This window comes from Centropristis striata, chromosome 20, assembly GCF_030273125.1.
Source record: "Centropristis striata isolate RG_2023a ecotype Rhode Island chromosome 20, C.striata_1.0, whole genome shotgun sequence".
Taxonomy (NCBI): Eukaryota; Metazoa; Chordata; class Actinopteri; order Perciformes; family Serranidae; genus Centropristis; species Centropristis striata.
Window position 1 is genome coordinate 13,274,895 of NC_081536.1, and position 72,089 is coordinate 13,346,983.

At 41.0% G+C, this 72,089-nt stretch overlaps 1 protein-coding gene across 1 annotated transcript; it reads left to right on the forward strand.

The window, feature by feature from the left end:
• Positions 1–821: 821 nt before the first annotated feature.
• zgc:171482 (zinc finger protein) lies at positions 822–60,113 on the forward strand. Its single transcript, XM_059359899.1, has 7 exons — positions 822–1,311; positions 16,648–16,764; positions 20,103–20,195; positions 29,763–29,940; positions 34,231–34,488; positions 43,316–43,412; positions 57,605–60,113. Exons 2-7 carry the CDS (start codon positions 16,654–16,656, stop codon positions 57,624–57,626), a joined length of 759 nt encoding a protein of 252 aa, XP_059215882.1. The 5' UTR covers positions 822–1,311; positions 16,648–16,653; the 3' UTR covers positions 57,627–60,113.
• Positions 60,114–72,089: the final 11,976 nt, after the last annotated feature.

The window sequence follows — 72,089 nt, forward strand, 5'->3', positions numbered from 1 at the left end:
TTGCAATACCTACTACCTGCATAACCTGTAGGACTGTGTAAATGCAAGAATCTGGCAATGCGATAAGAAATGTATTACAATACAGGGATTACTATTCAATATATTAGGAAAACGTCATAAGAAAAAAATACATTATGCATAAAATCTGAGTAAAAACTGCATTTAACCCAAAAAGAAGCTGTGAAGATAGATTTAAACTGTTAATTAAAATGTGATACAGTGTTCCTGAGGATTGATTCAGTATTACAAAAAAAAATATTGCGATACTCAAGTGTATCTACCCTATAATTGTACACCCCTAATAAGTCAGTATACCCCTCCTGACAGGTTGCATTTAATCTGTGTGCTGTAAAACAGTGGGACCAAAGAGTAGGGTTTTTTTTCTTCCTGGTCTGCCTGAAGACTTAAAGGATTAAAACTTTTCAGTGAATCGCAAGAAAACAACAAATATTGGAGAATAGGAGCTGGAAATAAATACATTTTTGTGTCGCTGGAATATATTGTTAATCAAATCTTATAAAACCTCATCACCTCTCAGATGGGTGCATGGTTGGAAACCATTAAAACAGCTTCCTCGGGATGTGACAAGGTAATTTTTGCACACCACTGAATTCTACCACTATTACGCCATGGAAACACCACATCAATATTACAATAAGTGGATAAGGAATTTTGGCGCTCTTTTTGTCTGTTCATTTTTATGTAAGATGATATTCATGTGGGTGCACTGTGCGGATAGGCTATCCTACTCACTCGACCAGTGCTCCCACTCACTCTCTGCAAACCAGCATTCAGTGTGAGAGAACACTGTCACACACACACAGACACACACAGTGTGAGCCGAAAGCGCTTTCTGTCTTTCATTCATCCCGGTGAAGGCTGCTCACACTTTCTTCTCCCCCCCTCTCCCCCCCTCTTCCCTCCCTCACGCTGGGATAGCTTACTTTGTTTTTGTTTTCCCTCCGCGGTGCCTTTTGGTCGGAGTATAGTAGTGGATGATATCAACAGAGCTACGTTTCTTCTTACCTCCGCGATACTACGGACCAAAGAGGAGTCGCTAGAGGACACGCGCATCACGACAGAGAGCAGCGCGAGGGAGTTTTCTTTCTTTTTTTGGAGGGTACGGCTCGTTTTAAAACAAGAAATAAACAAAATATCGCACAGAAGAGCAGCGGTACCGCGGACGCTCCACATGACAAGGCTCGCGTTAAGTTTTGACGGATTTTACGGCACAGGTGTTAAAGGATTAAACACAGGCATTTGGCGGATGGTTGTCGGTTTCGTGAAGAGGAGTCGCTGCCTCTGTGCAAGGTGAGTGATGGACTCTGAACTGAACGGGAAATACTGACAGCAGAGTTTGTTCAACAGATGAAATATTGACCCATATTGACCTCCTTATTTGACAGCTGGATCATTTTTTCTGTCTGTTGAAAGCAGAATGCTGAAGCGTTTGGGCACCTTAAATCACTCAATATCTCTATGGAATTCCTCCTGGGATAGCGTCAGAGTTTGCAGCAGCCTCTGCAAACTTTGGTGTTTTTTTTAATCTGGAGGTAAATCTGAGGCATGGTATTTATCTGCCTTTCCAAATGCACAGCATCCATTGTTGCATGATATTATGGTTTTCCTACAAGCTTATAATATATTTTTTGGGACATTTTATAAATCAATTTTATCTATTATTAGATCGAGGCATGTGCTTCTGGATTTTCTCAGGATGTTGACCATGAGGTGTTGGTTGGACTAATGTAGTTCAGGGCTGCAACTAGTGATTATTTTCATCATCAGTTCAGGATCCGGATCGTTTTCTTGTTAATTGATTAATTGCTTAATCAATAAAATATCAGAAAATAGTAATAAATGTGCATCACAGTATCCTAGTAAGTGACGTCCCTAGACCTATATGTGTTGTATCCGACCAACTGTGCAAAACCCAAAGATATTCAGTTCACAGTGACACAGATAAAATCAGCTGATCCTTACAGTGGGAAAGGTGAAACTGGAGGATGGGTGGTGTTTCTAAAATACTAATCGATTATCAATATAGTTGTGGATTCATCTTCTGGCAATCAAATATTTCATTTCATTTCATCACTAGTGCAGTTCAAATGTATTTAGAGAAAGTTGGCAGCCAGCTATAACTTGAATTAGATGTAGGGATTTTCCTCATGATTCAGAAACTTTTCACGGCAGTGCAAATTCAAGCCCTGGCGCACCTTCAATAATGACTTTATGTGAAATATGAATATGAGACACATGTCAGATATATTATGGATTAGGTCTGATACTTGCTGCATCTAGTTTCGCTGGCTCCAATCCATCTCATTGAGAGCACGCTCATTGCAAGTATTTGTCACTTTGGGAAGAATGCTCAGTCAGTCTCACACTGGGCGTCTGTGGCAGGATGATACCAGCTTATGGCCTTTACACAGCACTCGCCCGCCTGTCACCAGCCCTGACCCACACATCAGCACAGGCTTTCCCCAAATATCACTCATTCAGACACTTTGTAATGAGGTGTCATGAAGTAAAACAATTCAATCACATGCACAGTCATCATTTCAGGCCATTTCATTTAGTCCAAGCTTCCCTCACTGCAGTCTATACTCTGCCTTTCTGTTCCCACTGACTTGCCCTTGGTCTTTTTTCTCCTCATGTGGCTGAGCTGTGGCTTCATGCTCTGTTTACATACAGTTATTGATCAGCATGCGATGCCTTCTACTGTACTTCACTGCAGCAGGCAGGGAGGCAAAGTGTCTCAGAGCCAGTAGAGGAGTGAAAGGCAGCTTACACACAGCTGCAGGTGATTAATATTTTTAATTAGTGTGAATTTGACAAATAATTGGTTAGTTGTTTGGTTCTTAAAATGTCAGAATTATATGAAAAAATCCATAAAAAGGTTTGCAGAGCGAGTAAGACTTCTTTAAAATGTCTTGTCCAAAAACACTTCTAAACTAGAGCTGGAATCAAACTAGAGCTGAAGCAAAAATGCAGAATATATCCTATTTCAAGCCTCTCAATTGGACAGATCTGTATATTTGCTTTGTCTTGTGTGATCATTAACACTTGGAAACACATGGATTTATATGTTTATGTTTATATAGATGCATTGAGATTGTAGTTGTACAACAATGTGTTTGAAGATATCTTGGGCTCCAGGAAGTTTTCTTACAATGTTCTGACTTTATGGACACCAAACAATCAGTTAGACAGGAAAATGAATGGATAACTACAGCCTGAATCTGAACCCAGAAATATTCTGTTTATTATTTATTATTATTTGGGAAGCCTGAGCAAGCAAATTTTCTGCATTTTTCTTCGACTTTACAATGAATTAGTTATCAAAACTGCTGCCAAATACATTTCTGTAGATCGACTGATTGTTTCAGCTTTACATCATGTTCCATTTACAGTCGAACATGATATTTTTTGTATGTGTCATTGTGCATTCCTCTTTAAGTTTCACAGAATATGATAATACAGCAAAGGCATTGTTATGGATATAAATATAAATGTAACAGCTTTTTTTCATATCACTTGGCATAAACAGCACTGTATATAACTTCAGAGCTATTACTCAAAGGAAACAGTTAAAGAGGGGCAGCAATATACAAAAGAAAATAAAAGCAAGTTAATTAGCATGTTCATAATGTGGAACATAATGCAGTGTCGCTGTCAGCAGCTCCGAGCCATATACAAGTACAGAAGTCTATTTCATTCTGCTTTCTGTCTCTCATGAGGTGCTGAACTGCATCTGGGGGAGAATCTGATTAACCGACTGGCATAATTTACACAGTCCTAAAGGAATAAACAGAAAAGCGGTGTTGTTCTTGCAAAGTGCCTGCTTTCCTTCTATACATACAAATAAAGCATTGCACACACACACACACACACACACACACACACAGAGAGTCAGAGTAATAATCGAGGCGGTGATGCTCCTGAGAAGTGGTTCCTGCTTCTCGTATTTTAATAGGACATGGATTGATTGAATGTGTGTGTGTGTGTGTGTGTGTGTGTGTGTGTGCGTGTGCACGTGTGTTTGTGTTCATAGGCGTGCAATTGCTCTAGTTTCTTTAAGATTGATAGTGCATCATGTGTAGGTGTGTGTATATGTTTTTCTTCCAGGAGTGCTCCATAGCAACAGGCTGCATATCTTCTTCAAATATCTTTTTCTCACACTCCGTAAGCTGTGACCTTTCTGACGACTGTGTGCATGCAACTCTTTGCATGGGTGCATCTGTGTTCATGTGTGTGTGTGTGTGTGTGTGTGTGTGTGTGTGTGTGTGTATGTGTGTGTGTCCGCGGACATCAGTGTGTGGGCCAATTGACCTTTCTCAGTGTACATTCATTAATAGCAGCATAATGGCTAATATGGAACCGCCCGCTGTGCCTGTCTACACGATCAAGATATTGAATCGGTCTGTCTCATGGCAGCATCAGTGTGGTGCCAAGCCTTTCCAAAGAGCTCTTTGTGCCTCTTTTCCTCTCGAAACAAAGCAGATACCATCACAATCATGCAGTATTGATAATCATTTGGCATGCTTAGAACAAGTGGCAGTTTATCATTTTTAGACTATTTCATGTATCTCTCAGCGGGAACAAGAGAGACATCTTTAATATATATCTTGACACGGTTGTCGTGTTATGTTAATATGAGTGTTAGACTAATAACTGGTTGCATATTTCATATCCGGGAATGGCAGACAGAGCTCTTTAGAAATCAATTTTCTTTTGCTCCATCACCATGTTCGGAAACTGGCCTGCTGCCAAACAGGGAGGGGATGAGGGAAGGAGAGGGGGATATTGTGGGTGCATTAGTGAATGAGGGAAGAAAAAATATGCTTATCAGATGTGGAATTCATTCTTTTCCGTCTTTGAATTTGTCTAAATAAGTTTTTTGCTTTCTCAAAACTTCATAGACATTCTCCCGAACTCACTGAGGAATAAATGCAAGTTGGAGAAGCACAGCACATGCATTTCGTTTTCTCTTTATACAGGCTAGGGTGATGCAAGGTCATGCCCTATTTAGTCCTTGCCAGTGTATGTATGAGTGTGTGTGTGTGTGTGTGTGTGTATGTGATGCACAGCATGCAGTCCAAGCTCATACATACCGACAGCATATTTCTTTTCATGCATGTGTGTTCGGTCATAATTTACACAGCACATGAGCACAGCACAGTATGACGTTTATGTGTGTGCTATCTGTGTAGATGAGGTGAGTGTTTGCATGACTCTATAACTCATATAACAAATAACTCACCGCTCTATCGGAGAATCTGTGTGTGAAGGCTGCCTCTCTTTTGCTTTTCTTGAAAAGGTTTCTGCAAAAGAAAATAAACAAACATTGCCTTATCATTTTTCAATCCAGTATCAAACTCATAGTCATATTTGGAAAACATATGGTATTCTGTGAATCAAACAGCAAAAAACTGACCGTGACTGAAACACAGTTGTTTGTAGGTTGGTGTGTGGGTGATTATACTATTATTATTTCACTCACTAGTTTTTATGTGATTTACCTAAGCTTAATCTAAAATAGCTCAAAGTTTTGCTTTTCTTTTCTGGACTTTAATTCCTTTGCTTGATCATTTGACAGTTGATTGCCATGATCAATGCCATTGATTGCCTCTCTGTTCTCTGTTTCTTCTCTAACAAACACTCAAGGGCCAACAAACATCTAACAGTTGAACCCAAAAGCTAAAATCAATCCTTTCAATGTAATAACACTCACGCTGTCTTAGAGAACACAGCTACGGGTAAGCCGAATAAACAAAAATCTCTACAGTGTGAAAGTTAAGAACAATCAATCCCAAGGATCATATAACCAGCCCAGCATGAAAACAACAGAAATTATCCTTTAACATTATTTAATTCGCCTCAGGCTGTATCTGAGCTTTTGGCTCGGTTTTAACTAAACCTTGAAGGGTTTCATTGGATAGTCCAGCCGGTTTAGGTTGGTGTGGAAGCTCATTCCAACTCTCCATCTTTCCACCTGAAATCGCTGGTCTTGGTTCACTTCCAAGAGGAACAGAGTTTTTTTCACTTTAGGTAAGAACACTATCCAACCTAAATATAGAAAGTGAACCAAAAAGTCCATTAATAGTCTTAGAGGAAAAAAGCAAATTTGGTGAATAAATAGTAAAACATTTTAAACGATTGACAGCCCTAAAAATGTCTAATTATTAAGTCATTAATTCATCCTTGCACTCAATTTACAGACCGGGATGATACCTTTCATATCCATAACTTATTATGAGCATACCTCACTTGCCATCTGTGTATCAAGTACAAAACATAATAACCACTTTCTTATATCAAGGCCCACCTTCGCATCTGGTACCCAGTATTATTCAAAGAATGTTTTCTTATCAGCCGCTCATATTGCTCACTTTCTCCTCAAGTATTTGATTCATGGCAACACTAAAGCAAAACCAGGCAACCCAAAGTCCGCAAAACTTTTGTGTTGCTTTCCTGAGAATAGAAAGTGGTAGTCAGTTTTACTTTGATATACTGTCCAATAGACGAGAAACCATCTGTTTACAATGTTTGAATGCTAACCAGCCAAATGAAAAATGCCAAAATGTTGCAATTTCACCTCTGAATTGCACCAAGTGTATCAAACTATAGGTGAGAAAGCTCCCTTAACTTGACCTGTGCAATTATTGCAACACAATTACACAGCAGGTTTTTCAGGCGGCCATTGTTTTTATATAAACAACTGTAAAAGAAAATGCCTCCCCCACATGCAGAGACACACATCTTACAAAAGGTGCATTATTAGGCTGTTTTATAACCTTTGGCTTTTTGTGGGGATCCCTGCAGGCATGGCAGCTTACATTTACTCAAGCAAACATACACACATACTGACAGGCAGTGTAACACATATAAAACAGGAGACCTGTGATTGACAGTTGATCCTACAAGGATATTTGTGTACACGTCCCCTTAGGACCAAAATACATCATTAACTCTCAGCCGTGTTGTACTGAGACTATTTTTACACTTTAGTCAAACCACCAGAATCTTCCAGTATTATTCCTAATGGTCGAGTCTTTTTTGTCTCAGAACAATGAGCTTATTTTACTAATTAGTAAGAGGGAAAGTGTCATATTGTTAATTAGCTGTTTGCAGTCGTATCGGTTCAGTAATGGAGACAAAGAGAAAACGAGGACTGAGAGATTTGGAAGGAGAAAAGTCATTTCAAAGCATGATTTGGCTTGTGTCACTTCAGTTGTTCCACTTATTGCAATTTTACGCCTGATTTGTGTTACATTTATTATTTTTCTTTCCAGTATCTTTCAAGTTTATTATTTGCATGTCTCACTCCAGCGCAGTCTCTTAGGTAATGCAAGTCTTTTGTGTTGAGGTTCACGTTGCCTCATGGGAGATCTGTTTGCTCCCCTCTCTGTTTCCCCTCTAATCTGCCTACTGTTATGGAACGTATTGTACTTGGAAATACAGTATACGATTGCTCATGTGTGAGGTTTTGTTTGGGTTTAGGAAAACACATTAATAAAAATATTGAATTTTAATATTATTCTTAGGTGCTCTGATCCCAGTTTCACTCTCTGCCTACCGAATGCGGCGTGTGTGTATAACTGTGTGTGCATTATACAGAGACGACCACATCCTGCCAACAGCCAAAATCCTTGAAGCGAGTGCTTTTGTGCTAAATGCAATACCATCTTTAAAGACCCCTTTTTTATGTATTGCACCGTTTTCTTTCTTTTGTTCATCCTCAAACCATGCTTCGACAGCAGTGCAGTCTCAGGTCTAATACCCTTGGTATTGAATCTAGGTGTTTAGTGCAAAAAACATTACATTGTTTACTCTATAGTTGTTTTACTGCTTTCAATGGGAAAATATGGAGATTAGGACTTTGCCAGGAAAGTTACACTATACACCAATTAAGAACATTTGGACAAAATGTGCCAAAGTTTAAAAACAGTGCAATTAGGTGCTAATGGAACTGATAGACCCCAACAGTTTTGTTGCCATTCAGCATAGCACCCCCCATATGTTACAGTAACATAACAACCCTCATCCAAACTTCAGGCCGCCTTCGTCTCCCCTCATTAACTCTGTTACACACACACCCACACGGAGGCGGAGATGTGCTCGGTTAAACTGGAAAACCTAACTTTACCCGGGATAATAGTCTTTATTCACCCTCTAATGAATCCATATTGTGGCCTAAAGCAGTAGATCTGCTATTAATACCATTAACAAGTAATGGCCCAGAGAGAGATTTTCAGAGATAAAAGCATCACAGTACCCTCATGAATAAAAAGGTCTGATGGAGGCAGAGGTTACCAAGTGTATGAGATAGATTTAAAAAAATGAGATGAATAGAGTTGACTAATAGATAGTTTGCTTCACAAACTGCCTGGCCCTGAGAGAGCACTAGTGGGGGCAGCCTGTTCAATCTCATTTAGCCACTAATGAACAAATGTTCTGTTCAACTGCACAAACTCAGCAAAGAACCAACAAGATTTCTAACTTGACTTCGGTCAAGTTCATCTGTAGAAATTCTGTTTTTGCCTGCGCTATTTCACTGCAATATCTCCAGTATGACTGTGATGGGACAAAAGAAGTGGTATTCAAGGTCTTAGAGTCTACAGCCATGCCAACGACTCTGTACTGAGGCCATGCAGGCTAAATTCTAACATGCTTAGAATGGCACTACCATCATGTTGATCTTTAGCACAAAAAATGTTCATCATGATGGCTTTTTTTCTGCCATTTGTGTATGAACAATTACTTTAACAATTAATTATCAAACGGATGGTGATTATTTTTCTGTTGATCAAGCAAACTTTTAGTTGACTTATTGTTGCTGCAGTAGAAAGGATGTTGAGATATTAACATGATAAGTGGAAACCTTGAACTGCTGGATTATCAAAGCCATTGAGTTTCAAAGCAGGATTAGTTCAGTTTGCTAAACTAAGATAGTTTACATGACAAGTCTGGTGATCATCAAAGCTGTTAGAATTCATTGTCCATGAATGTCAACTAAATTCATCCATCCAATAGTTGAGATATTTCAATCTCGACCAAACTGAAAGACAGACTGGCTGATATTACCGCCAATAGAGACGGTACAACAAATCTGACAAAAAATGATGATACTTATGGTCTTACCAATAGATAACAAAATTTGATGCCCTTTTTTTCTACTTCATTCAATATGCATTATGTGACTCAAAGCCTTCAAGTGTGTTAAATGCCACCGCGACTCCCCATCCAAATTATGTTTTCACAAATACATTTCACCCTGAACTGCCAACTCTGTCAAATACACCACTCGACCTCACCTCAGACCGTATGAGATATAGCTGCTGCAGTAGTGAGCCAATCACTTGTTGCATTAAATTGAACGCTTGTGGTGATTGATTGCAAGCAAAGTCATGCAAATTGTAATTTTTTCAATGTCCAGGTAAAAAAATGAAACAAAATAAATGCAGGTATCCTCTGACTGGGGAAGTTAAGATGCTACTTGATACAGTGCTATTTCAGGCGATATCTGAAAAGATATAGAGTACTAAAACCCAGCCCTTTCTAACATACATCCAATCAACATTTGGCTCCTCTGTTATTTTATATACGGTTTACAATGGACACATTTCTGTCAGTACCATATATGTATGAAGCTCTTTTTTGTATTTAAGCTTTATTTATTCAGTCAGCCTCATTAACATCACAATAAGATTGCAAGATAGATGTGGGATTGGCCATATCTCACATAATATAAAACGTTTCTGCAAGTATCCCAAAGAGAAACGAGTGTCTCTCCCTTCAAGTTGGATTGCAATGTATTCCAGTAGGAGGGTACATAATACAGGAGCATATCTGCTTTTCTTTCACAAGAGTAGATAAGTCTAGCCTACACCATCCCTCATGAATAATCCCTGCCCTCAAGGCCACGTTTTCACCACTGGGAGAGAAAAGATGTAGAAGAGATGTCAATATCAGGATGCTCTGTAATAACTCACAGAGGAGAATTAAGTCCAAAATAGAATTTGGGGCACAACAAGCAGTGAGCAAAGGCAGAGAAAGAGTCATAAAAACACAGACACACTGACTCAGGGGGAGGAGTGTGTGACCTGACCTTGGCATTAGTGTTTTTTTCTGTATCACACTTTTACAAAGAGAATTGACTCTCCTGGTATAAATATGCTGAAGCGTACAATGAGGGAACAGACAGGAACCCTAATTACATATTTGTTGTTTTAGATCTTTAACTTTTGGTTTTAATCTCTACACTGAGACTTATGTGTTTGTACCCTGGCTGTATTTGAGTCTGTGTTTGTTTGCAGTTTGCAGCACAGAGCAGGAGTAGTACAAAGCGAGCTCCTGCAGTGCAAACAGAATGAATGTGGATTTGGGTTCAGACTCGGGCTCCAGCTCCTTTGAAGACGTTGTTCCCTGAGTCTAGTACCTTTGATTTGCTACTGTACAAAGGGGAGGGTTGTTAATCTGGGAGCGAGAGTGAGCGGGGGGCAGACGGAGGGGAAGACAATGTCGGAAAGATTACATTACCAAGAGTGGAACAGGGAAAAAATTGTAATGTGGAACATCAAAGTGACACGGCAGAGTGCCTTTGCAATATAGAGTTCCATATTATTAACCCTGCAACCCTTTCTCTTGTTATACCCACTAGTGACTCATTAGACAGGTCATTGGCTCACGGGCGAATGTCAATATTTCATCGTTCGTATGCATAATTTGACAGTTTAATAAGAGCAGCACATTGAAATGAGGAAGGAACTACATAAAAAGCGAGTGAAGAAAGAGGGAGAGGGACACAGACAGTCCAGTTCACAGCGACCCTACTGATCGAGCACAAATGGAAAGATCGAGGGAAGAAACCCTGCTGCCCCAGCCACCTGCTGTTCCTTCTCATCCCTCAGTGTCTCTGTATCTCTCTCTCTTGTCCTCTATAAAGTATGTGTGGCACATTATTCCCTAGTTTTAGTATGATCGTGATACAAAAAAAAAGATGCGTTTTTAGTTCATAACTGAGAATGTATTCAGTGTCTCTGAAGTTCCCAGCTGGTATAAAACATTACATCATATCTCTGCCAGTACAATAGGGCTCTCATTTAACACAGCGCTATCTAGTTGTAAGTAATACTACAAACTAATTAATATTCTAAGCCCAGGTGACAGAAAACAGTCTAAGTGGTTGCATTTACTGCACAAGAACAAAAAGCTGCATCCAATTCAATGCCAGCTCTTAATGAATGGTGGGCCAAAGGGCTGAGATTTGAGGGAGGGCTCAGAGTTCACATCCATGTTAAATACTTGATGTGGTCTTAAAGGAGAATCCCCTGAAGGTTAATCCTTCTTCAGATGCCTCAGGCTTTCATGCATTCACTTAGACATGTTGAGTTTTTCAATTCTGTTTCTAACTGTTTATGGCTTTTAAAAATGTTGATCCAAGCTTCTGTTTGTGTATCATTTTCATCTCTGTCCTCACTTTACCTGTCCATTTAAAAAATATATATGCATAATGAGCTCTCTTGCACATATGTTTTCACTGAATATTCCTCATTAATTCTTAAGCACCACACTGTACTTTAATACTTTAAAACGCCCTGGGAACTTTACCTTATATCTTGAATACTAACAACTAGATAAGCAGGAATCAAAGTTCAAAAAAACATTAATAAGTATATGATTTTCTGTAGTATTTAACACTGGCATACTAATCTGCTTCATCGGGACTGCGTGGGTGTTGTTTCATTTGATTGACAACCCACCAACTGTCATCAGTTTGTTAGCCACATATTGCAGAATCGTGCTTGGTGCACAGATGTAAAATCCAACTGAGCCCTGCCTACACAGACATAACAGCAAAGTCTCCCATGTGGCACAACCAAAAATAAATCAAAGCATTAGTTCATGAAGAGCACTGAAGTCTTGCTTGTACTTGCTGATTGATCAGCTGTGATTGTTAACTTCCAATCATATTCATGAAGATATACACCAACACAGCTCCCTCTGCCTGCCCAGCCCCATCCTGGTATTGCTGACTTACTCAGTAAACATGCATGTTAAATTTTCCAGCATGTGTTAATGTTAATTTTGCCGATATCAATCAGAACTGTCCACTCGCTGAGACTCCTTTTCCATCTTCAATCCAACATTTCTTCCACTATAACAGATTTCCGTGGCAGTGGAGGGTTTGATTTTGTTTTGTGGAGTGGAGCAAATGAAAACCAACTACGATGTGGAGTGATATTGGGAAAACATGACAGTCTCGACAGCAACGTCTGTCTTGTCTATATTGGGGTCAACACCGTTATTAGTCCTCTTGTAATAACCTTCTAGCGCACAGCTTGACAACAACTTGACAATACCGCCAACTTCCCACCAGTGGATTCGCTACCAGTTAGTCCCCCCACGCTGCTCAACGAATCGATTGCTTTTCAACTGAGAGGCCGCTGATTCATGTTATGATGTCAAATGAATTAGTCGGTGGAGTGGGCAGATTCCAAGGCCAGACCCAGGCAATCCCAAAATCCTTGTTGCCACTCGTATTCTTTAACACAACATGCTCTTTTTTGCGTAGGCATTCCCCTCGAGACAGCGCGGCAGATGTCTTTGTTTGATGGAGTTGGACAAGAAGACAGTTATTGTGACTGAAACTCAACGCTTGGTTTGCATAGCTTTGTTCTCATGATTAGTAGACAGTCTTACAATGGCGAATGTCAAGTATTTATGTGATCATAAGCGGTAAAGCCTACTTATGATAATATATTTAGGAGGGAAGGGTTGAAAAGAAAATGGCATGTTGCATTAGTCATAAGAGTTCTTTCAAAGAGCAGATGCTCTTCCATCAAATCTAACTGTGTCTTTGCTATAAATGGCCAATTCCATCATCATTGATTACATAATTTCCTGTGACCTCTGCATGCATCTGAGCATAAAATAAGACACTCATTATACCGTAACTCTATGCTGAACTATAAAGAAGGAATCGAAAGATGAACTGAAGTTGGCCACTGGTACTAAATATAACACATCTATTTGTGGTTCATGGCGCTTTAGAAATTGCTGTTTAAGTTGCAATGATTTGATCCTCATTGAACATAACATACAGTATCAGTCTATTGAACAACTGCGCTGGTTTGATAATGGTGGGAATGAAACCACTTTTCCATTAAGACCCTTTAAACCCATGTAACATGAAGACATCACGTCCAGTGCACCAATTATAAACCTCCCCCTCCCTTTCTTTTTTCCTCTCCCTTACTGCTTTCATTATTTTTCCCCACTATCTGTCTCTCCATCTTTTTGCTTCGTTGGGCCTGCCATTCTATTAATCTCACTAACAGATTGCCTCTATTAATTAGTCTACATCTCCCATCTTGCATGTAATAGTCAGAGGTAATAGAGATATTAGGAAGATAAGGATATTTCTGCAGTCACAATCACTTTTAATTAGCCTGAAGATTAAAAGATAGAGTCTCTTCTTCCTGGCTGATGTCCAGACAGACAGCGCAAGGTCTTTTCTTGCCACAAAATTCTGTGAGGACACAAATTCTGCAGCAAATCTAATGTGTCAGTTTGCAAAATATATCTGTTCCATCATGTCTCACAGGACACTTCACATAGTGAAGGTAATAATGCGTCCATGCCTCTAGACAAAACAAGTTTCCAGCCTGTCAACAGTTCCATTTCAGTATTATTCCTCACAGACACGTATGAGCACACAAAAAGGAAATAAAAAAGTGTGCTGGTCTAATTCTAGTGTATCTACATTGCCATTTAATTGTATTGGGTTTGTACTGCAACTGAGGAAGTGTCTATACAGCATGTCTGTGGTTAATTGGAAGGACCAGGGTGCACTAAACAGACAAGGAAAACAGACAGGGGTAATCACCAGAAGTGTGTTAAAGTGTGTGTGCTCACATGTGTGTGTGGCTGAGCCAGTGTATTGGCTAAAAAGGTAATTACACACTAGACTTGAAATAAAGAACACCAATTCCTGTCAAAACTTTTCCCTGCTGACACATGGAGTAGATTTTGTCTCATCACATCACTAATGCTGCAATTCCCTGGATACTGTGCTGGAGAAAAAGACCCTATTCTTTCATAGTTACTGGAGCTGACCTGTGCAGCGTTCATGCATCTTGCTCAATAAAACACTTTGCCCCTGCAAGCACCCTGTCCTGTCGCTTCCTTGGGGCAAGGAGCTCATCCAGTTTAATGGTTGATGTTCCTGGCCCATTCCCTACAGACCCGTTACTCACCCTAACCCTGTCAGAGCAGTGCCTACTGGGCACACATAATGAAGAGAATAGAAAATTGAACACTAGACCGCAGAGCACATCATTAAACCATTTTCTATTACAGTACTGAGTATAAAAGTGGAAGAAAACACTGCTGTCAGGTAGTTACGAACCCAGAGCAGGGCTCCCAGTGGGATGTTCAGGTCTCTATGGTTTTACTGGTTGGCCAATTCTAGCACCGACAAGGTTTTAAGACAATGTTTCTCACTAGGGAATCTTAAGACCTTTTAACAATTTACTTCAGAGACTGTAATCCTCACCAAAGTTGCTATTGGCTACCGCATTACAGCATTGTAACTTTGTGCCAGTGTGGAGAAATGTATGCAAAGGGTGAGAATGGTGGGTCCCAGATAAGTTTTTCTTTGCTTGCAAAACTGAATGTCAAATTTAGGTTGGCAAGACTTGCTTTGTGATTGTTACTCACTAGAGCCCACTGCACAGTCAGGAAGTGTTGGAAAGTTGTGAGTGGAGAAGCACAGTAGAGCTTAAAGTGAAGACAGTAAACTAACTCAGTGTGGAGTTGAAGAGATAAAAATCCTTACAGCAAAAAAAAAAGTAAAAAATCACTTCTTCTTTTTACTTCCACTCTATTTCCAATCCCAACAATACGATGTCACGATAGAGCGAGGTTGTTCAAACACAAGTACCGTCATATACCCAGTGTTGGAATGTAACTAAGTACATTTACTCAAGTACTGTACTTAAGCACAATTTGAGGTATGTGTACTTTACTTGAATATTTCCATTTTATGTAACTTTATACTTCTACTCCACTACATTATGAAGCAAATGTCATACTTTTTACTCCACTACATTAAGCTTCAATCTTAACAATTTGAAAGTGTTCAGAGATTATTTTAAATTAAACCTCATCACAGAATATTAGTAGTTAAAATTATGAAAATTAAAACTCTGCCAACATATATGCATCAACACAAATAATATTAAGAATATATAAAACAATCTGAGTGGGGCCATTCTGATACTTCAAGTACATTTTAATAATACTTATGTACTTTTACTTAAGTTATGGATCTAAATACTTTTGCCACCACTGCATATACCCTAAATATCATACAATATACCAATATGAAAAGACATTGCCTAAAGCCCAAGACTAATGATCCGCCCACTTGTACTATAGGATAAAAAGATTACGATTAGATTAGATTAGATTAGATTAGATTAAAGAACACTGTGACCTCAAAAGATGTGCTTTTGGCCAAATCTCAAGAATTTGAACACTAATTATGACAAAAGTATTAACACAAATGTCTGATAGAATACAATTATAAAGTGTTGACATTTTATCCAAAGGGTCAAAGGTGAACTTCACTGTAACATCATGATGTTCTGCAAACAATGTTCTTCAATCATTCGTCACCATAACTCAGAAACAGATGAAAGGACTCTTTGATGCCCACCTTAAAACTGTGGTGATTGTATAGATCTGATGTGTTGCTGGATTGAAGATGTGTGTGAAACATTCATTTTTTAGAATTTGTGGCTTCTTTGCATCAACATCCATTATTGTAGTACTGTCTATGGTCATGGGTACAAACCATCCCGGACAGACATTAATGTAAACTGCAACTGGTTAGTGAAGACAACGAGGCAAGTAATTATGGCTTCATTTGTATTACTGAAGGCAGAGAAGCAAAGGGTCTCATGTCCTGCTTCATCACTGTTCAACTCAAAAGGTTAATGATGTTGTTTTTTACTACACTACATTTATTTGTTTAATTTTGAAGTTATATTGCAGATTGTAATTTAACTTATATAATACATACACTCATAAATGTGATGCAGTTCTGTAACTCCCAACAATGCATTATGTGGTTAAGATTAGGACCGACTTGAACAACTACAACAGCAGCATGCTTTATTTACACATTTCTGTATGAATAATGCAACACTTTGAAAAGCCTTCACAATAAGTACAAATACTTTTGATAATTTAATACTTCTTTGCAATGGAATACATTCATGAAATATTTTCTTCCCCTAAGATTATCAGGAGAACAATACCTAAGGTAATATATATTTAAAAGTTTATTGCCAAGTAAATTGCAGAAACTCAAGCAGAGCCTCAGGCCACTGTTTTCAAGACTGGAGCCAAAATCACCCATGAGTGGATGTTCTGACAGAGAGGATCAACATATATTTGGGTTGAACTGTCATGATGAATCAGTCATTCTGAAGGAAAAATATTTCTAAACTGAGATGAGATACACGAATGCTCATGCACCTCTAACACTCACTGTAAGGTTCACTGACATTTTATTCCGTTATGCATTTGAATCATATTCATATTTGCGTATGTTTGGGCGTGTGTGTTTTTGTGTAGTCTCAGATGAAGATGAAGTCTGCGGGCATCGTGGATGGAGGCTTGTTCACAGAGAGCTATTGTAACATCTGCAATGCCCAGCTCATCTCCGAGTCCCAGCGCACCGCTCACTATGAGGTGAGTCCATCCCTGCTTATACTAAAATGTGCTCTCAAAACAAGCTAAAAAAATGTTGCTACCATCCCTGCTTTGACGAGCAGATTCCTGCACTCTGCTTCAGCCTTATTTGTACCAATTTGTGCTTGTGCCGTTCAAAACAGTGCTCATCCATTATACATAGACTTAATGCAGCATGGTAATGCTCGTCACTTGCACACAAACAAACACGCACACACTTTTTGTTTTAATGTAGTCTACCTCTCAGCAGAATAAAAGTAATTTAATGAATGGCCATTCAATAATCAGCCCTGTGCATTATTTAACTAGGATGCATGTGTGCGTGTGTGTGTGTGTGTGTACATCCACACGTGCGCCTGCGTACACAAACTGCTTTGAGGTCGTCCTTGATTACAAGACACAATTGGGATTAACAAGCAGACTAATGAGGACAAGACCCTTATCTGGAGAGAATTAAGCAAGGACAGCGTGTATTTGTCTGCACGCATATGTCCCGACCACATTCACTTGAAAGTAATCTATTTCTGTCTCAACCGAATGACAGAAGCCTTGAGTTGTGCAGAGAAATGGGTTAGCTGAGTCAGTGCTTTTCCTCAGTGTCGCCCTTTACAAAAGGCCTCTGTAGAGGTCAGTAGATCAAGGAGACAAGGCAAGAATAATTTGGAGGCGCAGAGTTTCTGCTAGATTCAGAGGACAGAGACTAGGGATGTGGGTAATTAGTCCACTAGTTGATTAAATGTTGCTATTCTAGGCACCAGAGATACTGGTCTTATTATTAAAAAATATCATTTTTTGATTAATGTAAACCCTTAAATTACATATTGAGATATGCTGCCACCTGACCCTGATCCTTCCCTGCAGCAGCGGTGGCCCTTTGCTTTGATCTGAATTTATCAGCTGCTTCAGAGTCACTTCCACCTTAAACCATTCTCCCTATCCCCACCTTCCACTACCTCCTCTTTCTAAAATAGTGGCTATAGTCAGCTTGGTTCTCTCCTGTTCAACTGGACCGTCCAGCTAGACTGGTCTCCCTCAAAAACAAATATAGGTCATTTGTACAAGCAGCAAAATACGACCCATATATACATTTTAGACTGATCTCTGCTGCTCTCTAGTGGGTGTAGTAGTAATGATTGACGGCGATGCGCGGTTTAAATGGCGGAATTCACACTTGGGCCAGGTGGGAGGGTCCAACAAACGTTAGACTTTCATCCAGAAGAATGGGGTTTGTGTCCCATGTGAACAATGTGAATTAAAAATCACTGAACTTCCATGGCTCACTCTTTGTAGAACACGTTTTTACGTAACTATGTCACTTCGGTAGTCACATCACCCTCGTAACTACTTTACTTTCTGCATTTATATTGATGTATTTGCTTTTTAAACTGTCTTTTATCATCTAAACCTCGATCAGTGGTTTTGTACCATCAATTCAACATAACTGCAGCCTGACTAACAACCGTTAACCGTACATGTATCTATAATGATGCGCGTGCGATCTTTAGAATGATCCTTTCCGATCTGTACCGTGAGCCGCAAAACACTCATATGGGTCGTTATGGATGGTACAAACCACCTATTCTGTCATTAAGGTTGGAGATATTGTCAGTCCAGCAGCACCCTGAAACTAGCTTACTAGCAAGAGAGGTTCCGGACCTAGGCTAGCAATGACAGGCTAGATCTTTTAATTAATTTAAAAACATTACTGTAATGTACGTTTTAGTAAAGCCCCCGCTGTAGAAATACGCATCAGCCACCCCTGTCTACAAGTGTACACCAACATACGGGGATAATGTAACAGACATTTGTTGTTTTTAGTTTTTCTCTAACCTGTCGATCTTCTCCCAATTGATTTGACACTTAAAAAAAAAAGAAGTAAAACCAGAAAGTAGAGACAGAGAGACATGCACAGTCCATTAGAGGAGGGTGTGCACTGAGGGTCAGTGCCAAGTAACCATGGTGACACAAGGCCTAGCTTTTAGCCCATATCCCAGAGCCATCAACTGCATGACCATTTATACACCTATAAACACAAGGCTACACACAAACACACAAACACACACACACACACACACACACATACAAGCACTGACAAAATGCATTACAGCAGTCTGACAAGTGAGGAGGCATGTGAGGTAGAGGAGGGGGGCTCTCTTGTCCCGGGGGGGAGAGGATCCAATCTAAGCACTGGAGCAGCAAGTACAGTGACTTGTCAGAGTCTCCAATTCACTCTATTTGTGTCCTGTTCAGCCATGACATGCACATAACTTATGAGTACTTTTTATTCTACATAACATTATCCATATGATCTGTGGAAACAGCAAAGTGGTTCTCATCCATCTGAACATATTCGACACGTTTATTCACATCATCAATCCAAAGTTTCCCATTTTTCTCCCTCTGCTTTTTGCAGAACCACAATCTCGACTATCCCTGCACTCAATAATGTGCATTTGACTTAATATGTGGCAGCATGAGACACAATCTCTTCTGCAGTGTCAACACTTGCTTCTGGAAAATTATACCGGTAGTGGAATTTATAGATAATAACAGTTATTATATAGTGGAAGAGAGTGAAGGTCACGGCCGATAGATATAGATGATATGTATGGAGCAAGATAACGGTGTTAACCTTGTATACAAACACACAGAGCTGTCTAAACACATACACATGCTCTAATCTTTACCCTGCAGTGTATCCAGTGATTTTCATTGTTCTGCATTAAAGTGACAGTTAGCAGCTTCAAGGACGGCTCACTGTCCTTTCAGATAACACTTCGGTTTATTTCTGCTTATTACAGACAAGAACACCTACAGACAGGTGGGGAGAAAATACAACAATAACAAATGAGTAAACAGCAACAACTTTTAACAGTACAGATGCTTTTCCAGGCTTAAATATCACACAGGGTAATTTTAATCTATAATCTGCTTTAAAGATAAATAACCTTAAGGTTTTAGATTGTTAAGCCACCACAATATTGTTTCTATTTTACTGTAATTTAGTTTAACAAATTATTCCCTCCCTCCCTGAAGCATGTCACAGTGCCAGTGTGCACAAGTAAAGAGTCTTTAACTCCCCACTACTTCCCCTTCCCCAACATCTTACTCAGGGCTCCCAGAAAGCTGAGGCTGGCCCAGGCCATTAGTCACCTAGCCGAGGGCAAAATGTCTGCTAGCATCATCAGCTGAAACAGAGATAAAAGCTTGGAAGGAGTAGCCAAGGTGGAGTGACAGTCATTGATTTCTTTCCACTTGGCTCACTTGATAAAATAAAACTCAGTTCACTGGCTGACACTGTCTCTCTCTTTCTCTCTTTCTCTCTTTCTCTCTCTCAGAGTAAGAAACATGCCAACAAGGTACGTCTGTTCTACATGCTTCACCCTGAAGATGGAGGACCACCTTCCAAGAGACTGCGGCCAGATAACCCAGTACGCTCCCACCGAGTGTGTGTTTATGTGTCTGTCTTGCATGACAAACAATGAGATTTTATCAACTCAAATTTATACTTTCTTACTTGATGCTGACTTTTAAGCTTTTAAGATTGATTGAATTTGCCGTTAAGTCTCATTCCTGGGTCTTCACATACCGATGCTTTGGTTTGGTAGACGGGCCAAACCACCAACTAAAAGTGTTGATATTTGACAACCTGGGATTGAAACTCCACAGAAAAACTATCTTTCTCCAGAATTGCGTACTGCACCTTTGATTTATTAAATAACTCAAAGATGTATCTGTTCTTGCAGTGTCATCATTACGGATGGGCATCATAGGATTTTATTGATAACGATATTGATAACGATACTTATCAGTACTCTTATTGATACAACTCTACATAATTTAGTCCCAAAAAAAATTCAAAAGACATCAAAAGACTCAACAGTTATTAGCAGCTTTTAATTTATTTTTCCCTGGCAGCTTCATCATTGTAAGGGGGACTATAAGAAATTTGAAAATGACTTAAGTGTATGTATTTGGTGGGGCTCTGCAGATCCTCAGATAAGAAATTTTACATTTCTCAATTAAATGCAATTTCCCATAATTGTGGACAATTCTTACCATTTATTTACCATTATTATTTAACCATGTTTGATGCTCTCCACATTGATTTTTCATTCATTTGGCTTAGGTGCTGCCCGAAACAGTTGAGGTGCTGCGCCTAAGCCTTATAATGGCAGGGAAACCCTGTATGATACAAATAGCAGCATTATTTGTCCAGGAGCTTTTCAATATTTCAGTGCTGGCCAGTCAGGAACCGGCTCTCCATACCCATAGCTAGTTGTCACACACTGAGGTAACATTAAAGATGTTTGTGGAAGGACAATTATTTGCATGCTGAAATGTGTGAATCCTGACTATGTTTTCATATGTCTAGATGACAAAAAACCTGACTTGACTTGCCTTGGACTAATCCTTTCCTGGGCTCTCCACTCTCAGGCTTGGCTATTATAACTAAGCACTCATGGGAATATTTGTTGGATCTGTTGTGTGCAGTTGTGCGCTATAATTCTCCTAAGAGAGGTTATGCCTCAGCTGTGGTGTTTCTGGCAAGATTTAGTGGAGGCAGGCGCCACCAAGCAGCTCTATATCGGACCATTGCAGGCTATGGCTAGGGAGGTCAGTGCACTGCCGGTGTTTGTGTGTCAGTGTGTGTGTGTACTGTAGGTGGGCCATTGTGTTTGTATATTTCTAGGACCCTGCGCTGCAATTGTACCGGATGCTGAGGTTGCATTTGCGTCCACAGTAAATTGTTGGGCTTCGAGCATGAAGCACGACTGCTATTTAGCGGCTGATTAAATTTTGATTTTGTATTTGTGGGTCTTTCTGTGAGCATGCATCTGTTTGTGTGTGTCTGTGAAAAGAAATGTGAATGTTATAGACTATTGTGAATAGGGAGCTTTACTATTGGACATTGTGTGCCCCATTTATCCGGCAAGCCTATAAGTCCCACATGGACTAACACACACATACACACACACACAATACATACAGTACACACTTTGACGACACAGCTGGTGGAAAAATAAAGCTTATCAAACTAACTGACAAATCTAGCTGTGCCAGAGAAAGAGAGGGAGAGAGAGGAGAGGAGAGGAGAGGAAGAAATGGAGCATCTCCAAAAACGTGGCCGTGCCACAGCCAAGACCCTGAGCTGGAGAGTAGGGCCAATTAGCTCTGTACGGCACTGACCCTCTGTCCTCCACTTACACAAAATTCATCATTTGAAAACTGGAAAAACTCAAATGTTTGCAAATGTAAGTGATTTCAGGTCGCACTTGACTGAGCAATGAGCAATGCAATGTTTAAAACCCTGACAAATAATGTTTGAGGCTACAAGCAATCCAAACAGATTAAAGTCATTTCAGTTCTTATCAACTAATTCCAACATGTCTAACACATGATGACAGATCTGTTTCAAAAATCAGGAGCCAGAAAAAACAAAGGAAATAGTAGATATCTTTTTTAGTCTTTTTAGACCAATAACAAGCATGCCGCAGTACCAGCCTACTGTATTAGACACACATTTATAGATTTGTTCTCTGTTGGTATGTCTGACCTTGAGTCTTTTTATGTTTTACTAACCCAAAATGCATCGTGTTCGTGGATGGGTTTGTTGCCTCAGTCACATGTTTTTTGCCTTGAGGCTCCATCCTCTCACCATTTCCTTCATGCATATAGTATATATCCACAGTCTCATAGTTATATAAGCCTAAATTGTGAGAACTATCCTAGATGATCTGTCATTACCATTTTTATCCCCATCAGAAATGAATCAGTCCTAAACAATACGGCATTAAGGGCCCGCTTATGTTGATAAAGAACTAGTTTATTGACATGTTGTCCAACCAGGTTTACAGCTGTTCCTTACAGCCACTCTCAAAGGCAATGTGACAAGGTGGGACCCAAATTGAACAAACAAATACCTATTCTTACCCCAGATTACAAATGAGTTCCACAGAACTTCTGCTCTGTTGTGAAAGAACTCAAAGAGAAGGCAAAACTGTCTATCAAGCGTTGAAATCCAAATTTCAATAACAACATGACTCAAAAATCATCATGTACTTGTATCATGTATTTGGAGAATCCTGCCACCCTTACTAAATATTCAAAGAAAGATCGATCAAATTCTAGAGCCATAATAAAAAGAGAAGTTACTATTAGAAAGCAATCTCCTGCCAAGAGTTAAACATAGGCAGGTGCCCCCCTCAGCCAACTGGTCCTGATGCTGGCTGACTTCCACCTTCTGACATCACAAACCGCAGCCAGCCTCAGAGCACTTACACACAGAAGATAAGACCTAACCAAATTAGAACTAAAGAAAAAGAGAAAACTACAGCACTTACGGGAATGATATTACATCACAAATTAGAAACATGTTTGGCCGTAAACAGACAGGATACTTTGGCAGACTACCTAACCACTGATAAGACTGATAAGAACCTGAGAAAGAGTGACCACAGTCTGCACACAGATGGAGCTTGCTGCCCAGTGAGGACAGGCTGCACTTATGATGAAGGATGATTATGATGAAGGAGCTATAGAGACTAAATGACACTTTCTAACTCACTGTCAAATCAACAGAAATATTAGGGAGGAACTCCAAAATCTGATCTCCGAAGTCTGACAGTGAGGGAGAAATCACTCATTATTCTTGGGTGCGGTTAGGAATGTGCAGTGTCGCTGCTAAATTTGTCACAACAAAAGAGGCAACAAGTAAGATGTACTTGTACCATATTCTGAAAAGCACTCTTTTCTATATTACTTATATTATCTTTTTCATTCTTTATTTTCATTCATTTTATTCATTGTCTTTCAACTGGAGTGAGAGGAGTAACATATTCTCATTAACAAGTTTGTATGTTTTCTGACAAAAACATATGGTTCATATGATATCCACCATAATAATGTTGCTGTTTGAAACTTGTTATGACACAGATCCACTTAAGATCCATGCAACAAACCATGTATTTAAGTTCGGGATAAGAGAACAGAGTAGGCTTCAAATAACATCTTGTGGAAAGAACTACGACAGCAATGTAGAAACATGAGAAAATAAATTTCCAGTAGGACACAAACACCTGTTAACTAGGCCAAAGTCCTGGGTTTGTGCCTTCCACGTTCCCTCCCACATGTCTGTATGCTACATAAACACAATTTTGTGTAGCTCAAAAACTTTGAATAGCTACAAAATTAAAAAGAAAAAAAAAAAGTGTTTTTGTAGGAATAATTTTAAACCATCCAAGAGAACAACCTGCTTGAGAGAGCTAGCTAAGTTTGAGCCTTGATCTTTCCCACCTCTGCACACCTGGACAATAGCTGCATGAAGCAGGTTTGTCAGCATGGGAAACCTCTCAGAAATGTAAGTTGTGGTGGGAGGTGGCTTTCCAAAGCTATTCCGATTAATTAAAATTACTATTGAAACGGGTATGTGCTATTATGTGTCTCACTCAACCAGCTGAACCATGTTTCTTAACACAAGCTGTACAATAAGATGTAAAAAGGTAATACACGTGCACCACGCTGCATGAAACATGTCAAGGGCACATGGGTTTACAAACACACTCACACATACTGTCGAAACACACACACCTGCGTCTCCATCTGTCTCCCTAAGTGAATAAGACATGACTCAGCCCCTCCTGGCTTTCACCTCATATGGGACACCGAATACACACAAACCATGTGCACACACACGTACACACTCACCTCATCTGCCATACTGTAACGTACTGTGAGCACCACAGCTCGCAATTTGTTCATAACCTTTCACGCAGAGATGTGACATTGATTATCTGACAATGCAGGAAAAAGTGATGTGAGATGAACTCTTCTCCAGAGACATTCTCACCATTCAATTTGGGATAAACTTTTCTTCTTTCATCTTTTTTTTCTCCCAGGGGAAGTTTTGCACATATTTTCTTTGCACTTCATCTTAGTGTTTTTGGCCCTCTGTTCTCGCACCGATTGAAACGGTGCAGTCCAATGGGATCTGCAGAAAAGGATTTTCGCAGAGTGAATGAAATGCCAGTGTCTACCCAGTGTAAAATGCCATGCCTTGAGGTTTGTGTGTTTGTGTGTAGGTGAAAGTGTTTGTCACAGAACAAACATAGAGAAAGTAGGTCGTAAAGGTGCTCCCAGATGAAAGGGGAGGAGACTTTATCCTTTTTTCTCCCCTATTCTCCACCCTGCTCTTTCTCTATCTGTGCAGTTTTCTACCTGCACAAAGGGCAAGAGATAACAAAATGCTTTTTTTTCACGCCTTTTATTCTTCTCTAATGCTATATTTGCACTGTCGGTCCTTTCAATTTACACTTTCAGCGCTTCTTCAAACTCCAAATGAGAGCGTCTGTTTCCCTGTGCTGCTCCATGTGTATATTTAGCAATGTTTCCCACAGCGCCTCGACACAGAGCAGGGGGAGAAGTAAGGAGGAGCAGAGAGAAAGCAAAACAGAAGGAGAGGAAGATTAACACAGCTAATTAGGAGTCTATTGTTAGGTGTATGAGCAGGATGAAGCCACCCAAACACTAAATATTCTGCGATACAGGCATCACTGTCAGGCAGCGGATAAACACGCATACATGCAGCAGAAACAGAAACACACTCGACAATTAGGTCGCATGCAAATCAGTCTCAACAGATGTGTGACAGGTAGAGAGAGAGAGGGACAAAATACAGAGAGGATAGAAATGAGCGAAGGTAGGAATCTGGAAATCAAAAACGAAGCAACGGAAAGGTTGATGACTTTCGGCGGAGATAGACGATGGAGGAAAACAGTGAGTCAGAGATGCTGTTTATTGTTTAAAGTGGTTCAGTGGAGTGGCAGCTGTAATGAGCTGACAATTATTAACATGTCAGTCACCCACACACTTGAGATTGTTTAAAACTTTCCCCGCACTGTCACTAAATCCCTCGTGTAACAACTGTCATTGAGCGACAGATTTTGCGCTGCCTTCTTCTTTGAAGAAGATGCCTCTTTGTGTTTCAGTCCCATCTCTGTCGACTGATCCTTTTACTTTCCAGTGTGTTTTGACAGGTGAGACCACTGCAGGCTGCCACAGAGAATCATCTCAGCCTCTTTGTCCAAAGTCAAATAGACATGCAGTTGTGGGACAATGGCTCTCTGCGGTTGAGTTTCCTCATCCTGGTACAACGAGATTTGGGTAGAACAAGATCTCAGCAGCGCTGCCCATGGGAGGGGAGAAGTAGACAAAGTAGGCGAGGGGGGAAGTGGAGGGAAAGAACAATAGGATGAACAGTGGAAGAGACAAGAGGAGGAGCAGAAAGTACACATTAGAGAGGAGGTGGAACAGAACAAGGAGAGATGGTAATGAGGAAGCAGGGGAAATGTAGGTGAGAGGGATGGATGGAGTGAGGAAGGGAGGAAAAACTTTCTTTGAGAGGAGAGGAGAGGAGAGGAGAGGAGAGGAGAGAGGAGAGGAGAGGATAGGAGAGGAGAGGAGAGGAGAGGAGAGGAGACTTGTCCTCATGTGTTCTCACTGTCTCTCATGATACAATCATGAATAAAGATCATGAGATAAATATAGAAAAGCTGTTTTTACTTCACATACAAACACATTCACACCTAAAACAAATCTGCACATGTTTCCATTCTCTTCCTTGGCAACGTGAGACAATGCTTCATGTGCTAATAAAGCACAACAAAATGAATTTGTACCAACCGAGAAGGAGACGGAAATTGAGTTACTGGTAGAGTTGGGAGAGGGGGGTAGGACAGTTCAGAGCAAGCCTTTAACATGATCACAGCAGGGACAGACACGGGGGAGGAGAGGAGTCAAGGCGGTGGAGAAGGAGGAGGAGAGGGGGTAGTGAGGGCCTGCCAATACAGATAAATATTTCATCCCACAACACGGAGAGTCACTGAGACTGGTGCCCAGAGGAAGGAGGGGGGGGGGGGGGGGTGCATGGAGAGAGGGAGAGAGTGGAGGCAAGGCAAAAAGACAAAAAGCAAGAGAAGAAGAGAGTGAGAGAGAAAAAACAGAGAGGAGAAGAAAAAAGAAAGAGAAGGATGGGACAGCTGAGAGACAAAGCTACGCCTGGGAGGTAAAGGTGTCCTTAACTCTCACATTGACTGTCCATGATGTTTACCAGGGCTGACACACACACACACACACACACACACACAGCACACACACACACAGCACACACCCACCCACACACACACACACACACACACACACACACACACACACAAAGACACATAGCACACACCCACACACTTAGATATGGTGTCGCAGACACTTTTCTATTATTGTCCTCCATCTCGCACAGAAGGAGGTTTCTCTCCTTCGACTCGGCTTGACACCTGGACGAGAGAGAGCGCTGGTGTGAAAGTAAGATAGAAAGAGAGGGAGAGATGTGCAAACAAACAGAAAGAGAGTTCAAAAGACTCAGAGACAGACTTAAAGAGAATTAAAGCCTGGATGAACAGACAGTGAGAAGGTGGAGGTTCAGTATGAGCAGCGAGAAGAACAAAGAAACTGGGGAAAACACTGTGAAAGTGGAGAATTTAAAAGGTCGCACCGAGAGTGTGAAATATTGCTGCTCTTTGAAGACATATTTGATGTTTTTTTAATTCATATATTTAAGTATGTGGGCTTCCAAACTTCACACCCATATGTGATTGTTTACAGAAAAATCTCATTCCAAAGCATTTTATTTTTACTTTTGTCTTATTTCATGTGCTTCCATTCAGCCACGAGAGCATTACTAAGGCCAGGGACTGATATTGGATGATAAAACCTCACAGCAGGGATAGACAGACATTATTATTTTTAACCACTGGCCCCAGTAGTCACCAAGCCTCTAAAGTTGGTGGCCTAAGTACATTTTAGGTGGCCCAAATGTTAATGTATGGAACATTACAGAAGAAGGTTTATAGCCCCTAGGCAACAACAATACACATGCAGTAAAATCGTAGAGGAATTTAAAACATAATAAAGTCATAAAGACTTGCATTGTGGTCCTTGAATGGTTGGCTTGGCAACTCATGAGTCACTTACATATAAAAAACAAACATATTCAATATACAACATATAATATAAACAGTATATTCATTCAAAGAACATTGATATTTTATGACTGCTTCTCAGCAGTTTCTCAGCCAGTCTTGACTGCTACTTTGAAAGAGTTTACAGTGGCTATTGATTCTATTCAATAGCTGCTGAGTACAATCAGGTATTTTCCCCCTGATGCACTCCTGAACCTACAGGGGACAAAACTGGTTGCATTGGCTCTAGTGGCATATCCATTGGTATCCCACACAAGACTAAAATCATTTTGTAGGTACTTGGGAACAGAGTCAGGCAACTCAACTGCTCAACTGTAACACTTCAATAAATGAAAAGGCATTAACGGAATAAAAAAAATGTATTTCATTTGAAAACTCAAGTATATTTCTTTGTCTGAGGTTGAGACCTTGACTGATAACTGAAGTACATCACTGATGAGGGCTGCTAACGAGTGCTCGCAGGCGGCGTCGTGACTGTAAAGAAAGTCGAGGGCGGCTAAGGACTAGCCGAATGCTAACTCATTATCAACTACCACTACACAGATTTTTTTGTGTGGCATGTTCTCATGTGAACAATATGGACAACCTGTGGCTGCAGATCACTCATAAATGGATTCACGGAAACATGGTCGCAACAACTGCTTTCCAGATAGCAGCATTGAGCTAACAGGACCATGCGTCCTCCGGTCCTGTCTCAAGAGAGACCTGATAAAACCTGGTGCGCACAAGAGGATACCTGTAGGGGTATTTGCTACAGAGTAAGTTTTTGTGGCCATGTGCCATGTGTGCATGAATCATGTCAAACCCTGCAGAGTGTCCTAATCTGACCCAAAGGTGTTGGATGGGGACCAGGTCAGGACTTTATACAGGCAGTCAAGCCCTTTATCATCAAACTCAGAAAAGCAGGACTTTCTAATAACCTTGCTTCATATGGGGACAGGAAAAGGCTCTTTCCCAACTGTTGCCAAAAAAGTTGGCAGCACAGGACAGTATATTATTCTGTCCTGGAGTATCTCAATTTCCCTTCAGTTCCCTTGGAACTACAAGGGGCTTAAGCCAAATCATGGAAAACACTAAAATATGTAGACACATACTTAAAGAGTCTGTCTGTGTATGCAGATCTTTGTTCTGTGATTATTCCCCTTCTCCGTTTAGTTCAACACAGTTTTGGCCAGTAGTTTTGTGATGTCTTTTTCAAAGTTTCTGAAGGGTTAATTCACAGATTTTCTCAATTTTTAAACATAAGGGCAAGTTTACAGAGTAAGCGTAGACAGAGTACCATAATCTCATCAATCGTTACTGGCAATTTTAGATGATTTCTAAAAAGTACTGGGTCGGTGTCATTTTCCTGACATGCAGGCTCCAGTATATTTTGGTTTTTCCTTAAGTTTTGTTAGTTTTTCTCCACTGAAACAAGCTGAAAAAGCTGGAGGGGAAAAGGAATATTGCTTTTATTCCGTGTGTGTGTGTGTGTGTGTGTGTGTGTGTGTACATGTGTGGGATCTTGTGTATTTACATGTTTGTACAATTGTGTCAATCAGGCAGTTGGTCTTTTTGTTTGTGTTCCCTCTCTCCCGCGGGGAGCAACTCCCCCTCCTCATTAGTAATGAACCAGCAGCGGTGAAAGGGCCAAGCCACAGTCTCAGCCCAGAGAGACAGATGAATATTTGATCAGCCTTCTCTTTGCTTTTGTGTATGTGCGCGTGTGTGTGCGTGAGTGTGTGTGAAACAGACAAAGCCCATGAGGTCAGTGCAAAGTGTACAACTTTCCATTCCTCATCTCCCCCTGCCTCTTCTCTCCTTTTCTCACCTTCACCTCTCTCTGCCTCTCTTTTCACATCATTTCTTTCTTCACCTCCACCAATCCCTTCCTCTTCACCTCCCTCAACCTCTCCTCCTCTGTGGTCCATTTTTGTCTCAACACCACCACCACTCTTTAACCATCTCTCCCCTCTTCTCCTCCTGTAGGACTGTGCAGAGACAGAGGTGGACAGGAACAAGTGCTGTACCTTGTGTAACATGTTCTTCACCTCCGCCATTGTGGCCCAGTCGCACTACCAAGGCAAAACTCACGCCAAGAGAGTCCGCCTGGTGCTGGGGGAGCCGCCCAGCCTACCCACAGCTATGACCAGCCCTACAAACACAGGTATCCAACACCATCTGCCTGTCTTGCTATCTGGGTTTGACTCACACAGCCAAACATGCACTGTTGGAGCCATGAATCTTAAAATGTGTTCCAGTTCATTGGACAGCGTGATTATGTATAAAGCCAATGGAAGATGTGAATAAATGCAAGATTTGTGTCATTGGCATGTGTAAAATTCCTCTGAAGCTGTGTTGCAAAAGCCTATAAGCGTTTAGGTTCTCCTGCTTAGCAGTGCCCTGAACTCCATTCAGAAAACAAGCAATTAAAAAGTTGTTTGCTTTTCGTTTTGTGGACAGACTTGACAAAGCATGAAATCAGACTTTTCACAAATCAGCATCATGGTGTGATGGTTCCTGTAACCTTTTGATCCGTTCATTGTTATTTAATCAGGGCACAATCTGTTTATTTTGGGTCCATACCTCTGTAGTAGCAGCAGTCATCCAGACACTTTACCTGAGTTGTGTGTGTGCCTCTGGATGATGTTGTTAATCCAGACACTGCAGCATTTCAGATGTATCTAGGACTTCTACAACTGGTAGAAAGCATTAGAGTTTATTTCAACCAGTGGTTGATAACAGAAAGAAATGGCGGAAAGAAACATTCTTAGAATCTACACTGGCGTTTCTCGTAAGTAACGCAAATAAGGCAAGTTAAGGCAAGTTTATTTGTAAAGCACCTTTCAACAACAGGGCAATTCAAAGTGCTTTACACAAAACATTAAAATCATTCAAAAGAGCCATATATAAAATGACATTCAAATATAAAATTTTTAAGACTGAAAACGAGCTGATAAAATGTTTAGGAAAGAATAAAAAAGTACATTCAAATATAACATTTAAAAATTGAAAGCGAGCTGATAAAATATTTTTTTCAAAACATCAAATATCAAAGGAATAAACGTTACAGTGCAGTAAGGCAGTGGCCAACAGAAAAGTCTTTAGTCTTGATTTAAAAGAGTTGAGAGTTGCAGTAGACCTGCATTTTTCTGGGAGTTTGTTCCAGATATGTGGAGCATGAAAACTGCCTCTCCATGTTTAGTTCTGACTCTAGGAACAAAGAGCAGAGCAGTTCCAGATGATCTGAGATTTCTGGATGGTTCGTAGCTAAGCAGAAGATCAGGAATGTATTTCAGCCCTAAACCATTCAGTGCTTTGTAGACCAACAATAGTATTTTGAAATCAATTCTTTGACAGACAGGAAGCCAGTGTAAGGATCTCAGAACTGGAGTAATATGGTCTACTTTTTTGGACTTAGTAAATAAACAAATTTTTTTTCAAAATGGTCCAGCTGTCAAACTCACATGTTTAGTACAAGGCGAATTTTCTTTGTGTGTGGACAAACCATGACAGTACTTGAGCTGCAATGCTTTCATACTGCTCACAGCAGGCCTGTAGCAGCATAGGCAGTGGAGGGAGTAGTCGAATGCCAGTTGAGTTTTGGGAAACAAAGAGAATATAGTATTATTCTGGTTCTTTGAGCTGGTTGGTCTTCTGTCTGTCTTCTGCCCAGACTTGTAAGTGAAACCTGACACATCACAACTGACTATAAACTGGTGCTTTGGTGATCATCCCTTTCGGCCCAAGCTGATCAATACCTCTATTGGATTCCAATCATGGTGTTTGCACACAGAGCCTGTCCTCCCTGAAGATGAGTGTAATTAACTTGGTGAAAAAAAGCACACTGTCACCTCTGCTCGCACAAGCCCATGTAATCCAGACATCCAGTTCCTGCAACATGTATCACTGGACTGAGAAATATTTTTAGTTCAAAGCACACATTTTTATCAGGAGTGGATTTGGAAAGCTTTAGTCATGCTTCAGTCAAAATGTCTAGCCGGGATATCAGAGGGAAATGTCTGGTAATGCTAACATGCCAGAGGCCCAAGACGTAAAACTTTGAAGGTGAAGTGCACAGAGTCCTGAATTTATAAGGTCTTATGATTAGTAAAAAATCTCTTTAACAAATCAAGACATCCGCAAATTAATATTTTTGTTCATGCTCATGATTGTTTAAGATTAGCATTTTTTAAGTGTCAGTGCTGGCAAGTCGTCTCCAGGGGAGCTTTGCATAATGTGATTCAAATTGGATTCAAAGCGAAAATTCACAGAGCTATAAACACACAATCGCTACAAAATGAGTGTTATAATCAAGCCCCTGAGTGACTTTTGCTTAACTTTGGCCTACTTTGGAAAAGTGTCACTTCTGTACAGCGGCTGCCGTGGAGTTTCTGCGGTTTTGTGACAGTGGGACCTGGAGGAAAAAAAAAAAGAGAACGAGAGCAAGAAGAGTGACCTGAGAGAGAAGAAGAGGATTTCAGGAGAGATTAAAGTCAAAAGTAGCCTTCATGATTGCTCTGAGATGAGCGCTGCACGGAAGATGCACAGCCAAGCTGACAGGCTTGTGCACACGGAAACACACACACACACACAAGCAAGATGACTGATGCATGCACATTCATACTAGACACTCACTTGTATCTGAGGACACATGCACACCACCATACAGTACACATACACAACAGTGAGGAGAGAGACGTAAAGGGCCATGTGTGTTGGAGGAGCAGAAACTGTACCTGTGTTCCCTCCCCTTTCACACATCACACCACACACTCCAACACACCACCTCCTCCTCCTGCACACACACTATCACGCACACACACTCTGTGCCCCACTCCGTGAAAAACACTTACTTCTGCTCCAGTGTGCAGAGATCACAGTCATGGGAAAAGAAAGGGTGGGAAAACAAGGGATGGAGAGGAAAAATACACCCGAGGATCTCTCCCTGTTGCTGCTCACAGCACGTGCTGTTCCTACAGAGCTGTCAGAGCTCAGGAGCTTCACTCATGCACGGGCACACACAAACACGCAGGACTGCCGCGCCAGAGATTTTTAGGACGGCCTCATCTTTGAGATTAATCGCAGGAAAAATGAAATGACAGTAAAAGAGTAACGGGGTTGAGTTTTGTAAGTGAGATGATGGTGTGACAAAGGCAAACACAAGCGGAGGGAATGTGAGTGGGTGTGGTTGGTGAGATGAGCGGAGACACAGCCATAGATACAGTAACTATGTGAACAGAGCCCAAAGACACATCAAGGTATGAGCAGCCAATCAGCACGCAGGGATAGTCAACACAGGCGCACGCACACACACAAAATACATATAAACGAACACACTTCACACTCACGGTCACTGGTCAACACTTCATGCTCTTCATTTGTTATCAGTGAGCTGATGGTTGTTGAGAAAGGAGTGCTATGACTCATTTAGGCTTAAAAGCATGTGTGAGTGGGCTTTTGTCCGCAATATAAAATGTATGAACGTGTTGTATTGTCGCTGTGTAGCCATAGTCATTATAAATCTAGAGTCATTGACACATTGTAGATGGCGAATCGGCACATTTGGACATGCCATCTGGCATTATGAGCTTTCTCACACGATTTGGCTGTGGACCTAACACCCCCTCTCTGTGATCAAATAAACAGTTTGAGCAGAGATGATTTCTTTGGTACACGTACTGTACCTTATACACACACAAGCAGCCTATTCTGGATCTTCATTCATGCACACATACACAAGCTTTCACACATTTTTTCAAGCGTGCATTATACATTCAATCCGCCACCCAAACACCCACATGCACACACAGACACACGTGCAGCCACACGCACATTCGCAGGCTCCGCTGCGTGAGCCACAACCGCGTCCTGTGGACAAGTCAGTGCCTGTTGGCTATTAATGGGCAATCACCATGGTAACCAGTGTCATGTCACGAGTAGCAGGTCACCTGGAAGTCTGCCATTTCTTCCTTTTTCTTTTTTTTTCATTCCCTCACAGAGGAGAGGAGAGGAGAGGAGAGGAGAGGAGAGGAGAGGAGAGGAGAGGAGGATAAAAGGGTTGAAAGATGAGAGAAGAGGATGTAGGTGAAAAAAAGAGGATGAAACAGGAAGGTTCAGACGTACAGTAGATGTGAGTAAAAAGCACTGCAGACTGGTCCCAGGAGTGCAGCTGGCTTCCTCCCGACCCTTGTCTCTGCTCTACAGACGTGGCCTGCAGCAATCTATCGCTCTTTGCTCTCTGTCTCGATCAGCATGATCTAAACCTGGAGCCTTCACGTGTATTTTTAATGTCTGCGTGCATGTGTGAGAATATGAATCCATGACATTTTAATGTTAATGTAATTTCATGAAAATATTTAAATTTGATGTCGTGGTTGCCCTAAAACGTAATTAGCATTTGATTTTAATATGCTCTTTCTCTCTCTCTCTCTTCCTTCTATCTTCTCCCCCCCAGATTCCTCCCCTTCCACCCCGCTGCCGACAGACCCCGCCGCTTGCCCCCCTCCTCCCCCCGACCTGGCTTGGCCCTTGGCGGTGGTCGGCGGGAACGGCGGAAGAGAGGCCGGCAAGTACTGCTGCCTCTGCGGAGCCTGGTTCAACAACCCGCTGATGGCGCAGCAGCACTACGAGGGCAAGAAACACCGCAGGAACGCAGCCAGAGCACGCCTCCTGGAGCAGCTTGCGGGCAGTCTGGATGCCACGGAGAGCACAGGTCAGTCTCTTGGCCCTGAGCCCCACACAAGCGACAAGTGAAGGGCAGCAGGGGTGTTACAACTTTGTACGAGGAAAGACGATAAGGGGGAGATCACATTCAAGATCTGAAGGGGGACTTCTTCATATGCTGTTCAATGTGGTGTACATTTCCCAGATCATATACTGAGGTAAAATTAGTACAGATGGGACAGCAACATGTGTGTTTAGTGACGACTACCTTTCTCCTGCGTCCTTGAATCTTACCTAGCTTTTCTCTCTTCTCCTCTACTGTAAAACTATATATATATATATAAAGAATAAAGAATAAATGACCACAGATGGTTGAAATACCTGCCTATAATTACTTTTACATTTGGATGCAGAGTTATGAAGTTGAATAGTTCTGTAGGGGGTTCATCTTAATAAATAAACTTTCCTGAATTAATGAGGCACTCCACCACTTCTATACAGACACCCTCTCCCCGAACAACGACAGCAGAGGCCATCTGTGCAAACAGCTTATTACAACACATATTTATGTTTAATTTAGGTGGCAGTAATTATGATGGGAGCAAAGGAGGAAGCCAGGTCACTTAGTATAAAGAGTGACAACAGGAGGTGGTCAGAGTGGATAGACGGGTCAACCAAACAGAGGACTTTCACCCAGGAGTCTTTGTGTTTTCCCCTTTGTCTGAAACCAAAAGTCAGTATTAAATTGCTTTAACTTGTGTTCGAGGCCCAATTAGACGCAGATTCCATTTTACTTGTCAGGTGTTACAACATGTTTTGACCAAAAATTAGGTTCCAATTATAAGTCGGGTCTTGTTGATATTGATGCTGTGAAACAGTTCTTTTGAAAAAAATTCTTTGGATGTAGCGTTTGAAAACCTTTTTTAAAAAGCCAGCTGACATTACTTCGAAGCTGCGCAGAACATGCAAACAAATATAAATGTTTAAACCTTTGTCAGTATGGATATGTTACATCATTAGCATTTAGTGGCAGTATCTAGATATTACTTGGGTTTGGAGGCTACAGATTTTTATTAGAAAGTCTACGTTGTGTGTGCCTGTTTATGTGTATTGAACTTACTGACTGTATCTGCACTGGTTGGGGCTCCCACTCTGTCTGATAGACTGCCTGTCACTTAACGAGATAGAAGACAGAGTCAGTGTAGATGTGATGACAGAACACTGAGGCGCCTTCACATCTCGCTTGCATCTCAGTTCCCAGTAACCGTAGGAACACAGATTTTCATTGCTTGACCCCTTACTAAGGACACCAGGGACTAAGTCTTGCTGAGCCCCTGCTGAATCAACTCTCATCAGTACTTTTCAATCAGTCGCCAACTTTATGGAAATGTAATACTAAATAATTAAAGTACTCACTGAAAGGTATGTGCTGGGTAAATAATCTTAAGGGTTGAACCCTGAGCCAGTAAAACGAAAGACTCAGCCATCATTCCAAGCAAAGATGTTCCCCCCTAATTAACTGTTTGTCTCAGTCCAACTGAATTTTTTACACATCTGATTCATCATCTCAGTCTAACCTTTCCATGCAAGTTGTTTGGGGTCACAGTCCCCTCGTGTTACAGCATAGCTTTCACACTTGTTAGTGTTAGTATTGCAATGTGTTAAACTGCCAGAAAAAAAAGTAATGGAACCCCACGCTGCATTTAGTATACTATGGAATAAATACACTCCACAGTGCAGAAGCTCAGGTGATGAAATTATATATACATGCACAGTCTGTGCATATTTATGCTGACAGTTGAAACATGAGTGCCACAAATGAACAACTGAACGGAAATGATTTCTTAATGTACATTATTAACTGGTCAAAACTGAGATCAAATTACAGTTCATAGCAAGTCCTGGGTTTTAATTACTATTGTATACTTCCTCCCCTCTCCCACACAAACACTTCCACTCTCAAATGTAGCGGTAAGAGGACACTGATTCACATGCTCATACACACATTTCTGCCAGAAGGGTATTCTAACGAAATTATTAATAGTCTTTGGCACAGAAAGTGCTTTTCCTTCTCTGGTTCCTATGAGTGATATCATCCTAATGCAGCACGCAGCCTAACATGCAACATGAGTGCCACACAACACCTCTGCTACACACACATTCTAGTTTGACGCACTCTTACCACACACAAACACTGCTATACACACACACACACACACACACACACGCATGCAAATCCTCCGTGAGCCGAAGCCGCGCCGTCCGCTTTGCGCTCCAGGTGCCATGACACAAACCATCATCTCAAGAAGCCAATCATATTAAAAGCATGAGTCATGTTGCCGCCTACACTGGCTCAGAGGCTTTAAGTGGTGTCATGTTGGATATCGTCCTCCATCCACACACTGTGACCCACATCCCACAACCTCTGCTGTTTTTTGGGACATTTTGCCTCCAAATCTCAGCATGTAACCACAGAATAAATGTAAAATTGTACATATATAAAAAAACATAAAAGCTAGATTTTCCTCGTTAAATCAAAGATGTTTGCACTCTGTTAAGAGTGACGCTCCTCTGCAAAATATATTACCCGTCTTCTTTTCAAGGGCAATGAACTGGCCTAAGATTTCTAAGTGAGCTCGCTACTGACATGATCTATTATATGTGCCATCAATCAAGTGTTTGTTCCAGCCTTTAGTCTGAAACAATTTGTTCATCACAGTGCCGCACAACTGTCAGTAGTTCTTCAGTTAGACACATTTCCATTTGTGCAAGATTCTCACATCTGATTGGCTTTTGTCGCCACTTCAAGTGTAAAGTCACAGGTGCGCCGGGTGTAATCTCAGAGGGAGGGTTGAACAAGAGGCGGCAGCTGAGTTAAGAGAGAGAGTAGAAGCGGAGAAGTGAGGAATTATGTCTCAGCCAAGTGCAGATTTGTCCTTTTGTCCTCCTTTTCCAGTGGTTGAACTATTTTCCCTTCACACTCATTGTATTTTTTCCCACCCCCTCTCCTGCTGCTGTACTCAGTCTTGTGTCTCGTTGCTCTGGTTGTTTTGTGTGTAAATGTGTGTGTGCGTGCACCACTAGGGGCTCCGATCTCTCGTCATCTCTCATCAGTCATCCTCATTAGCTCCCCACAAGGCACAGGTGAATTATTTACACACCAATATTTACTCTCCTTCAAAAATATGGCTGCGGAGTCTGCCTCGCCGTATTGTCTAGTTGTGTCCTGTTGATGATACTGACCTTTATGTGTACTTCTCTCTTTGTCTCACCCCTAATTCCCCCCCACCCCCCACTTTCACACTCTCAGAGCCAAAACATATCACAAAATCCCCATGACATTTGTATCGACACCGTTTCTTACTCTTGGATTTTTCTGGTGTAATTGTGCAGACAGGGCACAGGGGACACTGTCGTTATTTTCCACGGCTAGGTGCCAGACAAAATCCTTGGAGATGGATTACGGAGGTGGACGAGGGAGTTGCAGGGAGGGTTGGATTCTGACGAGGGATGGAGCCCGGCTGACTCGGCTGTGTTTTAACATAAATCACAACAGGGGTAGAAACCCCTCAAGACAGAGCCGGCACATTGTCTCCTCTCTCTGGAGACTCAGGAGATAATTAGAAGCAGTGAGATAAGCGTCTAGGGCTGAAGTGTGTGTCTGTGCATGTGTGTGAGGGCCCAAGAGGGAGTGAAGTACCAAAGAAAATTGTGTGTAATTGATGACTGTGCCTTAGTTGGGAGACAGAGCTGACCTCCTCTCCCATGAGGCAGCACTCACTGTGACACAGTCATTGCAAGCAAATCAAGCTTTCATGCACACATCAACATAAGAACCGCATGAACTAGGCCTCAGCATCGAAGCTTAATATGTTTTTAGTATCGACAACAATGTGTCATTTAAGTCCCCCTCCAAATATGTAAAAAGAAAAAGAAATAGGTTTAAGCCCCCAAACTCAGATGAGGAGTTGATGGTGCCACAAAACTGGAGACTACGGACGCTTTCACAACCCAAGTTTAGTCTGTTTTAATCAAACTGAGTTTAAATTCTTGTTAAGGTTCGTTTGGTTGCTTGCGAAAGCTCCAAATCGTACTCTGTTGCACACCAAAGCAACCAGTCCGAGACGGCTTGCAGAGAGGGTCCGCAAGTCGTCTGTGTCTTTCAGCTTCACTCTGTAGGCTACCGAATTTGTCAGTGCAGAATTATTAACATATTGCTCAAAATAGCAGATTGTGGTAGGAGCACATCAAGGCTCGCCTTCTCTGCTGTCTGATCACAGCACATCGTCTGTAGAAATAATGGATCAAAACATTATTTATGACCCGCAGCCTCAACAGGAGCTCGTTCTGAGCGTTTCTCTCCAGATTAGTTTGGTCTGAACACCAGAGAAAACGGCCGGTATAATTAAACGCACTCAGTTTACGCTCAATTCCACATTACTTGGTTTATTTCTGTGTTTACATTTATTCATTGACAACTTTTCAACCAATAAGAAATACAAGTTCGAATAGATTTCCAACCCTCCACCTTCGTACACGCCCCTCTTCAAATTTTTTTATTTTATTTGGTCCGCTTACATTTCTGCACTGTGAAAGCAAACCAGACTAAATAAAAAACGAACCAAATATATTAATTTCACTCTGATTCGGACTAACCAAACTGACTTGGGTTGTGAAAGCGCCCTAACAGACATATTAGAATGGTGGCCTAGTGTTCTGTAGGTCTTCTCTGTTGTTGTTTTTTAGCTTGGTAACTTGTAACTAGCAGTTACTGCTGCAGCATTTGTGGCTGTGAAACAAATTAATATCTACTATACATTACAGTGTGTTTTCTCTCTGTATTGACAAATCTGTTCTGTGGTGAAGGTTTCAGGTTTCTTTTATGGCTTTTAATTGTCTTTTGAAGTTCTGACGTGCCTAATATAGCTTGCCAGGTTTTCATTTGAATCTTACATTTTAGGAAAGTGCACAGACATCTCCTTCAGATGAGAAATGTGAAACACCTCTTTAGTTACAAATTTTGTCAGTATAGTCAAGGTCAGACATTTTAGGAGACATAAACTATGGAAAGTACAGTTTGTGAGTGAAGAGAGACTTTAACATCAAGTGTCGAAAATTGGTATCTCCTTCTCAGGCTTGTTTAAGTTAATAATGGTTCAAATGACTCCATGTGAGAGGGGTGACCTGTAATGAAGATCGTATAGAAGATTTATCACCCGCCTCTGTCGTCTCTCAGCTCTTCGGGGCATTTTAGCTTCTTTTTTTAGCTCATTGTTTTGTGTTAACAGCCTGTAAATGTAGTTTTATTCCTTCACCTTCACAACTCTCATCGATGCTGTTTCCATCTGTAGCTGTCTCAGTGAAAAAGCTCTGCTTAACCAGCTGAATGCTACCTATTCAGCACCAACAGACACTAGTAACAATAGCCACACATTTGTGAACAAGGTAGAGCATTTAGCACTTAAAGAAGTCTATATTTCCTTCAGGAAAAACAATGAAATAAGCAGTTTGGTATGTTAAGTTCAATGAAAAAGGGGTTAAAGCATGTTTATATTATCCAAACTGAGGAATTGAATTGAAAGGTTTCAACATCAGTCCTCAAACTCAGCGATCGTATCAGATCAAACAATACCCGGTCTGAATATCAATACATCCTTATGAATGACTTTAAAGAATGATTGATTGGTGAGGACGAGACGAAGGACAAACAACACAAATTAATGAGCTGCAGCATCAACATCAAAAACGCAAAAGAAAGTGGTCATTCTATTTAAAGGCAATAGTTCAGAAATATAGTTTGTTTTCTGTGTATGATACTTTTTTTTTTTGTTTAAAACAGATGGTCTTTCCAATTACTGTCACGTTCTCTGCAAAACTAATTAGTCTCTCTATAGGTCCATCAAAGTTTGTTGCTTGGTAAAATTCCACTTGGATTCAATCTGACTCTCACCCTGTGCTCAACCCCCTCTCTGCGATGGTATTTGTGATATATTCCTGTGAGACGCACTGTCAAGCCTTTGCTGCAGACTGTTGGTTTTGATTGCATCTCAATGGGCTTCTTTTTGGATCCAGTTCCTTTTTAATCTTGCAAAGCGCATGGTAAACTAATGGTGTACAGCACAGCACAAAGGCTCTGAAGAGCTCTGAGAACTATTATGCCTCCCCCCACTGTGAATTAAACTATAGATGAATACAATACAGTCGGATTCTGGGTTGCAGTCGGCCCCATAGGAAGGAAGCGGAAAATAGAGGAAACCTCTACCTTGAAATTATCCATATGCAACTTGATGTTAAGTGGTGGTTTTACAGTTTGCTTAAGGCTCATTTACTCCGTATGCACGTTGAAGCCGTCCGACTATAAAACCAACAATGTTCACGCAACACTAGATTTTACAATCGTCAGCGCTGACCACTAGCTGTAAACCCTCTGAGACTCGCAAATAAAAGAGGCTGCAGTTAGGGCGCCCTAATAGAACCATCCGTGAACATCACATTTCGAACGGGTCATTAATGTAAGCTGGAGCTAGGGCACAATATATCAAACCCCGAAAGTGCAGGAAGATGTTACATTCTGTGCTCCTGGAAAGAAAAATAGTTCCCCAATTTTTTGTGCACATAATGTAGCTTATTACTTTTTTGACAAGCATTTAAGCGTCTCCACACCAGAGGTGCCAGCAGTGCCCGAGGACTCTGCATTAAAGGACAGTCAAACAGCTCCACACCCACTGCCTCAGCTCATCTCACCCCCTCTTTTCTCTCTCCCTGGCATATCTTCTTGTGTAATTAACAAGGCTTAGAACACCCTCACAAATACTGCTCATGCTCACAAAAAAACCCACATTCACAACCCGGCGCTGCATGCTGTCAGTTGCCTTGCACACACACTTTCCCTGCATGTAATTAACATGGATTAGGGCACAATGTTTTCTTACGCCAGAACTGGTTTATTACCAAAAGCACAGTGCCTGTCTGCGTGCATTTGGTCATGTGTGTGTTTGTTCGTATGTGTGTGTTTAAAAAAACTGGCACACATGCACGCTTTCTGGCACACACACAAACTGCAGCATATTGTACATCCGTGCTAGTCGGCCAGGCAGCAGGGAGGTGACATCAATCAGCCTAAAAGCAGGGAAGCAGCTTTTGTGTGTGCGCACACACATAAAAACACACTTAATCGTGCATACAAGAAAAGACCTCTTTGTGTAATCCTCGCGGCGGTATAGATTTACGGGGAAGAGAAAGGGAAAGAGAATGAGAGAGAGAATTATCATTCTTTTCTTTTTCCAAATTATCTCTTCTCCAATTAATAGCCTTTTCATTAAGAGAGAACAGAAGTAATGACATTTTGGCAGAAGAGGATGTGCTATCTCTTTTTTTCCTCTCTTTCATGCATGCAGACTTAGTTATTAGCTCCTAATAGATGCAAAATATCAACATTTAAGCCAAGACAGCGCTTACTCCAGGCTGCTTGTCCTTAATCACCCCTGAAACAGACAGAGCGACTCAGACAACAGGGAGCAGATATGCCACATTATGCAGCTCTTGCCCGGTCTAAATGACCTCCCACCACTCCTAACTATATCACAACTTCATCTCCCAACATACTTTGCCAATTACCACCGCAGAAGGTCAAAAAGGTGATGGAATGCACCGACAACTCGTAAATCTCAAGGACAGTAATGACAGCAGAGAAAAGGGCACCCACACACAAGCCAGCACACCCGGTTTCAGTCACCACACCCAGAATTACACATTCAGCGCCAAAAGATAAAAATGAAGAAGAAAAAAAACACCTTTGGACAGATAAGAAGGAAAGGGCTTCAAGCAGTAAGTTTTGTCAAACAATCCTGAAGTGTCGAGGTTGTTCATATCTTTCATCTGAGTAAAGTCCTGCAGTGGCCGCTCAGTAGTGGGCAAAATGTGAGAAAAACAAAAATAGCGCTTAATGCGGCTCTGATAGAGAAAACACAGCCAATTATGTCATGCTGCTGGTTGGCCTGTCCTCATCGACACAGAGAGCATTTCCTCTGCTTCCTCTGCCCTCATGAAAGAAACAAGATTTGTGCTGCCATACTGCAGTTACCACATGTGTAAAAAGACGTTCTTTGGATGCACATGTCACCACACACTTCATGTTCTCTCCTGTGGTTGTTAAAGCCCAGCATGCATTTTACATCAATGCTGCAGTGACAACTCATTATCCTTACATCTGTCTCTTTCGTCTTTTTATATACGTCTTATTTATCTCTTTTCACTCATTCTGTCTAGCTAACCCTCCGCCTGCCCATCCTCATCTCCCTCCACCCCACTCTGTCAAAATCTCCATCCTCATCCATCTATTTTTGGGTGTTCATCTCGACCACCTGCAAACCCTCTAATTAGTTCACATCTGTGTCTGAGCGCGCCATCTCAAGCACGCATTCACTGATACAATACAAACGTTCATGCATGCACAGCCGTACACAGCACCACACATGTGCTACTGCACTGTTCTTTTCTTATCCCCAGTGTCCTAATTGTGCTCACCCTGTTGAAGTTTCAAAAGGCACCTTCACACACACACACACACACACACACACACACACACACAGTCCCATGAAGAAGAAGATGATCTAAGGATCTTAGAATGTAACTGGCTTTCTGCTAATGATTAGTCTAATCAAATCGTTTTCCAGATGCACTGTAATTAGGAAAATTAGCCCATTCTGTGGAGTGTTGAAATAAGACTGTCTAAATAAGACTTGTCAGTTCACGTTTTCATTGTTGCTCATGTTGGCCTCACTGCTGCTGATGATCAAGATGATGATGATTTTTATGAGCCATACTTATTGAAAGTGCCCTCTCAGTAACCGCTGTGCCTTTGTGTCTCTCTGCAGGGCTGCGCAGTAGTTACTCCTGCAGTGTCTGCAGTGTGGTCCTCAACTCCATCGAGCAGTACCATGCACACCTCCAGGGCTCCAAGCACCAGAACAAGTGAGTACAACAACTTAGGACTTTATCGACTATGCATCCAAACTATTGACAGTCTCACCCACTTTGTGCAGCGGCTGGCCAGGTGTGTGGAGGTGTGTAGGAGAGTATGAAGAGTAGGCAGTGCAACTTCTCTCTCAAGGTCTTTCATATTTCATACAAGTACTTCAAGCACTTTTCACCTGTATAAACTATTTGTAACACCATTAATATCTTACAATATCTCAGGAAAGTTGTGCACCTTTACTGTGACTTTACCTTTGTTCAGAGACAAAGTGACATGTTCTATTGTAATTTGTTTAATACGAAGAGCAGCCCCCTTCATTGAGATAATTTATAAAGTTATTCTGTTTCACTGGTCTTAAGTCTTCTTGTAGCTGATTTAATAAACTAAAAAAAATATTTTCCCTTTTTTTTTTATTCACCAGCTTCACACACAAGGAAGGAAAAATGTGTAAATAGAACCATGGTTCAAAAATTGAGGACTTAACCGGAGAATTGCTACACACTTAGCGGAGAGAATCATATTTTAAAAGAGGCAGCAGCATTATGATAGGCTAACAATGTCGGTGAGTCACTGTGCTATAGAGACACACTGCACATAAGCCCCACCCCCACTGGATAGTAAGCAACCCATCACTCTCCACTGACTTAGAACTAACAAGGAGGTGCCTTCATTCAATACAGTGTGTTAGTAAACAACAGAAAAATGTCTAAAAGCTGCTGTGTGCTGATTAAAATCTGACGAACCAAAAAACTGAACTTTTAAGAGCACAAAAGTGGATACAGACAATCCTGAAACTCAGTATATTTAACAATAACTGGCGTATGCTAAATGGCTAAATGCATTTCTGTAAGTTAAGCTAAATCATTTGACATGATGTAACTCATGTTATAGTAGAATGTGGATACTTCAAAAAGCTCTGCAGTATTAAGCGCCTACACATAACATAACATATAGCTAACATTAGCTTGCTAACAGTCAAATTGTCCTTTCTGGTCAACACAGAGTGCTAAAATAATCATATGATATGCTTTAATCTAATATTTTTAGCTAGAAACAGGCAGGTTGTCATTGTTTCAGCCCATGGTTGTGTATTGTGGCACAAATAGTTTGCCTTTCAGTCAGCGTGGTCTTGTCTATATTGGATAGATGTGACAAGCTGATAAGAACAGCTAATATTATGAGCACAAGAGAATGACAATGCAAGGAGGTTAACAATTATGGCAAGAAGAAATAAATACAGGTTTAATCATGTACAATACAGATTGGACGCGTAGAGCTAATTTTGAAATATCTGTTGAGTGAAATGGCATGGCTTACAATCACTGAATGCAATTCATTAATAATATGCATATAAGCCACATAGAGACATGTGACTGAGGCAGCGTAACGCGAACAACGTTATTTATTATAAAGAATGACACTTGCACAATTAAATTTGGTCATTTTTCATTACTGATTGTAGAAATTCCAATCAGAGCAAATGAGATGGAAATGATCTTCACCAGCAGGACGAGGGTGTGATATGGAACGGTTACATTTCATGCATTTACCATGAGATAGCTGTGAGCATGGTTAAAGGCGGTGCTGTGGTGTGTGTGCATGCGTGTATGCGTCTCTTTGCATTTAAAGCAATGTAATGGAAATTAAGTGTGTTATGAATGTAGTATTTGTTAGATAAAAGGTTGCTTGAGGATATAAGTTTGTTGTTGCGGCTGTGTCTTCTTTCTCTTTTGTTTTGTTTTTTTTTGTTTTTTTTCCAGAGTTAAGGCACTTCAGCTGAAATGTCTGTATTTATCGGCCCTAGAGCATAACTTGTCTGGGCTGCACACACCAAACTTCTGCAAACAAGTTAACTGTTAGAGAGTGGTGGGAGTAGTGAGAATAACAACGGCAATAACAAGAACAGGAAAGGCAGAGTGGGAAGGAGGACGAGACAAAAACAGAAAACAAATAAAACAACAGATTTTCTTTTTAGCGAAGGGTAAATTCCAAATATTTATATCCACCGGTCACTGGAAACAGCAGAAGATTTCTATTATTTATATGGAATCATCACATATACCCTATTAGCTACATAGACTGTACAGTGTGTGCTATATATAGACACCAGCTATAATTATCATATTTTTCTCCTCTCCGTACAACACTCTAAATTCTCTCACTGCAAAATCTTTCAAGACCCTCCGTCAGTTTCAAGGGTTATTACCTCTGCCAAGGAGGTTGTATTTTTCAATTAGGTTTGTTTGTCCATTTGTCAGCAGGATTACGGAAAAACTACTGGCCTGATTTTAATGAAACTTGGTTGAGAGGTGTAGCATTGGCCAAGGAAGAACCAATTAGATATTGGAGCGGCTCTGAATCATGCCAACTTAATTTTCACTATCAATATAGCGAGATATGGGATTTGGCCTTGGTGAAGGTCTTCTCTCTGCAGGTGTCCTAGTTGTTTATTACACAAGAAGATAAAGCCAATCTTGCAGGAAGACATTACTCCACACATATAAAGACTATGTATATAAATATTTTTCAAAATGAAATCTGTTTGTAAATAAAGTTTGTCAAATGATCATCCCTCTTATTGCCAATAATAATAATTAACAAAATAATAGACAAATTAACTCAAGCTAATTTATCTCCCATGCAGTGCTCCATTTAAAGTGCTTTGTTTGAGGACATGATCCTTGATAGAATAGTTAACCTCAAGGAACAGTAAAACTAACTTTATGTAAATGAGTGACCTAAAGCTAGAGATAAAATTGTGCTGAAAAGACATTAAAGGGAAAGTTTAATCTGAAACCCGACAGAATATTATGCTATTAGCAAAGCTAACAATGCTATTTGCACCCCGAGTGGATATCCAATGTTGCAATTTACATCTAGGTGTATTTCACGGCAAAGACAAGCACCCGGGTGTTTATAGCTAGCAAGTAATAAAGTACTGCATTACTTTTAAGTGAATAATAACTAAAAAGTAACTTATTACATCCAGGAGTATTATTTTCTACCTATTATGAGTCATTTTTGCATAAATATAAAGGAGCACTATATTCACACATTGGCCTAATTGGTCAACCCTTTCGTTAACTTTACCCATTACTTTTGCTCACTAACAACTTATCGAGAACCTTTACCATTGTCCTATGGATCCACACTAATTTGTACAAATCATACGTTTTTCCACCACAGGGGGAGTTGAACCTGCGGCCCAGGGTTTGATGGCACCATGACTCCCAACCTGACCTAACCAGCCAGTTGAGAAACAAACCCTCCATACACTTTTAAACATTAATGTTAAGCCACAAGGACGTAAGACATGGCCCTGACCAATACTAGTGTCGCAGGGCGGGTCGTGTTCTGAAATGCAGTGAGATTTCTCTCTATCCTGACATTTGTCAGGTGTGGTTTGGTAGAAAGTTCTCAGCAAGAACTTGAAGACAAGGTTTGTAATCACCATAAATAGCTGCATCATTATATTGGCAAAGGTGTTGTCCTGATCCAGACTAACAGAAAAATATGTTTTATTTATTTTGGGATGAGACAAAAGGTTACAGGATTGATGTTTGCAGAAGGCAAAGTCCATCAACTACCACATGCCACTAAGATACTGAACGGCTACGACAGCTCCTCACTCACTCTAAGTCAGCCTGGATAAGAGTGTCAGCTAAACTCCTAAAAAGTGTGATCCTGAAGATGTACAACACCTCTGCACAGAAGCGGTAAATCACAGAAAAAATGGTGCCTCATAAGTCTCTCTTGTCAGTTTTTACAGTCATAAAGCAGAAAAGAGGGCAGACACACCGGAAGAGTCATGTTTATGAGAGAGAAAAAGAGAGTAAGCAAGACTGATAGACACAAGAGAGAAAGTATGCACCACAGACAGAGAGACAGATGGGAAAAGAGATGCAGGGAGGAGGAAAGACGCATCCTTTTTCAGACAGAGACACAACAACAAAAAGCACAGAGGTGGCAAAAGACTGATATAAAGCTGATAAGGGGAGACAGATGGATGTGTGGAAATATAGTAATACAGACAAGAACAGGATGGATCGCAGACAAAATGGTGCAAAGAGCAGGAGAACGTAAAACAAAATTGCAGCTGAGAGAAAATCCCCTTAAACTGAAGTGAAAAGTGGAGTCAGAGAGATAAGGAGCGGGTTTTGGAGTGTATATTGAGGTGAAGCCAGTGCTGCTGACAGCTGCAGGGCTTTGCTGCTTAGGATGGAGGGGAAGGATTGACAGAACACCGACGGATAGAGGGCAGTGGGGGACAGACTGAGAGAGAGGTACCAGGGGGATTTACAGGGGTAGTGTGGATAGGTCACTGGATAGAAGAGGAGAAAGGACCTTGTTCATCCCGTAAAACTGCTTACAGGAAGTGGTGGAGAAGTGTGCGGAACTGGGCTTCAGTCAAACAATATGGATGTCAAGATAAGGACAGGATTATAATACTGGCATTTTGTAGTACAATGAGTGTTTGGTGATGTTGTTTAGAAGTTAAATTAAGGTACGGGACCTCGTGAAAAGCTGGATTATCAAATGGGTTACTGAAAAGAGAGAAGTATGCAAGTTTGGAAAGAACTTCACATCCCGGTTCAGAGTTCAACTTAACCTCTTAAATCTAGTGTCCAAAACTTTTCACATTATTTTGCAGATAGCTTGTAAACTAAAAAGATTCACCAGGCAAAATATTTTTGTCATCAATGTGAAACTAATTACCCACTGAGTGACCTTTTCAATCTCTTTTATTTTCATGCAATGAGTTCTGACCACAGGCAAGCACATCCCATTTGTCTAGAGCCAGTGGCAAACAATGTAGCTCAGTGTATTAGTGCAGCAGACTCTCTTTGATAGTGGACAGCAAGGGCAAATTTAAATATTTCAATACAATTATTGTCACATGTGCAATCAATGCAAAACATAATGTGGTCAATCAACATATGTCTTGTGTTGGTGAGACTTTGCAATAAAGTAGTATCCTGCAAATGGCAGCTGACCTTATTATTTTATTTCCAAAAGTAGGTTTTTACTTGCACTTAGCTCTATTGACCTCTATCACACATTCAAGGGATCAAATTTCTCAAGGATCATGGTCAACAGGATTTCACCTGCCTTTAAAAGGAGCAAATCAGTGTGAACTCATGTACACAGATTTTAAGTACCCATACATCTCAGAGTTCTTGTGTTGTGTGTCCAGACAATTTATAGAAAACAAGGTATTTTTCTTGTGTGCACAGCTGCTTAAATACAGTGCATGCATCGCATTACAGTTTTTTTTGTTATTCTAAAATCCAATTTTCACCCAGATGATTGAATTACTGAATTATTAAACCTAATTTTCACCCACTTTGTAATATGCTAAATGAACACATTATCAATTGCCTGACCTTTTTCAGAATATAAACCAAAAATAATGATACTACATCATACTGGAAATAGAAAAGTGTGATATTGTGATATTTGGGGCTAAAGCAATTAAGTGCCTCATGATGTGAGACTCGTATTTTACCTCTAGTTTTATGTTTATATGTAGTTTAATAGCAGATTCTTTTGACAAATTATATTTACAAGTGGCCAATCTGCATTTCAATGCTATGGATTGTGTTAACTTCCCTTGAGCAGCGTCTGCAGGATTGCAGTCTTACACTTTGCATAATGTGTGAAAAAGTCCATGAGAGAGCCCTCAGAGCACAAGTGATTTTACAATGCGACAGCTCAGAGCCTTCACAAACTTGTTTTGCGAACGCACGCCAAATTCGCTGAGGTCCATGAGGGTGAACACTGGTACTGGAAATATGTCTTGCCAGCTCTGTTGCACAGCTGAATCGATCCTCTGGGAAACATAGAACAAGACCAAAGGTTCCACCTCATCGACCTCACTTCCTCTGCCTTCACCCAGTCACTCAGGTGAAACATAATATGGGTACATGAAGTGTGTGTGAGAAAAAGCTTCAGGCTAAGTCTCTCTCACTCGCATACACATACCCTAACCATTCCTACATCCATGTGGATTACTTTTTAGCCTTTGCATGCAACACAGAAGCATGGGTGCATGATATGATAGCAAATAATGCCCCTTTCACATAGAAGTGTTACTTTCATGCATGCACACACACACGAATACTCTGGCTGCAGCTTAAATATAGACAACCTCCAAGATATTGTAAGTGTAGTAATAGCGGTCAATGAATGAGGTGTGTGTGGGGGTATGTGCAATGCATTAGTGTTAGTGTATTTTTGCATATGAGCACAAATGTTTTTAAAGAGTCTACTTTCTTTAAGAAGAAGCCGGCTGATTATGGAGTGTTGTGCTGCACAAAAATAGGGTTTATTTCCGTGTATAGCAGTTGGTATACGTGTGTGCATGTGTGTGAATGTAGAAATGTGTGCAAGTACTTATGGAAAGAGGCTATTGAGATTGTTCCGTTCATATCTCTGGGTTGTTTACCGGGTGGACAAGGCTTTGCCAAAGTGATGCGGGAGCCTCCACCCCTAACTTTGACTGTGTGTGTGTGTGGGTGTGTATTTTTGTAGGTCGTGTGTGTGTATTCTTTCACACTCAGGATGAGCTCTGGCTTGTGTAAGGAGCTTTCTGGAGGACACGAAAGCACGGCTGACAGCGGCAGGGGATTAGCTCTCACCGAAGAAACATCCGTGAAAAGTGTGCATGTGCATGTGCATGTATGTGTGCGCATATGTGTATGCGTGTGTGATGTTTGGCATTAGGAATGTGTCATCATAAAACAACAGATTTCTCTATTCTTTAAACAGCTGGATGCATCTTTCTGCCAGCTCTTCTTATCTGTCCCGTGCATCTGCTTCATACACAGTCAGCTGCAGGTCATTTGAAACGCTGCAGACTCCACACAGTCGCTGCAGACTGGCTGTTGTAATTGGACCTGTACACGATGATAACAGCAGAGATATAACTAGATAAACTTGGCAGAACAGTTTCACAGTTTACAGTGTGTTGCAATTAAGCTGATGCACTTAGCTGGCCAGCGGACATGCACACAAGTGGGCAGCAGACAGAAGTGAACCAGATTGATGAATATTAAATCCCCATGTTGCTTCCCGACTCAAGTAAAAACTAATGGCTAGTTTGACAAAAGTGACAATTAAAGAATGAACATAAGGCCGTCAGCAGAAAGAAGCTGAATTGGTTTTTCCGGCCCTGCAGCTGTGTAAAAATCTGGCAAATGTTCTGATGATGGCAGGCCGTTCCCAGCGATGACTGTGTGCTGAATGCACTCATTCACAAGGTACATTTTAATAAAGTTTAAAAGAGTTGGCATACTTTGATCTTATCTTTGGAAAAGTACGATTCAGATGTGCTGCTGGATGCAGCAACTATTTCATAAAAGGTTTGGGTTTAAGTTTCTTTTATTCTTTAATTTTTGTTTGTTAGATTTCTATATTTTTGTTTCCATGGACATCACATATTATATCGGTGGGCTACACATAGGTGTAGTGGTTAGCACTCTTTCCTCACAGCAAGAGGGTCGCCGGTGCGACTCCGGCATGCGGCTCTTCAGTGTGGATTTTGCATGTTCTCCCCGTGTCAGCGTGGGTTCTCTCCAGGTACTCCGCCTTCCTCCCACAGTCCAAAAACATGCAGCTTAGGTTTAATTGGTGACTCTAAATTGCCAGCAGGCAATGAGAGCGTGGTTGACTGTCTCTGTGTGATCGTCTGGCGACCTGTCCAATGTCCCCCTGCGACCCAAGTGCAGATAAGCGGTTAAGGAATAATTAAAGAATGAATGAATATATATGTAGGGGGACTAGACAAGGCTGTCCCCTGAGCCCGCTCTTATTCAATCAGGCCATTGAACCGCTAGCAGTTGCACTAAGGAGTGCTGGGGAGCTCAGGGGTATTGATGGGGGGGGGGGGGGGGGGGGGGTCTATATGCGGACGATCTGATACTCTATCTATCCAACCCTTCGACAGATATCTACTAAAAGAAACTTGTGATACTTTTACATATCTTGGCATATCAGTAACCCATAAATACTGTGACTCAAACAAAATTTTAAACCAGCCCTAGAGAGGGCCAAGCAGGATCTTGTCCGTTGGTCAGCACTGCCTATATCACTTGCCGGCAGGGTCAATTCTGTCAAGATGACAATTATGCCCAGGTTCTTCTTCTTGTTTCATACAGTGCCTATTTTTATCCCAAAGTCCTTTTTTAAAGAGTTGGATAAATCCATATCCGCATTTATATGGAATAAGACCATCCCACTAATAAGGAGGGCTCATCTTGAGGAACAGAAAGAGGCTGGAGGTTTAGCACTACCAAATTTTCTACAATATTATTGGGCGGCTAATATTTATAAACTGTCATACTGGGTCTCTGCATTTGATGAGGGGGATGGACCTGTAGGGTTGAAATGGAACAACACTCCACCCATCCTGTGTCCCTACCTTCGTTAGTATGTGCACCACTTACACTCAGTAAACAGCGCCTCACAAACACACCCATTGTAAGTGGCTCGTTACGAATATGGTCTCAATTTAGGACCCACTTCAAACATATAGGCTATACCCTCTCTCCCAATCTCGGCTAATGCACTCTTCCCGCCCTCACTCATGGATACAGCATTTAAGTTATGGTTCAGGAATGGTCTGAAACGGGTGAAGGATCTTTTTAAGGACGGTGTGTTCATGTCTTTTGAGCAGCTTGTAAGTGAGTACAATATTCCCAGCTCACATTCATTAAGATATTGGCAGGTGCGTGCCTTTGTTTGGAAGCACTTTCCTTCCTTTCCGTCACTCCCGCCAAATGGCTGGATAGATGAGTGGTTGGGCGGAGACCCAGACCAAAGAGGAGGAGTGAGCAGATTGCATGAGAGTATTCAAATGATCGCCTCTCCATCACTTAATAATATTAGGGCAGCATGGAAGGAGGAACTGGGATTTGAAGTTTCAGATGACTCCTGGCAAAGTGCAATTAAAAGAGTACACTCAAGTTCAATCTGTATCAGACATGGTTTGCTCCAGTTTAAAGTGCTCCACAGGCTTCATTTGTCTAAAAGTAGACTTGCCAGGATATATCCAGATGTGGATCCGACCTGCTCCCGATGCTGCCAGGCTCCGGCCACCCTCTACCATATGTTTTGGGTATGCCCAAAGTTGATACAATTTTGGTCCTCAATTTTTGACACATTCTCTTATATCTGCGGCAAGGAGATAGGCCCTGCTCCTGAAATCGCATTGTTTGGTGTGGTCCCTGCTGAGGTGGCGATATCTGGGGCACAGTCGAATGCCATCGCCTTTTCATCCCTACTAGCCAGGTGCCTTATTTTGTGTAATTGGAAATCAGTTAGGCCTCCCACGCACAGGCGCTGGGTTGGGGATGTAATGGCGCATTTGAAACTTGAGAAGTTGAAACACTCAATCAGGGGATCAACCCAGAGGTTTTACAATGTTTGGCAGCCATTTTTGAACTACTTCAATTTGGAATTCCCGGCTAGGGACACTGAGAAAACTACTTAATTGACTCACAATCTCTGTAATGGGTTAGAATTTGTACTCTTTTTTATTTTATTTTTTGTTATTGTTGTTTTTATTATTGTTATTATTATCATTATTACATTCATTTTCTGTTTTATATGTACATGTTTATGTTATTGTTGTGGCTTTATTTTCCACATGTTTTGTGGCTGCTGTTTGCTGTCTTGTTGATTGTGTTGTATGTGTTTTCAGCATAAAAAGCCAATATAAATATTTGAATAAAATAAATAAATATATATAGAGCTGGGTACTGAGTTTTGATACTTACTGGGACCAGCTAAAGTGCCTCCATAGTATCCAGTATCACCATATCATAAAGTGTTAGTGAGCCATGAAGCATGTTTGTACCAAGATCTAATAATGCTTGAACTGCCTTTCTTTTTGTTAAAACTGATTTTATAAAAGTCTTGTTCAGTAAGCAGTATTGAAGGTTAATTGATATGGATATCAACATTTTCAGAACGATACCAAGCCCTACATGTTTATTACAAAGAAAGGAATCCCTCAAATTTGCTTATTGAAGAGTTGTGACAAGGTGAACAAAATGTTTATCAACAAAAAATGAAAGCAGCAGAAACTTTTTAAAAAATGCCCCAAACTGAGTCTATAAAATATGTATGTAATGCAGTTACTGTTTGTGTATCTGCCAACATAAATAGGAATAATACAACCCCGATTCCAAAGAAGTTGGGTCGCTGTGTTAAATAAAAACAGAATGCATCAAATTCAGAAATCAGAGTGCATATTTACAAAAACAAAAGTTAATCAGTTTGGCCGTAAATACCTTGTCACAAAGTATCAGCAAATGGTGATGATAACACATCATTGTTAGAATCAGGGTTGTATTTGCTTATTGGCCTACTGATTTATCAGTCATGTTCTATTATAAAGATCCTCTCCGTCTGGTTCCTATTAATAAAATGCAGTCGTCTGAGTCAGAATAAGTTTTGTTAGAGAGCTCATAGTCACAGAATATCCTCAAGGCTCTGGTGGCTTTTATGCAATGATTACCAGCCTGAAAAGATTTTGTCCAAATATACATGCCTTAAAATACACTTTTTGGAAAGAACAAAACAAGAAAGGGCCTTAATTAGCTCCTTGGAGTCCACGAGAGAAAACAATGTAACCAGTAAAGCTCAGTTTATTTAATGGAAAGTGTCAGCAGGGTTGTATCTCTGACCAGTGACACTGCGTGGCTTTAACTACCCGTATAATAATATCCATGTTCACATCGCTCACTACGATTGTATGGCCTTTGCTCTCTGGATGTTGTTTCGTTATACAATATCCGACCTCTGGCCTGCCTTTATGTGTGTTTATGTGCATAGCGTGTGCTTGTGCATCAGTGTGTGTGTGATGTTGATGCTGATGTTAACGCAGGCCCCAAGGGTATGATGGTGAGGTCGGGGACAATCCATTTAGCCTACTCACCCTGGTAATTATTCAGCATCAGTATCACAGAGGACACACACAGACACACACAGACACACACAGAAACTACAAAACAAACTAATGCACATTTAAGAGGGAAAGCAGAGAGAGAGAGAGGGTGGCAACCAGTGTGAGAGATTACAGTGCTTAGTGTTAAGTAACTCTGAATGCAAATGGTTGAGCTATCGACCTGATAATAGGACAGGCTGCCTGCATGTAGACGTGTCATGGTGGAGTGTGTGTGTGTGTGTGTGTGTGTGTGTGTGTGTGTGTGTGTCTCTCTCTCTCTCTCTGCTGGAGGCAAGGTCAAAGGTTAACTCAGGACTGCTGCAGGTCAACTCACATGCCTCCTCTGTCACACCTGAACGTACACACACAGACACACAAACACACACACACACACACACACACGAACATCATAGCCTCACCTCATCTGCCTCAGAGGCTCTTGTCCTTGTCTTCCCTCACACCTTCTTTACAAAAAAAAATCACACAAACACAACCTTTGTTTACACACATGCACACGCACTGCCCTGAGCATCACTGTCTGTGATGTTAATAAGGTGAGGGCGGTGAGGGGTGGGGGGGTTCATGGCTGAATCATGACTCACAGCTCCGCTCCCTTAGCAACTGCCGGACTGCGTTCACCTGGCGTGCCAAGGTGACCTTCACATCCTCACAAACACAGAGGCACACACACTCCCTCTGCCCTCTCTATGTCTCACACATCGTCATATATCTCACATCCCACATGTGTGGCCCTGGGACAGATTATTGGATTAATTTATTAACACTCACAGACCATGACCTTTCTTTTACCCCGTCGCCTGTCTCACCTTCTACTTCCCTGCAGTGCACCGTCCTTGGCTCCGTCACCTCCCCTGCCCTCCTCCCTCTAATCCTCAACTTGTTCCTCCTTGCTCAGAGGCTGACTGCATCCAGACTGTTGATAGTACTTTTTTTTAACTAATAACTGCTTATGTAAAGATATATCCTAGACGGACAGATGGATTGACATCGGGAGGAGTGGCAGCTGGAATCTGCTTGCTCCGAATGGTTTAACAACTTTCTGAAAAACATAAAATAAATGGTAAATGGGGTGCACTTATGTAGCACCTTATTTACACTACACTCTACGCTCATTCACCCATTCACACACACATTCATACTGGTGGCCGAGGCTACCAGGGCACACTGGTGCCACCTGCCACCATTGGGAATTACTTCACACACTTCACTTCACAAGCAATTCAGGGTTCAGTATCTTGCTCAAGGATACTTCGACATGTAGGCTGCCATGGTCGGGGATCGAACCACCAACCTTCCGACCAGAATACGACCGCTCTACCAACTGAGCCACAAATAGAACTGACTCTAAAGGCAACATATATTTTTTTCTTCTGACATTATGGAAACTCCCTGCTGCTTCTGCAATATTCTGAAACAATTAATTAATTTGTCGACTGACAGAAAATTACACAGCAACATTCTATGAATCTACTTACTATTACTTACTATTAAGATTTTTGGTAAAAATATGAAGATTTGCTGCATTTCTCTGTTCATATCATTGTAAATTGAACATCTTCGGCTGTTGCTAATGTCTTCAAGCAATTTGAAGGCATCTGCCTCAATGTAAATGCATGGTTAAAAAGCAAGCATATTTCCAAACGAAGAGGTCCCAATCCAAAAGGGATGGGAATCCCTTGGAGTTTTTGAAGTAAATGTCTGTTTAAAAGGGTGCACAGAAACACACACTAAAGGTAAAAAATTCAGATACAACTGCTGGATTGACTTCCATCTTTCCACCTGTCATGCAACTTCTGCCCCCAGAACAGACTGGTTCTCCCTCTATCTTTGACCCCTCTTTCTGCCCCACACTGTTTTTACTCTGCCTCTCTCCTCTTGTTGTCCTCCACTCTCTCCTGGCCACTACCTGTCCCCTCCCAGAGAACAATACAGGCTCCCAGAGTCACGCCCTCCCGACCCTTCGCACAGTCCAGAGCGCTAGATGAGTCCTGACAGAGCAGACAGGGTGTAGAGGCCACTGTTTTAACAGCCATTACCAGGATAGGTGCTGACAGCTAGAGTGCCTGTGCATCCCTGCCTCTCTCTCTCTCTCTGTCTCAGTGTTGTGTGTGTGTGGCAACGCTCCAATTAGGGCGCGGTGGAGGAGTGGCATTTTAACAAGGACTCTGAAAAAGGTGGAATTTGTTGTGCTGTTAGGAGAGGATCACACCGATGGTCACGTTTGGAAACAAACATCTCATTCTCACTTATGTGATTTTGTTTGGATCTCTGGGCAAACGTAACACCAGACAGCGCTAAGCTCACACTGAGGAGAAAACATTTCATCATGAAAGTTAAAAAGATTTTCAATCTGACAAGAGGAACAGTTAAATAAAAAGCTGCAGAGATGAAAGAGGTATTGTTTTACATGCATTTTATTGCTTGGATTTCTGTCATAACATTCAGGCAATCGAATAAACGTGACCAACTCTGCATGCTAACGATTTAGTTATACGTCTCAAAAAATCAGCTTAAGCTTACTGCCTTTAAAATCCCTACGGAGGGGTTCTAAATAAATTTTACTAGAAAATGCTTACTTGATTAGGTGGGTGCAGCTTGGCATGCACTTCCATCCAACTTATCTCTTTGTTTTAATTAGACGTGGCGTGTTTGCCTCTGGAGTTGCTTTGTTTCGTGGCGATAAAGCTACAGAATGCAGCCACAGCGCCTGTCATCATGAAAAACAATCAGCAGCTCAAGATAAAACCCAAATCCACAGCAATTATTGCACCTTAAACACAAGGGTTTATGCTCATATCTTCCTCCTTTGTTTTAATTTGGGGAACAGCCAGATAGAAGGCATAATAGACGGCTGTAATTATGAGAAGATTGTGAAACCGGATTATTGGTTAATGCTTCACATACAGTAAAGCCGTTGAAAGGAAATTATTTTCAGTGAAAATAAAGCAATGCAGTGCTACATCGCTGCACATTAATCTTGATGCACTAGCGTCATGGCCGTTGTTTATTCCGCTAGCTTCAAAAGTATTAAGAATGGCATGAGACAGAAATTTACAGGTAAATTAGATTACTTCCCAGGAACGTGGCATGGCAGGAACAGAATATCTTTCCCCCAGTGGGTTTAATGTTCCCTGCTGTTAAAGAGCCCTGTCTTGTCGGATCTGTTTGTGTCAGGGGCAGAACAAGACTAACAAATTCTTTCCTGTGTTTTGTTTTCAGCCTGAAGCAACACCAGCAGTAAGCCACGGAGACAGGCCACTCTGGAAAGAAGCCGAGATGAAGACAGAGATTACTGGAATAAACAACTTCAGAATAACAAGGACTCGCGTCAGAAACCGAAGCGTGTGAGAAAGTCGTGCAGAGTAACTTCAGTGTGTGTGTCTTTGTGTGTGTGTGTGTGTGTGTGTGTGTGTGTGTGTGGGTGGATGTCATGGGCGTCTATGCACGCATCTGCGGTATGCATGCGTGGGTCATTGTGAGTGTGTTAATTTCTATCTTTGATCTAAAAATATATCTCGGAGATTTATTCAGCACCCAAGTGTTTGATATGAGTTCTCGACACCAACAGCCGTCAGAAGACTCGCGGCTGCATATTGCCATATAACTCCTGTGTGAACCACAATCCGAAAATTGAACTGATGTCAGTGCGTTGCCCAGAGTGGTAATAATCATTACAATGATAGTCATAGAGCAGCAGTAATAATAACTCTGTAATAACTAGCCGTCCCCCAAGTGCTCTGACAGGGACCCAAGTCTTGTGTTTCTACATACATTTCATAACAGTGATGGTGGTGCACACATGGCTCACTTTCAGACCACTTGAGACCTACTCAGGCCCAGACCTTTAAATCCACGGACAAGAAAACTCCCAACAACCTCAGCCATTTTTAGATTGCATGAATTTTCATATTTCTGGTTTTATTTGAGTGTTGTCTATAAATGTAGTGGATTGATGTCACTTTTTTTTTTAAATGGTGGATGTGACGCCATTTTTTCTTGTATTCCATATAATCCAGACCTTGAGATGTGGCATGGTTACAGTACAGAAGGCAAAGGGGAAAAGCAGCACAAAGACTTTTAAACTCCTGCTGTGAGGTGAGGGTCTGCAACTTTGTGAATCATGTACTGTTGAAAACATTCCCACAGCACTGAATACTGATGTCAGATGCAGTCCGGAGGCAACAAAAAAATCCTCTTCTCTGTTGAGACGGGCGACATGTAGATAAGATTTTTTTATTTTTCTGTTGCTACAGACAGAGGAAAAAAAACTTCACCCTGAATCCATGTAGCAGTCAATGTACAAAACAACTGGGATGTAATTCAATGCATGCAAAAATGTAAAGCGTTGCGCTCACTTGCCTTTTTGAAAACTATTGCTTGCGCATTTTGGCAATAGCGCTGCTTTCTAGTGATAGCTTCGTAATGCATTACTGCACATGCTTGCACCTGAGCAAAGAGGTCACCTTTTAGTACTGAACGGGCTTCTTTTCAACATCTAATTTATTCATCAAGTAATGAAAACCTTTTGATACCTAGTGATTAGTCACCGCTGTATAACACCCCTCATCTGTAGTGTCTTCAGAGTGTCTGTAAAGTGAGTTTCAACTATGGTATGTAGCAGCATAAGATGAGCGGACTGAAGACACGCTCCACTTTGTTGCCCAGGCACTGAGCTGAGAGGCCCTGAACACCCACACAGGTGTCTCCACTTATTCTGACAGATTAGACCTCTGCTCAGGTAAAAGAGGGGCAGGCGCTTTGATTTATGGGAATTTATAAAGTCACAAATTTCCATCTACCAATAAGGATGATACATTTGTCCAAAGTACAACAAAGCTAACAGGAGACTCAGGAAGATGTCTATTATTACAGTCTGTTCACGTCCAAACAGTCCTGAGAAGCCAGATTCACTGGAAACACCTGTGTTGGTGTTCAGGGCCTTGAAAAATACTGGGGTGCACCGATTATAAAGGTCTGGGCTGCTACTGATGTTAAAAATTACAATTTGGCTGACAGCTGATGTCCATAGAGATGTTTTTTTTGTTTTTGTTGTTATTTAATACCTATTTATTGCCAGAATCAAAGACATCTTCATTATTAAAAACAGTATTACAGGACTGTTTTTGTCTCAGTCTGACCACCAATAACATTAAGTCAGCATAAAATTGATGCAACACATCAAATCGGCCGCTGCCATTGGTGAATGTTATTAGCCGACAGGCCAATATCAGTCAACGAGGCGAATATCAGCATCAGTGCATCCCTAAGAAACAGCAGTCAATGCTAAGTTATCCTCTGCAATTTCCTGTTGGTTAAAGCTCTTGTTTTTTTTCTCTGTAAACACATTAAAAATGTTTTTATTTTGTGCTTTGTTCATTTCATGGTGAGGAGAGAGTGAACTACCAGTGACCTGATTAGAAATTGTTTTTCTTCTGCAGACATATGGATGAGTAATGGTTTTATGCAATCACACTGTAATATTAACAACCATACAATGAGGGTTTGAAGGGAAATAATTTAACGAAGAAACAAAAAAAAAAGCAGTTTGTGTAAATAAGCAGTAGCTGCAGGTGAAGTTTGTGTTTTAAGTAGTAGAGGAATTTTGTATTTATAGTGTTTATCTGCACTGAGCTACAGGGCGTTAGGGGAAATGTGTTTCGTATGGATATTATTGGAAAAACGCACATATGCTAGTACTGAAATGAGAATAAACTGTCCTCTGGTGGGTCATGTTTGTAAATGGATAAGCATCAGTGGGAATAAACTCATCCTGAGCTGAGGAGTCAGTGACGATGGACCAAAATCCAGTGTATGGAAGAGCGATCGCAGACGGATTTTTGATAACACCTGTTTTCATGAAGACAACCACAATCACAGCAAAGACAGTCCCCCACAGAGAAACATCTGATGTGTGACTGTTTTTCCCGTGGATTAAGAAGCGATGACGCTGGACGACAAACAGTTGGATTTAAACATGACGTCTGGAATGACGACCAACCCCTCTGTTGTCGGTCACGCCAGAAGAAAAACACAAAAACAAGAAGTCATTTGGCATTTTTGATGTGCACCATGACTGTTTTGATGACTATTTACACTGACTCCGTTCTCTCCAGCACTGCTGTGTTCACAATAGAAGTGGCGTCTGCGTGTGCCGGTATCACAGGCTGTGCAGAGGATGACTGTGCCATGAGTCACATATTTTACCAGATGTTACATAATATATGACAGAGTTGTATCTATGGGTAGGAATTTTGTGATATGATGCTTGCGGGTGGGTGGGTGTCTGTGTATGTGAAGCTGTAAGCTGCACTGGCAGTGGGAGACTCGCTGTGAGCTGTGTAACATGAGCACATTTGTAAACACACCTGATGATGAATACAATGAAGATGACAACTATATCTATTTTCTCTTGCAAAATCCAGACCTGTGTTTTTATTTTTCTGAGTGTTTGCACCACCATGAAGATGTGTGAAATTAGCTTTTACTGGCAGCGATTATCTGTTACCAAACATGCACATCCTCCAGCTTTGCAGCATCAACACACAGCAATGTTGAGAATACTAATCTTATTAAGACAGTGAGAGATCTAAGGATATTTGAGACAGAAATGTCATGTTAACAGTTAATATTTGTAGTTTTAAATTAGGCAGATGTGTAACAAAGTGAACCAGCAGTGAGAAATGTGGACAACTTCAGGCTTTCAAATCTGACTCTCTCTTTTGGCATAATGATTGATAGTTTATAAAGAATTATTACTTGAAGGAATTATATTATTTCTCAAAGCATATAAAGTAGAGGTACAAGACCACTGGCATCCAGAGAAATCATTACACTTCATTAAAGATAGAAATTAAGCTTCAAGGCATAAAAAAGCACTACTCGGAGCCCTGCTTTGCACAGGAAAGGACATGCACTTTTTCTTTGATGAGTTTAAACCATGATCAAGTGAATAAATTGATATTAAAATAAGATGCATCAGGATCAGTCTGAAGCAGCTCGGCAGGTGACAATGATTGATTGATCACATCATAAATATGCATCACGGAATAATTATTCAGCCCAGCACATCACACTCTTAGAAGAAAGACAGAAGATGCAAATCAGTAGAGTCAAGGTCAGACGTTTCAGAGGACATAAACATAACAAAAGGCATCATTCAGTGGAGGGGAGGCTGAAATCAGTGCCTATGACAAATGCTGATCAAGCCACCAGGAAGAGCACAGCTTTATAAGCCAATCTGACACAGTGGCCAAATGGGGGAATTACAATTTTCAGGTCATCACATGACGGACCAAAAGAGAGTTTTTCACATAGAAACAAATTGGCTAATAGAGGTCTGTAAATCAGGGGATGATTTCTAATGTATATAAACTTTCCAGCTCAATAGGCCTTTTTTATATCATTATACAGCCCCTAATTTTTAGAGGCGGGCATTCAGGTTTTGGTTGCTGATTTAAGCACCTTATATTTTTAATAGCTAAGTTACTATGTGATTAGGTGTCAGCTTAAAAATGAAAATGTGATTCAAAAGCTTAATGACAGTAAGTCTTCATAAGTATGCTATACTTTACAGTGTGCTATAATGAACTGGTGAACTTGATGTGTGGCTTATTCAGGTTCTGTTCTTGTCGATTAAATCAATTTGCACATTGAGTTGTGAATTTTCATCTCACAGTAGAACAACTCAATTTGCACCTCTATTGTCTCTAAAACATGAGATATATATATATCGCACTCCCATCCCCTTCAGAAGCCTTGACTGTGGACGTGGCAACAAAGCCTCTGCATCCGACCTCAACAGGAAGCACATGGGCCCGCCAGCCACGTTGTTCTGCCTCTGCTGCTATGTCGGAGTACTTCAGGCATTTGCGTTCATATGCTTCACTGACTGCAGCCTCCCATGGTACAGTCAGTTCTACAATGAAAAGCGATTTCTGCAAGGTTGACCACAAGACAAGGTCCAGCCTGAGATTAGTTGTGATGATATCAGGCGGAAAGACGAGCTTCTGGTCTAGATCAACCTGCATTTTACAATCCTGGGCATTGTCCAGGAAGGTCGCTTCCACTCTAGCAGATGTTTTTGCTGGGAGTTGTCCTGCTCTTATGAACGGGGTGGTGTTCGGATATCCGGATGCTGAGGGAGGAAGGGCGTTGTTGGTAGATCTTCTTCCTTCCAGAGTAATCGGCAGTTGTCGTAGGACCAGGTTGTGTCTCCAGATGTAGCGGCCTTGGGACAAACTGAGTGTTGCAGGGGTTTGGCAGAGAGCACATGTTGGATCCTCTCCGAGCCACTGGCTTAGGTTCTTGGGTGAGGGAAGAACATCATAGGTGGCTCTGATGATGAAGCTGAGTCGGCTTCCTTCCATCTCCCAAAGATCCCTCCATGTGAGCTTACGATGTTCCAGGTTTTCCCAGATAGTCCATTGGCACTGTTTGGACTGCGAGACTGCCTTTGGACATCTTGCTGCCTCTTCCTGCTGTCAGACCTCAGCCACCACCAGCTTTCTCCTCTGGGTTGATGTTGCCTTGTGCCATGTGGGTCGGCTTGTTCCGAGTCCAAACCCACCTCTTCCATGCTGCACCTGTCCTACAATGTCTCCATGTCCGAGGGCAGATTTTGCTTGCTCTACAGCCTCAGTTGGGATCCATTTCCTGCCAGTTGCCAGTATAGGGAGAGCTGCTCAGATCGCGTCATCTTGAGACTCAGTCAGGGTCATGTTCAGCCTCACTTTGGTGCATTTGTACTCCTCTGTGAGGCTAGAGACAGGCAGTTTATATATAGGGGCCCTCATTTATCAAACGAGCGTAGAAACGAGCGCAGATCTGAGTGTATATTTCGTCTTACGACAGGGTCCACGTGTGATTTATCAAACGATCGTATCTCACCAATCACAGCGTAAAAATGATCGGCTGTTAATAAATGTGGCAGCTCGAAACAAGCGTAATTTAAATACCACGCACTAATATATACCCGACTCAGATGACTCGCCTTCAGAGTTTACGACATCGAAGGGCGCAATACGGCCGAAAAGAGGATTTTTAAAGTCAACTTTATTAGCAAAGTGCACAGTTACAAATGACAATAGGGGCAATATAGACATATTAAAGAAATACGCAGTGACGGAGGTTTATGAAATAAAAGTACTTATAGTTATAAACTGAAACAAGTTCACTGAATATTTTACATTTGGAGCACGGACTTAGAAGTTTTCAGCTTTTCGGTTGAAGGAGGGAAACAAAGTTTTAAAGTAAGTTTAATTAAAAAAGAAGAGGAATTTCTCAGTCAGAAAGTGAAACGCTGACGTCCAACAGCCGCAACACAACAAACCAGTTTTGTTTGGCAGCATAAAAAGAGAAAAAGAAGGAAATCAGTGCCGCTGTCAGCAGAGTAGCGGACCATTAAACTCCCGGCGAGGTTTGAGTAATTACATCGTGATATATAAAGCATAATAATCCATATAATATCCGAATATTGCTATTATTATGATGGAGATATATAATTCACCTCTTTACATTTATTAATAATGATGTCCTAGTCAGAGGAGATTGTGACAGTGCTGATTGGAAATGTTTCTATTTGGGCAGCATCGGCGGTGGAGGAGACGCTGACGCTCCGGTGTCGGAGCTGGATAACAGTAAACAACAGAAGACAACATTTAATATCCTCGGCTGGTATTCTGTTTAAAGAATTTCACGATCGCAGGGTGTATTTATTTTTGGATTATGTTTTAATGATAAATGATGTAGTCTAAACATGTTTTGCTTTGTCACCATTAAAAATCAAAACACCACAGAGTTTTATCAGCTCCAGGCATCAATACAATAGTCTAAGATCAATTCTCCAACTCAGACGTGTGGACTTCACGCTGACTCAAATTTGCATACACGAGCTGAGAGCAGACGTGAGATCTGATCGTACCCTCCGCTCACGTCCAAATTGATAAATGCCGAGGCTTGCGTAGAAATCATCTTACGCCCACTTTACGCTCACTTTCTGACGTACGCTCGTTTGATAAATGAGGGCCATTGTGGCTAAAGATGTGGAAGATCTGGGTAATTTTAGAAGTCACACTTTCATGTTTCATTAAGCAACTGGAATGAACGGTGCCCCACCACCAGTTCTTACAAATCCATGAGGCTGATATATCATTCATGCTCTCACGTTATAGCACACCATATACACTCATTGGCCACTTTATTATGTACTATTGTCTGTTCAATTGCTCATTAACGCTAATATCTGATCAGCCAATCAATGGCAGCAACTCAATACCTTTTGGCATACACACATGGGTGAAGACAACCTGCTGTTGAAAGCAGGTTGTTAAAGTTAAAAGCGAGCATCAGAATGAGGAAGAAAGGAGATTTATGTGACTTTGAACGTGGCATGGTTGTTGATGCCAGATAGGTTGGTCTGAGTATTTCACAAACTACTGATCTACTGGGATTTTCACACACACAACCATCTCTAGGGTTTACAGAGAATGGTCCGACAAAGAAAAAATATCCAATGAGCTGCAGTTATGAGCGCCAAAATGCCTTGTTGATGCCAACAACCTACAACATATCTTGCTAGCTAAAGTGGCTGGTGGGTGTATATCTGATTATTATTATGGTTATTTATGGAAACTGCTGCAGGCAATCCCCACTACCTTCAGAAACCTACAATATGGATTCACATCACATATAGACTTAGTAGGAGATGCTCTTGTGTCTTTCAGAACACTGGAGTGTCTTACACACACACACACACACACACACACACACACACACACACAATAAAGACTTTCACCATGGTGACAACTCATCATTAATTCATACAGACATGAAGGAGGCACATGAAAAGCGACAAGCATTAAAGGTGTGATCTGAACTGTGTGTGTGTGTGTGTGTGTGTGTGTGTGACTTGTATCAATTTTTTTTAAAAGCAGATGAAAATGGTGGAAGATTTTTTTTTTCTTCAAAAAGTAGAAAACAAGCCATTTGTTCTCATAAAGCAATTAGCTGCAAAGCTTACTTCCACCAACAAAGTTTCCATGGTAACATTGCAGTTTCTGCTTTCTAAGAGAAGAGAAAGTTTGAGGTACGCTCAGAGCACCATCACAAAAACACACACAGGCTCCTTCTTTAACATCTTGTTGAAATAAATGAGCATAATAACCGAACAACTTTCAACACTTTTTAACGGAGCGGCAAAACATCTCCACGACGGAGCAAAATGTTTATCATCTTTCTTTTAGTTTCCATGAATGGAAATCAAACTTGTTGTTTACAAAGTGCAGCACAGTGGATGCATGAAAAAAACAAGTGCAACAGAGAGAGAGGAGAGAGAGAGGGAGGAGATGTCAGCAGGAGGGAGAAAAAAATCAGTGCAAATGGGAGATGCTGTGCGCTCTTAATGGCCCACTGTAGTCAACAGGAGATGAACTAAATAAAACATTAAAGCTGGTATTATGTCATTTCCACTGCGCCATCCAACCTCTGTGTATCATAAGTCAGTGGGTGTGAGAATACTAGGCCACCACTCCACTTATCCCACAGTAGGGCATGTTATCTTGCCTCATCCATATTCATGAACCTATCACTGTAACCCTGTGTGCTGCTGGGATGTGTTTCTGCGAAGGTAATCTCTCTACTGTAGGTGCAGTTCACAGCTCGGCTTCTTGAACTCCTTCATTTGAAATTGTAAGCATGGTTCTGCCTCACTGTAGAGCTTATGCTGAATTAGCTGTGGTAAATGATTGTGTAATTCAAACCACATGAAGGAGCATCACTGAGTCACAATAACGACACCCAGAGAACCAGTAGATTGGATGTTACAGTTTCCTCAGTGTGACCCCGTACAACTGCATCATTATGAGAAGCATTTGTTGAAAATGTCAAGATGGAGATATGTCTGCGGCTGACATTTTAGAGGACATATGGGGCACAGGGGTGGCACAAAGCAAAATCTCTTTCGAAAAGAAAGCGGAGTGACGATTTCATTACAGTAGGGCTCCGGCTCTTTATGAGTGCAAAGCGATCGTAAACACTGAGTCACCCTTCCTGACAACTGGTAAATGAACAAACAAGAACTGCTTTCAAGGGAAAAACAACGCTAGCTGTTAAAATTTCTGAACTTCTCTTTGATTCAATTGTACTTTCATTTAATGGAGTAATAACAATGCTTGCCTGAAAGGTCAGCCTGATGATGTGGAGAGACTGATATGAATTTTACCAAATCTCTTTCAATAATCACAAAGAACATGGATGAAAAAATGTTTTCTTTTTGTCTCTGAACACACATAAGAGACATTTAACCTTTACATTTTTAATGCACCCTACCATAAATCAACAGACTCATAATTCAGGCATCTCTTACTTCACCCGTCACATGTTGTGCCCCGAACTGGCTGCTGCCGCGAGCAGCGGTGATGTGACCCTAGACAGCCCAGGAGCAACAGATTTCCACTTCGCCGCTCTGCCCCATGCAGCAGGCTGTTCATTGTCAGAGCCTGTCAGAGCTTCCTGTCAAAAATCATTGTCGCAATCACAATATTCAGCCCCACAGCCCTGGCTGGCATTTCAGACAGTGGATCACAGACTGGCGGGTGACACAAGCTGCCACACACATATGCAGCACGCAGTACTGAATGCATCTGCATCAACACCAAAGTTTTAGTGTTGCTTTTCCAATTCTTGAAGACGGAGATGGAACACTGGAGCAGTGATCTAGCATCTCTGCAGAGATACCTGACCTGTCCGGGCTGATTTATTCATGCAGGGCTACAGACTAACCTTAGACCTGGCACACATTAACTGTCCTTTTAAAGGTCAAGGCAGCTGAACAGGTAATAAGTGAGACCCAGACAAGAACATGTACACTTCTGTATCACTGTTCTTACAGAATAGACCCTATTAAACTGATTCTTTTTACACTATTAATAGGTTGAGCAAATGTGCTGATCCTTCTGACATCATCCCTTCAAAGATGGTTATCCATTCAAGACATTAAAAAAGTACTGTTTTGAGCAATTTGTTCACTACATCTCAGCGTTTCCCATAGAATTAGATTCTATTTGTGGTAGCTGACTGGAGGGGTGGCTCATGGACTTTCAGCCAGCTGCTGTAACCACTCACATTCAACCAGTGCAAACCCTACAGCGCTGGGGGCTCTGATTCAGCACTGGATTAGAAAGTTTCTAATGCTGGTTAGACCTCAGCTTGCTGCAACCCCGATGCTGGGGCTTGCGTTGGCTGAAATTGAGTTTGGTACAGCCGCTGAAGGTCTGCCTCAGCTCTCCTCCTGAGAAAGTCTCCTAGTCACGGAGGGAGTGAGGCGGAGGGACCATGGGTTGCGCTAGCTGGCTAATTCTTGTTTTATGTTTTTATCTGATAATCTGAGAGAGAGAGCATGGCAAGACGGTGTTGAGCAAATCAATGTGTTGCATAGAGCTCAACAATACAATCTGATTTTTAGCCATTTTAGTAAAAACATTTCATGTTTTTTGTCCATTTCAGCGCAATGCTAACACTTGCATGCTAGCATGTTCACAATGGCAATGCTAACATGCAGATGTTCAGCAGAAAAAAGTGTTTTCCATGTTCACCACTTTAGTTCAGCATGTTAGCAAGCTAATTAGCTTGTCAGAATTAGCTCATTTTACGCCAATTAGCACAAAACACAAAGTACAGCTGAGCCTGATGGTAATACAATCTGTTTCACATAAACTGAAATATTGGACAGATAGGCCTATAAAAGTTGGTCTGATGGTGGATGATGAAAATTTGAAGGATCACCAAAGTGATTAGAGTGTATCCTGAGGGGGTGTTGATTGTGTGGACCAGATTTCATGGCAATCCCCCAAGTTATTAAGATACTTCAGTCTGAACCAAGTTATGGACCAACAACAGCCAACACTGCCATCCCCAGAGCCATTCCACAAGCATGAATAAAAATGGTTTAAAACCAGCAACTATCACAGCATCACATATTTAAAACATCAACTCTTGCCCTGAATTAAAATCTTAAAAACAGTTGTCACTTCATTGAGATCTCATCCTATTGGCAGATGATTCTTCCCACAGTTAAGGAAAAACATGATTCAAGACTTGACTCCAAATGGTTTGAGTGACTCACTCAGTCATTTTACAGTCCAGCTGTGTTCAAGGTCAAGTGAAACATTAAAGCTCGGTAATATACCAATAATAAAGTCAAATACCGTGTTTACATGAATGCCCTAGTTGTAAATTTATGTCCTATCTGCCTTTGTGTTCAAAGCCAATAGTTACATAATAAAGAAATTATATCATGATGAGTAACCCTCACAGATTACTCCAGTATTTTTAACCTTGTTTTAAGCTAAAGACAACAAGGCTGTAGCTCCAGTCACGCAGAGACATTGTTTTGGCTTCTGCTATAATCCAAATCTGTCTCTTGCTGTTTTTCAAATGAGGAAGCTTTGCCAAGTGCCAAACACTCCTCCAGTAAAAAGCTTTCTGCTGTTCCTGCTCCATGGCTGGCCAGAGAAGCTTTAATTAAAACTCTGATCTGACACATTCACTGTTTCAGCACCGGACTCGACCAGCATACATTTAGAGTGTGTTACAGTGTGTTTGTGTGTGTGTGTGTGTGTGTGTGGGTGCGCGTGCCACCATTGTAAACAGCTGTCTGCAAACATGTATGCAAATACAGATGTTTTTTGCATATTTATGTATAGATGTAAATTCGAGTGTCCGTGTGTACATTTGATTTGAGATTCGTGTGAGTGTGTTTGGAAATAGTGTTTGTGAAGTGTGTGCGCCCTAAAAAATTCATAACAAGATGCACGCTCCCTCTAAAATCTATTTCACCATCTGGAGACTTTCATGACAAATCAATCTTATTCGTTCAAAGGAAATGTCATTCAATTAAAATAAAGCGAGATCTCTCTGCAAAACCGGTTTACCTGATACAGTTGTTGTTTTTGCCACATTTTGGATTACATGAAACAAAAAGGGACAGAGTGTCTGCATGCTAGAGGGATGTTCCCCAACACCTACACTCTCCCAAACTAGGCTATGCATAAACTGGGCCAGTGAGGCGGCATTTGGCCTAATACTATATGTATCTGGGCCTCCACTCAGGAGGGGGACAGGCAATGTAATAAGTCTGTCTGTCAGCTGACGGCTACATCTGATGGTTTCCCCCCTGTGACTGCTGTCATCTCAGCATCCTGCTCCCAGCTTGCAGAGCGCACCCCAAACCAGGGATCTAAATCCGTAACCAGCGTGCAGACGTACACACACACACACATGCACAGACAGCCCGTCTGCAGCTGAAATTAGGTTGTCAAAGCTAACAGGCAGCTAGTCAGGAGCTTTGTCTCCCTGTCAACCAAATCCAATCAATGAACGCAAATGCTGGAGCCAATGTGCACTGGCCTAAATGTATCTATGAACACAAGTCGTTTTTTTAAAAAGGTCTCTGTTTTTAAAGTTGTGTTTCCACTCAAGGGAGAACTATGTTTGGAGGCATTTAGCTTTGACTGACAGGTGCTTGTTTACTCACTGCTCTTCAGCTCCATTTAGTTTTACTCATCCTGGCCTAAATTTAGCTTTCAGTGTTCATCTTACTGAAACGACTGCAGCTAGACTGTCTATCAAATCCATACAATATATTCTATTATGCTTATACAATATTATCTATTATGATATTCAGTACTTGGTGCATAATAATATTTATAGTTTGATGCATTAGCAATTAGTATGAAGGAAATTAATATATTTCAGCTATTTGTAAATCTGCTGTAAATTTTTATTAAAGTAAAGCAAAAAATTTCGGTATTTGTTGTGCTGTACCAAATAGGCTGAAGCACTCAAGCTTGAAAAAAGTTGCATGAAATTAAGATTTCAAGGTTGAACAGTTAATATACTGTCTTTGTTAATTTTACCATCAAAAATATGTCACAAAGGATAAGAAATTATTGCATGAACACATGTTTTATTTATGTTTTAGACTGGAAAGGAATTAGGGTTGTATTGACATTCAAATTCTAAATCAACATTTGAATCCTGCAAAGCTTTTTTTGCATGCCTTTTCTTTTGTCTGGATCAAAACATTTCCCACAACTCCACAGCGTTGTAAAGTCCAAAAGTCAAAAGACAGATAGAGAGATATATTATAGACACTTTTATAGTAAAAGACTTTGAATACTATGAATAACATTTGAAAACCTTAATAGAAGCTTTGAATGTGAAAGAATGACATTTGGTACCGCCCTTAATGTTAGAGTCAATTTTTTTCTGATCTTTCGAGAGCTGTTTCACCACTAAGTGCAATTTGTCTTAATCTTTCAGCTGTATGCAGCTGCTCCATTTCCTGCTCTTAATTGCATCATGGGGAAAAAAGCATCAATCAGCATCTCTCTCAAGAGTTATACTGACATCTTTAAGTACACTTAGTTCTATCAATTTAAGTGTTAATGCATTACATATTAAACGGTTGTACCATGATATTGTGATACAGATCCAACATCAAAACTTCCCTTTAGAAACATAGAAGCTGCTACTTCAAGGTTTTGTGTACTTGGTGCAGATTATACACATGCAACATCTGCCTAATGTACCTCATGCAGACTACATCAGTGCACACCTGTCGGGGTGTGGTGGTGATTTTGCTGCAAATCGTGTAAGATGTCAGACAAAAACTGATTCCTGAGCAAGAAATCCACAGTTTCAATTAAGAGTTTCAGCTAAGCAGAAAATTACCTTACAAGCACAAACACGAGCAAATTAAAGGTGTGCAGAGTTACAGAACAAAGCACCAGTTTTGTAATCGGTCAGCATTATGTGTGTGGGAGAGAAAGGGAAATGGGGAATGGTCAGACAGAGAAAGACAAGGTCTGGATGTATTGGAATAATATTTAAAACACTTTTTCATGAAAAAAAGACTGCAATCAGTCAGAAAGAGGACAGACAGGACTGACTTTTGTGCTCAAGCACATTACGTTTAAAGTTAAAGCAAACACTTTGAGGTAAGGGGCTGACTTTCAGCAACTGTTCCCGTGCTGACACCTTTACTGGGTAAACGGTGCAGAAACTGCAGCCATTTTTTATACATTTTCAGTTCATTTCAATTTTTATGTAGCCAGGAAGTCGTCCTAAACACACAACTCAAGCAACCAGGAAGGTTTTATAACTGAACTGATTTGCAAATCAGTTGCCTGACTTCAAACCACTTCACTGAAGACCCTGAAAAAAGTGAGAAGTAAAGATGGACACACCACAGTCCAGAAAGGGCAGCAATAACACCTAGTCCACATGTACACGTTTATTCAAAAATAGCTTTTCTATGTGTTTTGGTCTTTCATCTGCTTTTTAGATCACGGAAAACAGAGCTTTTATAAAACTTTTTCATACATTCGGAGACTCCATTCTCAGTGTTGATGTGTAGTTAACAGTTGAAATTACAATATTGGCTTGCAACAGTGTCTGCTGCTATCTTATTTGTGACATGTCACAAATAAGGCAACATCTTTTTTTTCTTATAAAAAATAATTTAAAAAATAAGGCATTTTGATACCCTTCCTGGAAGAATGACTTATTACATGTTTACACATAAATGTACAGTTACTCTACACTATATCAAGTAACAGAGGCAATTGATGCACCATGAACCTGTGGACTAATACCATATATCCACTGAAGACTCACATTTGCAATCAAAATTATAACTACTTTGTAC

Bases quoted from the DNA above. Each gene is read 5' to 3' on its own strand.
- zgc:171482 (XM_059359899.1), top strand. From the start codon at position 16,654: ATGAAGATGAAGTCTGCGGGCATCGTGGATGGAGGCTTGTTCACAGAG. The intron at 16,765-20,102 runs GTGAGTCCATCC...TCTCTCTCTCAG, and splicing joins AGCGCACCGCTCACTATGAG to AGTAAGAAACATGCCAACAA. The intron at 34,489-43,315 runs GTCAGTCTCTTG...GTCTCTCTGCAG, and splicing joins GGATGCCACGGAGAGCACAG to GGCTGCGCAGTAGTTACTCC.